This window comes from Ranitomeya imitator, chromosome 5 (assembly GCF_032444005.1).
Source record: "Ranitomeya imitator isolate aRanImi1 chromosome 5, aRanImi1.pri, whole genome shotgun sequence".
In the NCBI taxonomy this organism is placed as follows: Eukaryota; Metazoa; Chordata; class Amphibia; order Anura; family Dendrobatidae; genus Ranitomeya; species Ranitomeya imitator.
Window position 1 is genome coordinate 536,959,670 of NC_091286.1, and position 72,089 is coordinate 537,031,758.

Consider the following 72,089-nt stretch of genomic DNA (forward strand, 5'->3'; position numbering starts at 1 on the left):
TGCTCTGCACTGTTCAAATTTTCCCATAGCTGTGCCCCATGCAGTGCTCTGCAGCGGTCATACTGCCCCATAGCTGTGCCCCATGCAGTGCTCTGCAGCGTTCATACTGCCCCATAGCTGTGCCCCATATAGTGCTCTGCAGCGTTCAGATTGGTCCATAGATGCTCCACATAAATCTGTGCCGCTGCTGCTGCAATAAAAAAAAAAAAAAGCCATACTCACCTCGCTGCTTGCAGCGTCCAGCGTCCGGTCCCGGCTTCTCTCCGCACTGACTGATCAGGCAGAGGGCGCCACGCACACTATATGCGTCATCGCGCCCTCTGACCTGAACAGTCAGAGCGCAGAGACGCCGGGAAGATGGAGCGGCGCCCGGCGGCTGGAACGCGGACAGGTGAATATTACATACTTACCTGCTCCCGACGTCCGGCTCCCTCTGCCTGTCACAGCTGGTCTTCGGTGCCGCAGCTTCTTTCTCTATCAGCGTTCACCGTTACCGCTGATTAGAGAAATGAATAGGCGGCTCCACCCCTATGGGAGGTTGAGCCGCCTATTCATTTCTCTAATGAGCGGTCCCACGTGACCGCTGAAGAGGGGAAGAAGCTGCAGCACAGAAGACCGTGGGACGGCAGGGACAGCACCAGGATCGCTGGAAGCAGGTAAGTATGCCTCAGCGCCCTCTCCCCCTCACCCGCCGACCCTGCCACCCACCTTGACTCGAGTATAAGCCGAGAGGGGCACTTTCAGCCCAAAAATTTGGGCTGAAAATATCGGCTTATACTCGAGTATATACGGTAATACTTTGATGTGCCACCTTTTGCTGCGATTACAGCTGCAAGTCACTTGGGGTCTGTCTCTATCAGTTTTGTACATCGAGAGACTGAAATTCTTGCCCAATCTTCCATGGCAAACAGCTCAAGCTCAGTGAGGTTTGATGGAGATCGTTTGTGAACAGCAGTTTTCAGCTCTTTCCACAGATTCTAGATTGAATTGAGGTCTGGACTTTGACTTGGCCATTGTAACACCTGGATACATTTATTTGTGAACCATTCCATTGTAGATTTTGCTTTATGTTGGGGATCATTGTCTTGTTGGAAGACAAATCTCCCTCCCAGTCTCAGGTCTTATGCAGACTCCAAAAGGTTTTCTTCAAGAATGGTCCTGTATTTGGCTCCATCCATCTTCCCATCAATTTTAACCATCTGCCCTGTTCCTGCTGAAGAAAAGCAGGCCCAAACCATGATGCTGCCACCACCATGTTTGACAGTGGGGATGGTGTGTTCAGGGTGATGAGCTGTGTTGCCTTTACGCCAAACATATCTTTTGGCATTGTTGCCAAAAAGTTCGATTTTGGTTTCATGTGACCAGAGCACCTTCTTCCACATGTTTAGTGTGTCTCCCAGGTGGCTTGTTGCAAACTTTAAACAACACTTTTTATGGATATCTTTGAGAAATGGCTTTCTTCTTGCCACTCTTCCATAAAGGCCAGATTTGTACAGTGTATGACTGATTGTTGTTCCACGGACAGACTGCCCCATCTCAGCTGTAGATCTCTGCAGTTCATCCAGAGTGATCATGGGCCTCTTTGCTGCATCTCTGATCAGTCTTCTCCTTCTTTGAGATGAAAGTTTAGAGGGATGGTTGGGTAGATTTGCAGTGGTATGATACTCCTTCCATTTCAATATGATCGCTTGCACAGTGCTCCTTGGGATGTTTTAAAGTTTTTGAAATCATTTTGTATCCAAATCCAGCTTTAAACTTCTCCACAACAGTATCACGGACCTAACTGTTGTCTTCATGATGCTCTCGGTGCTTCAAACAGAACCCAGAGACTATCACAGAGCAGGTCCATTTATACGGAGACCTGAAGACACACAAGTGGATTATATTTATCATCATTAGGCATTTAGGACTTCTTCCTTCTCTTCCTCCTCATTTTGTCACAGGAAGACCTGTACTACCAGTTTGAGCAGAGCTAGGGAAAATGTCAGCAGGTTGTTCTTAAAGTCCTTGTTTGGGAGACAAATCTCAAAACGCACAAGACATATGGATTGCGATCAAACAGCAGAAAGATGACAGGTTGCTGCCGGTGAATCTCTTTCCCAGCAAGGTGGTGAAAGATAACTGGCGACATCTCACACCAGCTCTGGGCCTAGCTGGTTTGACACACATCCTTTGTCTGGCACACGTGCTAAACTTAGTGATGCAGAGCTTCCTAAAAACCTACCCACACATGTCAGATCTGCTGCTGAAAGTGCGGGCAGTGTGTGTGCATTTTCGGCATTCTCACCCTGCTGCTGCTCAACTGTCTGCACTGCAGTGTCACATCTGCCTTCTCGCTCACTGACTGATATGCGACGTACTGACAAGGTGGAACTCCACCTTGCATATGCTGGAGAAACTGTGTAAGCAGCAGCAGGCAATAGTGGAGTTTCAGCTGCAGTACACACAAATGAGTCGTACTGCTGAACAACATCACTTCACCACCAATGAGTGGGCCTCCATGCATATTGTGTATGCCATGTTACGCTGTTTTGAATATTCCACCAATATGGCCACTGCTGATGATGCCATCATCAGCGGTACTATACCACCTATATGCCTGCAGGAAAAAATAATTCAGGCAATGATGGATGAAGTGGTGGCACAGGAGGAAGAGGAGCAGGAGGAGGAGCAGAGCCAATTCACATAGTTAACAGGCCTGTCATCCACACATAGCTCGGAGGGTGGGTTAATGTCTTAACATTGTCCAGGTACTCAATTGTACAGGCAGAGGACAAATTTTGAGGATGATGATGAGGAGGAGGCAGGGGAGGAGGAAGAACTTCGTTTATACAGAAGGTTGACAGATCAGCTCACGGGTATCACTGTAGCGCGGCTGGGGGATACAGAGTACCCAGATGATATACTGTACCTCCCAACAAGGACAGCTTGTCACTGTCTCTGGTTAGTCTGGAACACTTGAGCCAATACATGCTTCATTGACTGTGGAATGACCGCCTATTTGCTCAAATTTTTACCAATGCAGATTACTGGGTGGCTACCCTGATGGATCCTTGCTACAAGGACTATGTATCATCATTACTTCCATCACCGGAGAAGGATCACCAAATGCGTGCATACAAGCACACACTGGTAGATGAATTACTAATGGCTCAGTGGTGGTAATGGCTCAGGGTGCTCAGTGGAAGAAGGCAAAGGAGGAATCCACCAAAGCAGCTGGGGCACTGCCAGCATTTTGAAAGGCCAGGTTAGTATGGCCAAAATATGGAAAGCTTCATGAGCATGAGTATTTGGAACATACGTTACTAGAGCAGACATTTTGAAGCTGTGGGAGTACTCTTTTCCATGCTATTTGGATGAAATTTGTAGGCTGCTTCTGAAAGGGTACTTTGCTGAATGGTCTCTGGGTGAAAATTGTAAGCTGCTAATATATGGGTACTCTGCCACATGGTCTGTGGGTTAAAATTGTAAGCTTCCTGTTAGCGGGGACTCTGCAGCATGGTCTGTGGGTGAAATGTATAAGCTGCTGAAGTAGTGGCCCTGTGTGTCATGGTCTGTGGGTGAAATTTTTAACCGGGCTGGAAATAGCTAGTCTCAGCTTCTGTCAAGGCACTGTTAAAATTTTTGTTATTGATTTTTTTCTTATTTTTCAAATGATTGCTATGCTGACAGACACCTTTTAAGTCATTTCCCTATTCACATCTTTTGCAGGGCAATAGTCCTGCTCTTACCCCCATTTAGCTTCCTTTTGCACCCCACTAGACTTCACTATGACCATTTTACAGCCATTTTTAAGTACTGAAATTCAGGTCCCCATTTACTTCTATTGGGTTTGGGTCCAGGGTCAAGTTCGAACTAAACTTTTTATTGTATGTTTGTCGAACCCAGCAAACCCCAAAATCCATGAGTTTGCTCATTTATCACCCACCATTAAGTCAGTATATGAGTATGCAAAAACGTAGTTGTATGTGATGTCCGCTGCAAGGTTTTCTGCATTATTTAGAAGAACTGCTCCAAAAAAGGTGCCAGTTTTCTACTTTTGTTGATAATTTATTGCATTGTTTTTGTGGAAATTCGAAACCATTCAGCTATTTTCATGAATGGACACATATATTTCCTTACTCATAAACTTTAGGTTGTATAGCATCAGTATCTGCTCTCATATTTGAGGACATGATCAAAGAGACCATTAAAAAGATTTTTGGAGCCGCCATCATTGTTACCAAACCAGTGTTTCTTATTTGAGATAAATGATTAAAAATTTATGTAGTAAAATTCACAAATTTTCACTTTACATCTGCCTGATCTGGATATGTTACTGAACTAGTCACAAATTTCCCACCGGTAATGAAATATAAAATATATTCATGCTTTCAAAATGAACACTATGGGACCATTTCTTACCATTTGGTTTTGGTATATATTGTGGATTCTACAGTTTTCATAAAGGGTTATTCATATTATTGAAAGTTCTGATTAATGAGGCTTTGAAATGCCCAATCAAAATGGATTGGTGGCAACATGTGTGCTACCTCTTCATTCATTCTCTATGGAATTACAAGAGAATGCTTAGCACTGTCCTTGGATATTTCCAGCGCTTCCAGAGGCTGAATACAAGCAGTGGGGCACATTCTGTTGGGTAGGCTTGAGCAAAACAGATCGGACAAATTCAAAAGTCGCCGACTTTTGGCAAAGTCGGGTTTCATGAAACCCGACCCGATCCTAGTGTGGGATCGGCCATGCGGTCGGCGATCTTCGCACCAAAGTCGCGTTTCGTATGACGCGCTTGGCGCCATTTTTTCAGCCAATGAAGGAGCGTGGGCAGAGTGATGACATAGGTCTTAGGGGCGTGGACGCCTATCGCAATCTTGTCGCTTGTGCGCTGTATCGATCTGCAATGTGTAACACCAGCTTTTCTGTTCTGGGACGGAGGAGAGAGAGAGAGAGAGAGAGAAAAAAAAAATTACCCATTGACTTTGCATTGGGTTTCGTGTTTCGGTCGATCCCTGACTTTTCACCTTTTGAGATAGTCGAGTTTAGCGAAACCCAACTCGACCCAAAAAAAGTAAAAGTCGCTCAACCCTACTGTTGGGGTATTTCATTGTCCCTTCTTGGGATTTTTGTAGGTTTCAGTGGTTAGACCTCTACTAATCAATAATGTATCACCTATCATACGGATAGGTGATAACTTTCAATGTTGGCAATGAACCATTGAGCAGTTCACCTGGTTATTTTCCACTATTTTGTGATGCACTTATCATTATCTTCTTAGGATTTCATAATAAAAAGGATTTATTTATGTATTTTAATGCAAAAAGGTTTTATTTTTACAAATTTTCAGTTAAACTTATATCATATAAGTCCCAATATATGGGCTACATCTTTACATCTGTGATCTTGTAAATATAATTATTAAAGGTACTTAGAGCTTATTCAATAGCTAATGCAATCTGCACGACAGTAAGCTTATTCACATGCTTTGTTCAATGACAGGGTACATTCCCATAAGACTGCCACTATGACAGCTCAATCTCTATGATGTGACAGTAAACGGAGAAAAGAATCAGCTCCCTGTCATGGGAGTCTTTAAACACAGTGCTCATTGTTGTGCCCCTAAATATAGAAACAGTAACTTGGAAATTCATTCTAGGGAGGGATATGAGGCATTGTGGGGGAGGGGAGAGCTGTTGTCTCCAATTTTTCTGTATGTAGCACAGGCTTTGAAGTAATGTATGGTACCCTAATTGATAATCACTATTAGATCACCATTATTTGTGATCTACATGTAGGGCAATATAGGGTGCATATATCCTATACATGAAGGAGTGGACATATCATTGGTGCAGCCAGCCGCACAGGGACACAAGAGGTGAGGGGGGCCACTACCACCTCCAAAGCAGTAAGCAGGTAATGTCATAGACAGGACTATTGTGCTGCAGGTGGCCCATATGCAGTTCTTGTATAGGGGCCTTCCTTTGCCTTTGTCCACCACTGATATACAGTTAGGGCCAGAAATATTTGGACAGTGACACAATTTTCGCGAGTTGGGCTCTGCATGCCACCACATTGGATTTGAAATGAAACCTCTACAACAGAATTCAAGTACAGATTGTAACGTTTAATTTGAAGGGTTGAACAAAAATATCTGATAGAAAATGTAGGAATTGTACACATTTCTTTACAAACACTCCACATTTTAGGAGGTCAAAAGTAATTGGACAAATAAACATAACCCAAACAAAATATTTTTATTTTCAATATTTTGTTGCAAATCCTTTGGAGGCAATCACTGCCTTAAGTCTGGAACCCATGGACATCACCAAACTCTGGGTTTCCTCCTTCTTAATGCTTTGCCAGGCCTTTACAGCCGCAGCCTTCAGGTCTTGCTTGTTTGTGGGTCTTTCCGTCTTAAGTCTGGATTTGAGCAAGTGAAATGCATGCTCAATTGGGTTTAGATCTGGAGATTGACTTGGCCATTGCAGAATGTTCCACTTTTTGGCACTCATGAACTCCTGGGTAGCTTTGGCTGTATGCTTGGGGTCATTGTCCATCTGTACTATGAAGCGCCGTCCAATCAACTTTGCAGCATTTGGCTGAATCTGGGCTGAAAGTATATCCCGGTACACTTCAGAATTCATCCGGCTACTCTTGTCTGCTCTTATGTCATCAATAAACACAAGTGACCCAGTGCCATTGAAAGCCATGCATGCCCATGCCATCACGTTGCCTCCACCATGTTTTACAGAGGATGTGGTGTGCCTTGGATCATGTGCCGTTCCCTTTCTTCTCCAAACTTTTTTCTTCCCATCATTCTGGTACAGGTTGATCTTTGTCTCATCTGTCCATAGAATACTTTTCCAGAACTGAGCTGGCTTCTTGAGGTGTTTTTCTGCAAATTTAACTCTGGCCTGTCTATTTTTGGTATTGATGAATGGTTTGCATCTAGATGTGAACCCTTTGTATTTACTGTCATGGAGTCTTCTCTTTACTGTTGACTTAGAAACAGATACACCTACTTCACTGAGAGTGTTCTGGACTTCAGTTGATGTTGTGAACGGGTTCTTCTTCACCAAATTAAGTATGCGGCGATCATCCACCACTGTTGTCATCCGTGGACGCCCAGGCCTTTTTGAGTTCCCAAGCTCACCAGTCAATTCCTTTTTTCTCAGAATGTACCCAACTGTTGATTTTGCTACTCCAAGCATGTCTGCTATCTCTCTGATGGATTTTTTCTTTTTTTTCAGCCTCAGGATGTTCTGCTTCACCTCAATTGGGAGTTCCTTTGACCGCATGTTGTCTGCTCACAGCAACAGCTTCCAAATGCAAAACCACACACCTGGAATCCACCCCTGACCTTTTAACTACTTCATTGATTACAGGTTAACGAGGGAGACGCTTTCAGAGTTAATTGCAGCCCTTAGAGTCCATTGTCCAATTACTTTTGGTCCCTTGAAAAAGAGGACGCTATGCATTACAGAGCTATGATTCCTAAACCCTTTCTCCGATTTGGATGTGGAAACTATCATATTGCAGCTGGGAGTGTGCACTTTCAGCCCATATTATATATATATAATTGTATTTCTGAACATGTTTTTGTAAACAGCTAAAATAACAAAACTTGTGTCACTGTCCAAATATTTCTGGCCCTAACTGTATGTTATATGTGATCTGTATATATGGCAATAAGCACATATTGTATTTTCTGCTACCTTTCTTTGTCATAACGTGGTATATAAGTTTGATGAAGCTACTCAATAAAATGCAAACATTAAAAAATAATGAAAATATTACTTAACATTCATAATTACCATAATCAGACGGCTCTGGAAAGTGACATACACCTCTATGCGCTTTTACCACAAATCTTACTCCGCGGCCCATGTTCTATCACAGCTCAACTCACTTTGTAGGAGCTGGGAAAACCTGGAGTTTAAAAGTATTTTTGCACAACTTCGAGTTGTAGATAAAATTTTTGACTTTTAAAGGTGTTTTTTTTCCAGGGTTCTGTAAGACATACTTACTCCATGTCACACTGTGTGGGGCTTCTGTGAAGTAAAGCATTTTATGTTAGATGCAATGCTTCCAAACTAAAATTCTTTAGGGATATGACATGAGTTGAAACATACCACAATTCTCCTTGTTGACTCATTTAGAAACTCTTCCATGAATCTGTATGAAATTGGAGACACAGAAGGACCTTGTAGGCCCATGGCATCTGTAGGCCTTGTGTTACTGATCTGCAACATCTATAATATGGTATTGGGCTTAAAGGGAACCTTGCATGTTACCACAACATTCTGAAACTGCACATGTAGGATTAATGAAGCTTCCGGCTTCCAGTCATGGAGATGTGGCCTAGGCGGCTTCAGTCACCACTGAGTACATAGTAAAAGACGGTTGTAAGCACATCTTTGCATTACCTGACAGCCGGCTCACCAGTGCATCAGTTCAGAGGCAGTTGGCAGTCAGTGTCGGGGTGTTTCAGCTGCACTGATTTACAACACTATAAGGCCCCCTTCACATGTATGTGTCTCTGGTATGTGTTGAGTCCATTTTCACACATACTGGAGACATGTACACACTCACACCCATTATAATCTATGGGACTGCGCACATGTACACATCTATGTGTCATCTGTGTGACATGTACAGGAATAGAGTGCATTGTAGAAATGAAAGCTTTTCATGTGTTAGGGCTGTGCAAATATAAAGATAGATATATAGATAGGTAAATACATTTAGATCAATGAACCTCAAGGCACGATGCACAAAATCAATAAGAGGAGGAAACATATATATATCCACCAATGTGCATCAATGAAAAAGAATAATGGACAGATCCGGAATATATGTAGAAGAACGAAGAAAAACCGAGACAAAAGTCCAAAATAACATGAACAGTGGGCTGGAACAGACCAAATAGAGTGGTTAGCAAAAAGATATGAAATAATGCCTGCTAATACTGTGGGCAAAGCTAATTAAGGTCCAGAAGAGACCAAGAAGCCAACTAAATATAGAGGTCCTAGTGGCAAGTGCCAAAACAAAATAAGGTGCTAGTATTATGGGAGAAAACCAGCCATGGATATTACCTGCTATATGGTGAGTATGTCCCTGGGATGTGCCGCACCCCGACGCGCGTTTCGGCGCCTGCCTTCGTCAGGGGGTGGCTACATCCAAGGAAAGCTGGGTATTTATGAGAGGAGCAACCAATGGGAGAGGGAGCGGGTGTGAAGCGACGCGCGCCCACACAGGAGGTCACCAGGAAGCGCCGGCCCACAAGCCCATGCAATCCCGGCGCCGCGATCAGCTGATGCGATGCAGGGGAACACGGGAAAGGGGGCGGAGCCCCCCGGATCGCAATGCCGGCGTGCGTTCCACCCGGCCCACTGCCATTGGATAGGAAGGGACATGTGGTGATACAGGTCCTAGAGGGAAAACCCTCAATACAATGGACTGCTGAAACAAATAAGGAAAGGACATGTGACCGCAGGTCCTTGCAGGGAAAATAACAGCTACAGAGGACTAACAAGAAAACAATGTGTAAACAGTGGTAAATATGTAAATATAAAAGAAAAATGGTGTAAAATAAACATGAGTAATAATGATAATGATTGTGGATATGAAAATAATTGAAAAAAATTGAAAAAATGATCGTGCAAGTGTAAGTGAAAATGATTGGGATGTAATATAGTGAAGAGAATTAATGAAAGAAATAATGAAAAAAATAATAAAATAAAAGAAAAAAAGGGAAAAATAAACAAAACCATAATAAAATCGGGGTGGAGGCTACAATTATAAGATTAGGTGATGAGATCATAAAACCCAAAAATCTATAATAATAACAATACAAAACTAAGGAAAATAAATAATGAAATTTAGAACAGACAATGGGATAATAATATTAATTATTTTCTCCACTTCGCAGTCAGGCTTTTCCAATCTTGACCTGCATCGATCAGAACAGCAAAGATACCAGGACGACTGGAAAGAAGACTCACAGCCGAGACAAACTCCAACAATGACAGCCGGAGAATAAAGATGACTAAAATGTAAAAACATATTCAATAAATAACAGATAAATACACATAAAAAATCAAATATATGGAAATAATGAACAAGAATAAAAACCGAGGAAAAAAGGACCAAAAAAGGGCAATAAGCTAGGTACTGTAGCTCACACTAAAATCTTAATAACTAGACATTATTTATTACACATATAATAGAAGACAATTAAAATATAATTAAAATGATACTAAAACCTTGGATTATCAGGTGGAAAAATAGCTTAGAAAAAAGTTAGATCTATAAAAAGGGGGCAAAATTAATATTCTCATTCAAACCTAGAGGATGCATAGTATTAAGTGTCCATATCCATCTAGTCTCAGTTTGTGATAGCTTCTGACTGATGTTACCTCCACGTAAAGATGATGTTATTCTGTCAATACCTCTAATCCTCAATAAGGATGGATCACAGTTGTGGAATAGCTTAAAGTGTTTCGGAATAGTCCTTAGAGTAGAGATATCCTCCATATTTGATGCAGCCTTAATGCCATTGACGTGCTCACGTACCCGTATTTTGAATTGACGGGAGGTAAGGCCTATATAGATTTTTTGGCATGGACATGTGGCATAATAAATTACTGCCTTGGTTTCACAATTAATAAAGTGATTGATGTTAAAACATTTGAGTCCAGCAGAGTCAGTAAATGTACTTGTTCTTTCAATGTTGGTGCATGCCACACAGTGACCGCACTGAAACGAACCCTTCTTTTGAGTAATCTGGGAAAGAAAAGTTTGAGGTTCATTCTGATAGTGACTTTTCACCAGTGTATCACGAATATTTTTCGGGCGACGGTATGTAATGCTTGGTTCTTTTGGAAGATATTTAGACAGTGTACTGTCTGCTAGTAATATTGGCCATGCTTGTTGTAAAATGTTACGCATTTTCTGATTTTCAGTGTGGTATTTAGTAACGAAGCGTACTTGTCTTGAGGTTGAGGGTTTTGTGGATGAGTATAACAGTTCATTCCTAGGGGAATGCTTTGCTCGGTTGTATGCTTTTTTTATGCAACGGCGGCTATAACCACGATCCATAAACCTAATTTTTAACTCCTCAGCCCTTACTTCGAAATCTTCATTGGTGGAACATAAACGTCTAAGGCGTAGGAATTGGCCAACTGGTATAGAACGGATAAGTGGTAATGGATGAGCGGAAGAAGCATGTAGTAGTGCATTAGTTGATGTTTCCTTCCTATGGATGTCAGACTGAAGAATGTTGGTATTGTCACGTTTGATGAGAACGTCCAAAAACTCAATGGTATTGCTATCATAGTGATATGTGAGATGAATGTTCTGATCATTGATATTGAGCTGTGCCATGAATTCATGGAGAGACTCAGCCGAGCCTTGCCAGATGAAAAAAATGTCATCGATGTACCGTGTCCAAAAGAGAACACGGCACATCGATTGACAGGTATCAGATAGGAAGAGGTCCCTCTCCCACAGCCCCGGAACAGATTGGCGTATGCAGGTGCATAGGATGCGCCCATTGCTGTGCCCTGGAGCTGCAGGAAGAAGGACCCCTTAAAAATGAAAAAACTATGTGTTAAACTGAACTCCAAAACTTCAGTAATAAATTCCGACATAGCAGGTGAGTTAATAGACATAGATAAAAAGTATTTAGTTGCCTGTATACCATCTAGATGTTTTATGTTGGTATAAAGCGACTCTACGTCGCACGTAACCAGTAAAGAGTCATCATCAATATGGAGGCCATCTAGCTTCCTCAAAAAGTCGCTTGTATCACGGGTAAATGATGGAAGACATTCCACCAATGGTTGGAGTTTCGAATCAATAAACTTACCTACATTCTCAAGGTAGTTGGAATTACCTGAAACGATAGGCCTGCCTGGGGGAGATGTAGAATTCTTATGTATCTTCGGTAGAAGATAAAACGTGGGTATACATGGCTCTTTGATTGTTAAGGCCAGACATAGTTCTTTAGATATAATACCAGCATCATTGGCCCCATTAATGATGTTAGAAAGTTCGGCTGTAAATGCGGACATAGGATTATAGGTCAATTTCCTGTAGCACGTCTTGTTCCTAAGATGTTTGAAAGCTTCAGCTTCGTATATGTTTGCAGGCCATATAACGATGTTACCACCTTTGTCAGCACTTTTGATCACTACATCGGGCAAATTTTTTAATTTTTCAAGACTTTTCCTTTCTTCAGCATTCAAGTTGCCTTTGGTAATAAATCGGGGGATCTTTTTAAATTCCTCGCTTACAATTTTCACAAAAAGGTCAATATTAGGACACGACGCGAAGGGTGGAAATTTTTTTGAACGAGGTGCAATACAAGAGGGGATCTTACCTCCTTCTGGTGTAGAATTTTCTTGGACTAGTTCATTTAATATTTGTAATGTCTCCTGCTCCGCGTCTGTAGGGAATAGATCATGTAGAGTATCATCATGAAAGTATTTTTTGAACATCAAGGATCTAGCAAACAAATGCAAATCCTTGATGGCCAAAAATGGGTCAAACGAAGAATCTGGACAAAAAAAGGCCCTTATGGAGGACCTGAAGATCGGTTTGCGAAAGAAGATGAGTGCTCAGATTAATTACCTGCAGGCGATTGTCATCTGGTGATTGATTGATGTTACGTTTATAAGGTGCATTGCGTAAATTCCGTTTACGTTTGAATGTATCTTTATACGAAGTGGAAGAGGAGGCTGAAACATCAGAATATTCACTGAGAGATGGAATAGAAGAAATAGATGGTGTACGGGTACGTATTGGGTCCTGGATCAGAGGTCTTTTCCATCTGTATATTTTATTCGTTTGTAGATCCTTCAAGTCTCTTGCTAGTTTGTTGGCTTGATTTGCTTGAATATCTTTTACCCAAACATCTAAATCTTTTTCCATGGATATGTTAATAGATTGAAAATCCTCAGTAGAGAGTTGGGTTTTGGCCGTGGTATATGTTGAATCAAGTTGTGAATCAATATTAGTAATATTTATGGTATTAAGATTGAGTAATAACTCCATAAATTTTTTGGATGTTTGATTACACACATCCTCCCAACTTTTTATAAACTCTTCATTATCAATAGGGAATGAGGGTATAACCCTCACTCGCAGTCCTCTAGGGATAAGATCTTTTGAAATATAGTTCTGGAGAAAAGCTTTATTCCACCATAAGCGAGTGCGTTTATGTAACAAAGTTTTAAAGGTGGAATTGAACTCTGATAAACCCTGACCACCTGAGCCAGTGGTATTAGACCCACCGCCACCAAACAGTTGGTTGACTTGGCCAAGCCAGGACTGTTCCTTGGCTTTAAAATCCATAGCCATAGAGCAAAACCTGTGCAAAACACAGTATAAACAGTTAGATCAATGAACCTCAAGGCACGATGCACAAAATCAATAAGAGGAGGAAACATATATATATATCCACCAATGTGCATCAATGGAAAAGAATAATGGACAGATCCGGAATATATGTAGAAGAACGAAGAAAAACCGAGACAAAAGTCCAAAATAACATGTGAAATAACAATATTTATTTATAAAAAAAACAGTGGAACGGTGGGAAAGAATACCAAAAACAGCACATCACCGGGGACATATAAATAGTACAGAAACATATGAAAATAGATTTATACGTATAAATAGACCGTTTTGATAAACCATATAGCGGTGTAGATAAAATATTAACATATTATAAAGTGCATGTGCAAAAATATGAACAGTGGGCTGGAACAGACCAAATAGAGTGGTTAGCAAAAAGATATGAAATAATGCCTGCTAATACTGTGGGCAAAGCTAATTAAGGTCCAGAAGAGACCAAGAAGCCAACTAAATATAGAGCTCCTAGTGGCAAGTGCCAAAACAAAATAAGGTGCTAGTATTATGGGAGAAAACCAGCCATGGATATTACCTGCTATATGGTGAGTATGTCCCTGGGATGTGCCGCACCCCGACGCGCGTTTCAGCGTCTGCCTTCGTCAGGGGGTGGCTACATCCAAGGAAAGCTGGGTATTTATGAGAGGAGCAACCAATGGGAGAGGAAGCGGTGTGAAGCAACGCGCGCCCACACAGGAGGTCACCAGGAAGCGCCGGCCGACAAGCCCATGCAATCCATCATTTACCTGTGATACAAGCGACTTTTTGAGGAAGCTAGATGGCCTCCATATTGATGATGACTCTTTACTGGTTACGTGCGACGTAGAGTCGCTTTATACCAACATAAAACATCTAGATGGTATACAGGCAACTAAATACTTTATATCTATGTCTAATAACTCACCTGCTATGTCGGAATTTATTACTGAAGTTTTGGAGTTCAGTTTAACACATAGTTTTTTCATTTTTAAGGGGTCCTTCTTCCTGCGGCTCCAGGGCACAGCAATGGGCGCATCCTATGCATCTGCATACGCCAATCTGTTCCTGGGGCTGTGGGAGAGGGAACTCTTCCTATCTGATACCTGTCAATCGATGTGCCGTGTTCTCTTTTGGACACGGTACATCGATGACATTTTTTTCATCTGGCAAGGCTCGGCTGAGTCTCTCCATGAATTCATGGCACAGCTCAATATCAATGATCAGAACATTCATCTCACATATCACTATGATAGCAATACCATTGAGTTTTTGGACGTTCTCATCAAACGTGACAATACCAACATTCTTCAGTCTGACATCCATAGGAAGCAAACATCAACTAATGCACTACTACATGCTTCTTCCGCTCATCCATTACCACTTATCCGTTCTATACCAGTTGGCCAATTCCTACGCCTTAGACGTTTATGTTCCACCAATGAAGATTTCGAAGTAAGGGCTGAGGAGTTAAAAATTAGGTTTATGGATCGTGGTTATAGCCGCCGTTGCATAAAAAAAGCATACAACCGAGCAAAGCATTCCCCTAGGAATGAACTGTTATACTCATCCACAAAACCCTCAACCTCAAGACAAGTACGCTTCGTTACTAAATACCACACTGAAAATCAGAAAATGCGTAACATTTTACAACAAGCATGGCCAATATTACTAGCAGACAGTACACTGTCTAAATATCTTCCAAAAGAACCAAGCATTACATACCGTCGCCCGAAAAATATTCGTGATACACTGGTGAAAAGTCACTATCAGAATGAACCTCAAACTTTTCTTTCCCAGATTACTCAAAAGAAGGGTTCGTTTCAGTGCGGTCACTGTGTGGCATGCACCAACATTGAAAGAACAAGTACATTTACTGACTCTGCTGGACTCAAATGTTTTAACATCAATCACTTTATTATTTGTGAAACCAAGGCAGTAATTTATTATGCCACATGTCCATGCCAAAAAATCTATATAGGCCTTACCTCCCGTCAATTCAAAATACGGGTACGTGAGCACGTCAATGGCATTAAGGCTGCATCAAATGTGGAGGATATCTCTACTCTAAGGACTATTCCGAAACACTTATAATAATAATTATAATATAATAATAATTTTTATTTATATAGCGCCAACATATTCCGCAGCGCTTTACAAATTATAGACGGGAATTGTACAGACAATAGACATTACAGCATAACAGAAATATAGTTCAATACAGATACCAGGAGGAGTGAGGGCCCTGCTCGCAAGCTTACAAACTATGAGGAAAAGGGGAGACACGAGAGGTGGATGATAACAATTGCTTTAGTTATTCGGACCAGCCATAGTGTAAGGCTCAGGTGTTCATGTAAAGCTGCATGAACCAGTTATCTGCCTAAGTATGTAGCAGTACAGACACAGAGGGCTAATACTGCATAACACTTTAAGCTATTCCACAACTGTGATCCATCCTTATTGAGGATTACAGGTATTGACAGAATAACATCATCTTTACGTGGAGGTAACATCAGTCAGAAGCTAGCACAAACTGAGACTAGATGGATATGGACACTTAATACTATGCATCCTCTAGGTTTGAATGAGAATATTAGTTTTGCCCCCTTTTTATAGATCTAACTTTTTTCTAAGCTATTTTTCCACCTGATAATCCAAGGTTTTAGTATCATTTTAATTATATTTTAATTGTCTTCTATTATATGTGTAATAAATAATGTCTAGTTATTAAGATTTTAGTGTGAGCTACAGTACCTAGCTTATTGCCCTTTTTTGGTCCTTTTTTCCTCGGTTTTTATTCTTGTTCATTATTTCCATATATTTGATTTTTTATGTGTATTTATCTGTTATTTATTGAATATGTTTTTACATTTTAGTCATCTTTATTCTCCGGCTGTCATTGTTGGAGTTTGTCTCGGCTGTGAGTCTTCTTTCCAGTCGTCCTGGTATCTTTGCTGTTCTGATCGATGCAGGTCAAGATTGGAAAAGCCTGACTGCGAAGTGGAGAAAATAATTAATATTATTATCCCATTGTCTGTTCTAAATTTCATTATTTATTTTCCTTAGTTTTGTATTGTTATTATTATAGATTTTTGGGTTTTATGATCTCATCACCTAATCTTATAATTGTAGCCTCCACCCCGATTTTATTATGGTTTTGTTTATTTTCCCCTTTTTTTCTTTTATTTTATTATTTTTTTCATTATTTCTTTCATTAATTCTCTTCACTATATTACATCCCGATCATTTTCACTTACACTTGCACGATCATTTTTTCAATTTTTTTCAATTATTTTCATATCCACAATCATTATCATTATTACTCATGTTTATTTTACACCATTTTTCTTTTATATTTACATATTTACCACTGTTTACACATTATTTTCTTGTTAGTCCTCCGTAGTTGTTATTTTCCCTGCCAGGACCTGCGGTCACATGTCCTTTCCTTATTTGTTTCAGCAGTCCATTGTATTGAGGGTTTTCCCTCTAGGACCTGTATCACCACATGTCCCTTCCTATCCAATGGCAGTGGGCCGGGTGGAACGCACGCCGGCATTACGTTCCGGGTGGCTCCGCCCCCTTTCCCGTGTTCCCCTGCATCGCGTCAGCTGATCGCGGCGCCGGGATTGCATGGGCTTGTGGGCCGGCGCTTCCTGGTGACCTCCTGTGTGGGCGCGCGTCGCTTCACACCCGCTCCCTCTCCCATTGGTTGCTCCTCTCATAAATACCCAGCTTTCCTTGGATGTAGCCACCCCCTGACGAAGGCAGACGCCGAAACGCGCGTCGGGGTGCGGCACATCCCAGGGACATACTCACCATATAGCAGGTAATATCCATGGCTGGTTTTCTCCCATAATACTAGCACCTTATTTTGTTTTGGCACTTGCCACTAGGAGCTCTATATTTAGTTGGCTTCTTGGTCTCTTCTGGACCTTAATTAGCTTTGCCCACAGTATTAGCAGGCATTATTTCATATCTTTTTGCTAACCACTCTATTTGGTCTGTTCCAGCCCACTGTTCATATTTTTGCACATGCACTTTATAATATGTTAATATTTTATCTACACCGCTATATGGTTTATCAAAACGGTCTATTTATACGTATAAATCTATTTTCATACGTTTCTGTACTATTTATATGTCCCCGGTGATTTGCTGTTTTTGGTATTCTTTCCCACCGTTCCACTGTTTTTTCTATAAATAAATATTGTTATTTCACATGTTATTTTGGACTTTTGTCTCGGTTTTTCTTCGTTCTTTTCCATAGGTAATTACGTGAATACAGATAATAGAAAAATAGATATCTGTGAGATATATAATATTTATTAATAAATAAATGAATGAAAAAAATGATCTGAGTTTCTCCCCTATTTTGGTAACCAGCAAAGATAAGGCAGACAGCTGAGAGCTCATATTATCAGGTGGGGATGGTCCATGGTTATTGGGCCCTTCTCAGCCTAAAACTACCAGCTCACAGCTTCCCTAGAAGTGGATCATCACATTAGATGCTCCAATTCTGGCTCTTCGATTTCGCTCTCCCAAATTGCCCTTGTGCTGTGTAATCGAGCTAATGGTAGTTGAGGTTGATGTCAGCTGTGAGTAGTCCAAAAAGACAGCTGCCATCAAGCCCTGGTGTTAGTAATGGAGAGATGTCCATGAGACGCACTCATCGCTAACCTTGCGTTTTGCAGGACTTGAAGTAGTTAATTATACACCACAAGGTGGCAACCATAACAACATTCTCCTCAGATATGAAGCTAAATTGATTATATAAACTAAAGCACCATGTCTCATTGGATTAAATGACAAATTGGATTTATCCATTTTTCTCTGAATTTATGATGCAACTGTTAAAATTGAAATTAACGGTAATTACTGCACTAATATTATTTTTTACTTTGTTTATAAAATAACACAATGTATTTTTTCACGATGCACTTTATGTCCAGCCCTTCTTAAAAGGAGTGGCTCCTCGGTAATTACACACCTGGATGCATGGAAACATTGTTACACGAAACGGCCGTCGTCCACTGTGCCTCTCCCTGCATCTATCTATCTATCTATCTATCTATCTATCTAAAAAATGAAAAAAACAGCACTCCAAAATGAGCAAGAATGAAAATGGACCTTTAATAGCCCATGTGACATAGCGATGTTTTAGTTACATAGAACCTTTCTCAAAACGGTCCTTTTTTCTTTTTGCTAATTGGAGTGATGCCTCTTTTTCATTTTTTATCTATTTTGTAACTGGATATTCACTTTACGGGCACTGCAGCTCATTTTTTCTACAAGTTGTTGGTGCTGTTCCAATTTTTCTATCTGTATATCTGTCTATACCGGATCTTTGGAACGTTTGCAAAGCTTTAACACATGAAAATCATAATTTTCTACAAGGCATTTTATTGGTACATGTTACACAGACACATGGAAAGCACATGGATGGCACAATGATGCCGCGTCAATGACACATACTTACACAAAAATGTCACACGGACACACAACACTGATAACACTTGTACAGTTTTTTCCAGTATCATCAAGACGTGTGAAAGGGGCCTTAACTTGTATATTAACCTCATATCTGAAGGTTAATAGAGTTTGGGAACATGACGGGTTCTCTTTAAGGTCTTATTCTAAAAGACTATTCATTGATCACCATGAAAATGATCAGTCTTAAATTTGGAGATTATTAGGACTGCAGATTGTCCATGTTACATACAAAATAATTAAAAAATATGAAGTCTAAAGTACTGTACACATAACTATGATTTAGCTAAAACAAAACTAAACCTTTTACTAAAAAGTTTGATTTAAATAGGAACCACAAACATTACAAATTGTAAGGTATTCAGGTAAAAATTAGAAGTATTGTTTCATTTATAAGTACAGGGTGTGCCATTTATATGGATACACCTAAATAAAATGGGAATGGTTGGTGATATCAGCTTTCTGTTTGTGGCACATTAGTATATGGGAGGGGCAAAACTTTTCAAGATGGGTGGTGACCATGGTGGCCATTTTGAAGTCGGCCACTTTGGATCCAACTTTATTTTTTCCAATGGGAACAGGGTCATGTGACACATGAAACTTATTGAGAATTTCACACAAAAAAACAATGGTGAACTTGGTTTTAACGTAACTTTAATCTTTCATGAGTTATTTACAAGTTTATGACCACTTATAAAATGTGTTGAAAGTGCCCACTGTGTTGGATTGTCAATGCAACCCTCTTCTCCCACTTTTGACACACTGATAGCCACACCGCAGAAGAAATGCTAGCACAGGCTTCCAGTATTCGTTGTTTCAGAAGCTGCACATCTCGTATCTTCACAGCATAGACAATTGCCTTCAGATGACCCCAAAGATAAAAGTCTAAGGAGGGCAGATTGAGAGACCTTGGTGGCCATTCTACTGCCCCTCGACGACCATCATGATGATGTGTTGCCCTCTTTATGCACTGAATATGGCATGTTCCCTGAGTTTTTCCATCAAGATGGTGCACCACCACATTATGGGTGTCAGGTCCGAGCATTCCTACATGAACCGTTTCCTGGAAAGTTGATTGGTAATCGTGGGCCACAAACAGGAAGTTGATATCACCAACCATTCCCATTTTATTTAGTTGTATCCATATAAATGGTCCACCCTGTAGTTAATATTTTACCAAGCAAATCTGAATTCCAGAAATAGTAAATGTTGAAAAGCTCATAATATGTATTCAGTGTCATATATATATTAATATTTGCTTCAATGATATTGTACGCAGTGATGTTGCAGTGCCCAATCATAACAATAAGATGTTTTATAATGTCTTAATTATTCTATTCAAAGCAACAATAGGTTATAATGCAAAAAGATTGGGAAGGAGATGATACTTATGTGCTGCTGAAGATGAATCCACAATGGTTTGCAATGGATAAAAAATTATAACATTTATTGTGCAGGTTTACAGGGTCAATGCTTTTCGAGGTCGCGAAGGACATCTTGATCAGGACAGAGACTAAGTTTTATCCTGATGAAGAGGTCCTATGCGACCTTGAAACGCGTTGACCCTGTAAACCTGTACAATAAATGTTATAGTTTTTATCTGTTGGAAACCATTGTGGATTCATATTCAGCAGTGCATGATTGACATCTCCTTCCCGATCGTTTTGCACTGTTTGGTATCTCCAGTGACCGATGTCCTTGCAGCAGCTGATTTATATTTCATGCCAGTTATATGTTGCTCTGTAGCAACTATGCAAGGAGAGTGGGTTTATGTCCTTGCCATTTCTATTTTACTGGTTAAGACCCTATTTCACTTTCTTTTGTTCCCATTTTTGTTTTCCTAATAGGTTATAATGGCGCTCAATAGACTCTGTTATTAAAAAGCAGTGTTGATTTGACTATGAAAACTATGATTCTACATAACTGTGTATACAATCATACAAGTTTTTTTCTTTTTATAAAGTAAATCACTTCAAAAATTTCTCATACAAACCTATATAACAACAGTAGTGCTATCTAGAGATGAGTGAATCTGGCAAGATTAAAATTTGTCAAATCGTTCAGTTTTTACAAGGAAATTAAATTGACAGGAAAGTTATTCTTCATAAATTGCTCTGAGGTTATTATGCTCTGAGGTTATACAACCTAAAGTATAATAAAAGTAACATGTTTAAAAAAAAAAAAAAGCAAAAACCTAATACATTCCACAACTAGGCCTGGAAGGTCATAGTGCATCATCATGTCATGACATACTGTAACCTCTGAGGCCTACTCACATCCGAAAGTTGTGTTCCTGTATCTAGACACCAACTGGCGTGTGTGGAAAGAAGAAACTCTGAGGTCCGGATGGCAAGCAGATGCGACAGGTGAGAGGTAAAGTAAGCATTATGTTTTTTTTTCCTTTTGCAGGCCATTTATAGTTGAGCAAACTGATACTGATGGCCACAGCCATTTTGCTGAATTTGCGCAAAGCAAATTACCAAAAAAAATCTGCATTTTGGAGAATATGGATTTTTGTAGAATTCGAGTAGATGCATATTGGTCTAGAAATCTGATGATTATTCAGAGGCACTGACCACCCTCTTCAGGTCTATTGTAGGTAGAGCAGATACATACACTGGTGGCTGAATGTCATCTGACCATTTACAGCTCCATTACATCAAATTAAATAGATTGTGCAAAAAAAGTCTGATCCTTACCATGGGGAAAAAAGTATTTAGCCAGCCACAAATTGTGCAAGTTTTACCACTTAAAAAGATGAGAAAGGCCTGTAATTGACATCATAGTTAGACCACAACTATGAGAGTCAAAATGAGGAAACAAATTCAGAATATCACCTTGTCTGATTTGGCAAGGTATATGTTAGGGCTAGCGGAACGCACCAAATAATTAGGAAGATGGTATAAGGTGCGTTCGCAGCCCGGGGTCCACCTTGCAGAGATGGAACCTGCTGCTGAGTAATGACAGACTATATGGCGGTATAATGTGGATACACACACGTGGGTTAGCTTCACCCTGTATGAAAGAAGCGAACCCTGTTGCGTCACAGGGCTGCGGTACTGCACAAAGAGTGCAAGCAAGGAGTCATAGAACTCTATCCCAAGACACAGGGAAAGAGTTCCTCTACACCTCTTGTGCTCGAAACCGCTACTGGGGTGTCAGAGTTTAACAGAAATAATTATTTAATGCACAAGACTGCATGCAGTGCCGCTCTGATGGACGCCACTAACCACCCAGACTTGGGTCAGGAAAGCGCTCTAATAGTGCATGGTGCCGCACTGGAGGTCACAGCAATAAGACGCTGTATCGTCTGTTAGGTGTAGATAGCACTATCGGGTGCTAGATAGCAAGCATCCAGCATACGCAAGCAGTCAACAACACAAGGAAGGGGGATGATTAATGGGGGGATGATTAACTTTCACACATCTGAACACACACGTTTTCAAGAATACAGTAGCACATGCCTGAGCGGCCATGTAAACCTTCTATAGCGGCAGTGATACGGGAACTTCCAGATGGTCCAATAGGAGCCGCAACAGGACCTGAGCATGTGACCTCCAATGGGAGGTCATCCCATGGGCATGCTCAGTGCTGGCTACAAAGGCAGAGACTGGAAGGGCAGCAGTAACCAGTTGCACAGTATCAGCTTGAGCCAAACGATCGGACTGACGTCTCCGCTGAGCAGGCTCCACGGTGGCTGGAGAAGAATGGGAGACCACAGCTGAGATGGTTCGAGATTCCCCCTGTGCAGAGATAGGAACTCAACACCTAACAGTATATTTTGCAAATTATGGTGTAAAATAAGTATTTGGTCATTAACAAAAGTTCATCTCAATATTTTGTTATATATCCTTCTTTGGCAATGACGCAGGTCAAACATTTTCTGTAAGTCTTCATAGGGTTGGCACACATTGTTGGTGGTATGTTGGTCCATTCCTCCATGCACATCTACTCTAAAGCAGTGATGTTTTGGGCCTGTCTCTGGGCAACACAGACTTTCAACTCCCTCCAAATGTTTTCTATGGGGTTGAGATCTGGAGACGGACTAGGCCACTCCAGGACCTTCATATACTTTTACAAAGCCACTCCTTCATTGCCCTGACAGTGTGCTTGGGATCATTATCATGCTGAAAGACCCATCCACTTTCATCTTCAATGCCCTTGCTGCTGGAGGCAGGTTTGCACTCAAAATCTCATGATACATGGCCCCATTCATTCTTTCATGTACACGAATCAGTCATCTTCGTCCCTTTGCAGAGAAACAGCCCCAAAGCATGATGTTGCCACCCACATGCTTCACAGTAGGTATGGTGTTCTTTGGATGCAACTCAGCATTCTGTCTCCTCCAAACATGACAAGTTTTGTTTCTATTAATTAGTTCTACTTTGGCTTCATCAGAACATATGACATTCTCCCAATACTCTTCTGGATAATCCAAATGCACTCTAGCAAACTTCATATGGGCCCGCACATATACTGGCTTAAGCTGGGGGACACATCTGCCGCTGCATGATCTGAGTCGCTGGTGGTGTAGTGTGTTACTGATGGTAGCCTTTGTTATGGTGGTCCCAGCTCTATGCAGGTCATTCACTAGGTCCCCCTGTGTGGTTCTGAGATTTTTGTTCACCGTTCTTGTGATATTTTTGACTCCACGAGGTGAGATCTTGCTTGGAGCCCCAGATCGAGGGAGATTATCAGTGGTCTTGTATGTCTTCCATTTTCTTATTATTGCTCCCACAGTTGATTTCATCACACCAAGCTGCTTGCCTATTGCAGATTCAGTCTTCCCAGCCTAGTGCTGGGCTACAATTTTGTTTCTGGTGTCCTTCAACAGCTCTTTGGTCTTCACCATAGTGGAGTTTAGAGTGTGACTGCTTGAGGCTGGTGACAGGTGTCTTTTTTTTACTGATAACAAGTTCAATCAGGTGCCATTACTACAGGTAATGAGTGGATGACAAAGGAGCTTCTTAAAGAAGAAGTTACAGGTCTGTGAGAGGCAGAAATCTTGCATGTTTTTAAGTGAACAAATACTTAATTTCCACCATAATAAAATGCAAAATAAATCTTGCCAGATCAGACAAGGTGATTTTCTGGATTTATTTTTCATCTTGACTCTCATAGTTGTGGTCTACCTATGATGATTGTCTCCTCTTTTTAAGTGGGAGAATTTTCACAATTGGTGGCTGACTAAATACTTTTTTTCCCCACTGTATGTGTACAGAAACTGTTCAGTGATATAAATAGGAGCACATTCATGCCCCCCAAATCAGTATGAATAGAGCCGTACACCCAGGCTCGGACTGGCCCAAGTCAGTAACAGGGCAACAGGGGAATCCCCCCGGTGAGCCCTTGTGCAGATCTGGGCCCCCAATTCCACTGTATGGGCAGTACTTGGCATAATACACTCAATTCACTCTGTACAAAAATAAAGCAGCATCTCATCATTCATTAACCAAACTACCCAGTTTACTATTATATAGCGATATAGGTAAATTTGTGAACGAGGGTAATGTAATTTTTGCATGCAGGTGAAAAGTGGACCACCTAAAGTCAATGTTACTGGTGGGTCCTTCGCACCCCAATTCGACACTGCGTACATCACTAACAGATGACAATATTTTTCCCTAAATATTTTTAGGGAAAATGTATAATTACTATTTTACTTACCAATTGAATCCCCTCCTGCTCCAGTGCAGCTTCTCTGGTGGTCCATGCCAGTAAGGAAAGTGAACACATTCCATCCCTCGGTTTCTGTGCTGTAAATTCAAATGTCACAGCTGAGTCCAATGATTAACTGCAGCATTCTGGTGACTAATAGATGGGATGTCATCAGGCTAGCGGATGAATCAAGAGTTAAGTGCTTTTTAATCCTTTATTCTGTATCATTCTCCACCTTAAATCTAATTTTGCTTAGTTCTGGAAAATCTTTTTAAGGCTACAGGAGAGTATAAAAATGATCCACTTTTGATTCAGAAAATGGGAATGATAGTTTTCTCACATGTCATCCGTGTCCATTTCGGTATATCATCTGTTTTTATACACCAGCAGTTATTAAAAATTTTACAAGATTGAATAAAATTTCCTATTTTAAGCCATCTTGCAACGTAAAAATCAGATGTTATCGATGCTATACGGTGGCACAATTTGGAAGTCAATTTATTTTTGAGCATACATAGACATGAATGGGTGAGTCATCAGACAAATGGAAGGACACTAGTGCATGATGCAATTTTTTTCACACATAGATTCCGGCCCTAGAAAAAAAAAATGCTCATTTGCAGTCCACCATTGAATGACATTGACCTGAGTCTTATATGTTTTTTCATGGACAGCACCAAAAATACGGTCTGGTGAACTTGACCCAAAAGTGTAGAATTTATGTATAGCTTTTTTCCCAGAATTTGTAGGGGCTATGCACAAAATAATATTTTAACCAATTACATCAAAACAACCCCCCCGCCCCCCAAGAATTTAGTAGACATCTGAAAAATGAGGGGTGAGCACCACCCTTCTGCTCGAAATCCTGTTTTAGGCAAATTACAATCTGCTCTATCTATGCTCGACTCAGTCACTGCTATCCCCCCACAATTAATGACACACATTACTTATATCTTTGGGCATTTCAGCCATGATTTTTTTTAAACATAATTGGGTCTTCACTTTAGCATGTGACTGTATGACTGTCCATCACCCATATATGTATGGTTCCCTCTGTACATATGTTAATTTTTATCCTGTTTTTATGATGTCAATAATTTAATTGTGTGCACTTGTTCGTCTGCATTTACACTGCACTACAACTTGTCTTTCTAAGGCCGGGATCACACATGCGAGAAACACGTCCGTGTGTCGCATGTGAAATCCAAGCTCTGGCGCCGGCACTCAAGAGTAGAGAGTGCGGCCGCATAGCAACACATGGAGCCGCACGCTTCGCTCTGGAGTGCCGGCGCCAGAGCTTGGATTTCATATGCGAGACACGGACGTGTTTCTAGCATGTGTGATCTCGGCCTAACAAAGAGTTTTTCTACTGCCTCTATACATGGTGTATATCATTATTTGACCTTACATCGACTTCCCCCTTTCTTTGGTCTTCCTTGTCTGAAAAATGTTGCGCAGACCTACTATATGTTAATTTGGTAAAATTATTAAGTTTTATAATATGCCCACTAAAGTCTAAAAATGTGTAATTTTTTTGCATAAATATGCTAAATATGCTGCATCTCTTATCATTGATATGTAACATAAGTGAAGACAGAGCCATAACTTGAGGCTCCTAGGCCTGGTGCAAAATATATCATAGGCCCCAAATATCTTTCAACATTATCTAATAGAGTAATACTCTCCTATTATGATGCATGGGGACATTTTCAGATTTCTGAAGCTCTGTGGTCCAGGTGAGAATGCAACCTCTTAAATTGCATAAATCATAAACGATTGCTGACTGGTTATATAAAGGCTGATCAGTGGTTGTTTAATAACCGATTTGCATATTACCAGCCACATTCCGACTAGACGTGTCAGTTCAAGAGTCTTGAGCAAGGCTGTGCAGGGTTAGTCAGTATGTGACCGCATATATGCAAACCACATACTTACGGTCACACCTCCCTCGTCCTTACCAGAGAATCATGGCAGCGTGCAGTGCGCACACAGTGAGGATAAATTGACTCTCATAAAGTGACTGCTGACTTATACCTTAAGGCCAGACAACCCCTTTAAGTTTTAGGTTAATTAGCTGTAAGTTAAATATGCTTTTTGTGTCAGATAAGAAAACTTGACTATGATTGAGCTGTGTACAGCACTACAGAATGAGTTGTTGAAATATGTAATGGAATACATTTCTACATTTACAGTCTCATTTACGATTTATGGGATATATATGTATATAATAATGAACATGAACTAAAGGAGCAAATCCATACATCAAAGACATTACATTACACTAGGGGACACCTACAGCAGAAGAATAGAACTTTGGTTTGCTTCACTGTTGCTGGAAACATACTATTACTCCATTATAAGTGAACTATCCATGCTGAGTGTGGAGGGTCTGACATACATTTCAGTTTACTTATTTTAGGCATTTAATGCCACACAGATCTCAAAGGGTGACAACAACATCAAACCACTGGGCTCTTTCTTGTTACATAGTAATAAAATCTAAAACAGGGCGGACTGAAAAATGGCTGTGTTCATAAGTCTGTTGCATTGCTTGGTAACAGATTTTCAGAGCAGTTCAAAGAGTCTACTTTCCATCTGTGTTTGGTGAAGGGTGCAAAATCCTTGAGGCCATCTGCAAACTGTGCTTCATCTCTAACACTTGGAATAACAAAGGTGTTTTTTTTTCAAAGCTCCATTCTTCCCTCCTGGAGTGAGACTGTAGATATAGTTCAGGGAAGTTTGGAAACTTCAGAGTCGATATTCCGCTTTCCTTCAGGGAGATCTTTTGAGGATGTCAGGACTGTGCCCTACATAACATGGGTTACTGCTATCAGAGGCCGGCAGTTAACAAACCCTACACAGAAATGCTTTCTTCTGGATATCGAAGAATCTGCCGACCACTCACATTTACTTCATTTCACTCAAGTGTTATAAAGACGAATGAAAGTAGATGGTGCTCTATACCTTCATTACGCTCTACGTCAGGGATGACTTTTAACTAGGGAAAAACATGACATTTCTAATTTTGAGCATGAAAACAATGATTTAAGGTGAAATAAAAATGTGTTGTACTACCCATGTCATATGTTCAAAATTAAGAAAGTCATGATTAGTTATAAATCACTATAAATATAAATAACTACCACCATATATATGCATGCACAAAAATATCAGCTGCAGTAATGACACCTCACCACTATAGATTATCATTTATTGGAATGATTACATTTGCCCATAATGGGGCACAAATATTTTTAGACCTTATGATTTCTTTGTCTCTACATGTTTTAAGAGCCGTAATACTTGTTTTCTTCTATTTTTGCTGTTGTTGATGCAGATGTCTAGAGATGACAGAATAGACTTAAATCAAATTTGTTATGAATTTCCCAAAGATTTCTATGAATTTCCCAAACAGGTCAAAGTTCACAAAAATTTATATTGAGAGTTTGAAAATATAATTGCATGAATTTCCAATTTATGTTTTGAACTTGGCAAATGTTGGTGGGATAACTGCCATTTTGCTGACCCACAGAGGGAAGGCAAATGGTTAAAAAAAACAAAAACAAAAAATAATTCTCACCTCTTATTTGTCCAGCCACCTCCGCTGCTCGCTCTCCCCCATACAGTCCTCTTCATACTGATGTCACACACTGAAATCCTGAGCCACGTCACACTAGCAAGTACTAGGACTTCTGATGTCATGTCACAGCTTAGCGTGAAGATTTTTTTTAACTCCTTCTCTCCCATATCTTATTATGCTTCAGAGTCTGGAGAGACCTCAGAGCATAATAAATGGCGTACATCTCTTCACTGTAATTAATATTTTGACATAATTTTTTTTCAGACCAAATCAAATCTGACAAAGATATTTGCTCATCTTTAATTATACAAATTTTCAATCACTGCAGTAGATCTTTCCCTGTTACTACAGATTTTCTCATCTCTTGGCGTCACAGACCAAACATTCAGCATCTCCCACTCACACACCACCTCCTCATCTCGTGCCCTATCTGTTGGTGTCACCCAAGGTTCAGTTCTAGGACCCCTACTCTTCTCCATCTGCACTATGGGCCTAGGACAGCTCATAGAGTCCCACGGCTTTCAGTATGATCTCTATGCTGATATTCCAATTTCTCTTCAGAGGGAAGAGGACTAGAACTCTAGTGCTACCTATTGGAGGTAGCAATCCTAAACATCAATATCGAGCTTTCAACGAGCCTTGCCACATGAAAGCCAAACCAGAATCTTAACTTGCAGACACTGTGGTTTCGGGCACTGCCCCTCATAAGTACAAAGTGTGAATCTGGTCTGGCTGGGTGAGAGGCGTCTGACCGGGATCCAAGGGGTAATGTTTCTCCTTGTGGAGAGTGACATGTCATGCCTGGCATACCAAGGTGAGGAGACTTTTAAGCCTTGCCATACTCCCTTGAGAAATTAAATATGCAAATTATCGCTTCCATGACTTTATCCTAAGTCATGTGGCACAGTTAGTTAAAGGGTAAATATAGACTTTTAGGATAGCTACTTTCAATAGGTGGCACTAGAGTTCTAGTCATCTTCCTCTCTGAAAAGACATTTTGAACCTGGGGGTTCAAGGTGCTCATCACACATATAGATATATTTCTTGAGTGGTCTAGTTTCTAAAATTGGGTCACTTATTTGGGTTTCCACTTATTAGGCACATCAGGGGCAATTCATTCTCAACGTGGCATTCACTCTCACTTCCCGCCATTCTTACATTCAAATAATCAAACTGTGCTGCTCTGCTTCCAAGCCCAGCCATGATCATAAACAGTAGTTTTCCCCCAAATATAAGGAATCTACGTACTCAGGAGAAATTGCACAACAAATTTTGGGGTTCATGTTCTCCTGTTATCCTAGCAAAAATAAAACATTTGGAGCTACAGTAAAATTTTTGTGAAAAAAGATAGTGTTTGTTCTTTTATTCCTGTGAAGCACATGAAGGGCTAATCATCTTAAATGTGGTTTTGAGCATTTTTAGGAGTACAGTTTTTAGAATTGCATCATTTTTGTTTATTTTCTGTCATATAGGCTCCCCAAAGTCACTACAAATGTGATGTGGTCCCTAATAAAATAATGTTTTATAAAAATGCGAAATTGCCGATCAAATTTTAACCCTTTTAACTTCCTAACGGAAAAAAAATGTGTTTCAAAAATTGTGCTGCTGTAAAGTAGACATGTGATAAATGTTATTGTCTATTCTTTGTGATATAGCGCTTTGACTTAAGGGCATAAGAATTAAAAATTTGAAAATCGCGACATTTTCAAAATTGTTGCCAAATTTGCGATACTTTCACAAATGAACACAAGTCATATCCCACAAATTTTACCGCTATCATGAACAAACTCAGAATCACTGGGATCCACTGAAGGGTTCCAGAGTAATAACCACATAATTTGATATTGGACAGATTTAAAAAATTAGGCCTGGTCATTAACCTTTTTAGTCACTCGGTCCTTAAAGGGTAAATGCATTTTTCTGGTAATAAAAAATGTTTTGGCTCTATTGGCTTGTTTTCCTGGAAATTATCAAATTAAACCGCTACTCACCTTCCCCTACTTGTCAAAGACCACAGCAGCAATGGAAAGTCGTCGCTAGAGCAATGAAGGGTGAGTGACTGCTAAGTGTAATTGTTATTCTCAATGAGAGCAAGCTGATGGATATAAAAAAATGTATATTGGAAATAACTTTAAGCCTTATTCACATGTCAGTATTTCTGTATTTTAAATAGTGTGACGGCAGTATTTATAAGCAAAAAGCAGGAGTAGCTTCAAAATGCAGAAAAGGTGTTCATCTTTGTTTTCTTTCTGCATGCACCATTCTAGATTGTGATTTACAGACCTCAGAACTACTGCTTTTCAGTACATGTGACCAAAGTCGCCATACCTCACACAAATACCACACCCATATAATAATAGAGACCAAAGGGTTCTAGTTCACAGCTTCTTAAGGGTACTTTCACACTAGCGTCGTATGACGCACGTCGCAATGCGATGTTGCAACGTACCGAAGCATACCGTGAATGCGCTGCACAACAGGGGCAGCGGATGCAGGTTTTACAACGCATCCGCTGCCCCATTCTGAGCTGCGGGGAGGAGGGGGTGGAGTTCCGGCCGCGCATGCGCGGTCGGAAATGGCGGACACAGCTCACCAAAAAACGTTACATGCAACATTTTTTGGTGCCAACGGTCCGCCACAACACGATGCAACCATCGCACGACGGTTGCGACGTGTGGCAAAGCGTCGCAATGCATCGCTAATGTTAGTCTATGGAGAAAAAACGCATCCTGCAAGCAATTTTGTAGGATTCACTTTTCTCCAAAACGACGCTAGTGTGAAAGTAGCTTTAATCTGTTTCTACTGGGTTATAACCAGCGAGAACGTAATATTATCTTTGCTGCATTATTCATTGTTGTTTTTGACAACTTTTTTTTTTTTAATTACCTTTGTGGAACATGTGAGTCCAAGACCCATTAGCATATTAAATTAAGAAAACCAGGAGACAGTTACGTTACTAAATTGGAGATTGGAAAAACAAGATGAAGACCTTTGAAGCATATAGTCACTTTTGTCATAGCTGATTGCTTAGCTGCTTCTGAGCAACAACTCGTGGGCATATAAGTGAGGCCAACATCACAGTTTGCAAAAAACTGCCCTCGATGATAGTGTCATACATGGTGCCAGTCTCTTGTGCCCAGTATTGTGAGCAAAGAGCCTCATAAACAGCACCTGCTGATTAGCCAAGAACAATGACAAATAAAATTTGATAGTTTGAAACATTCTGCTACAAGGTGGATCTTCAATCTGGCTAATAGGAATTCCTCAGCAGGGAGCTCCCCCTTTAGAAGGATATATGGAAAGGTTATAGGGAACATGTTTTTTATTTTATTTTTTAACATTTGCATGCAGCTCTGCTTCCATCTAATCATGGTTAGCCGTGCCCTTTTTATGAGCCTTACTCCTCAAAAATAACACTTCCATTTTTGCCATGACCCTAAATGTCACCGTCTGAAGGGCTCCCTTAGGTTGCCATTTAACATAGGTCTTTTTTCCTTCCGTTTTTTTTCTACGCCAAAACAGTGCTAAAACTGTTATGAATTCCGGGCCAAAAAAATCAAATTGTCTACTTCTCATGGTTTCAAAATCCTATAATTTATTTACTAACACAAAAATGAAGAAGAGGGAATTTGCTGCAGTACTTATTTTCAAGAAAGCAAACATAAGATTATTTTTACTTGTCTTGCCAGGTATAAAAAAGAGTGACATGGGTGGACATCTTTGCAGATGGCAATGCCAGGATATAATTTGAGCAATGGGCAAAGTACTTCAGCTGGTGGGAATTCTAATATTTAAAAGTAATCACTTTAAAATTATACAAAATGGGTTTAAAATTACACAAATTAATATGTGTGCTTCAGGGATTTATTCTGTATACTTTTGTTTGACAGGTGTTGAAGCCAGAAATAAAGAGGAAAGTATTGAATATATCACCATGTGTAATATAGTTCCGAATAGGGCTACTGGCGGAGCAGTTACCAAGTAAATATGTTTAAAATGTGAATTAAAAATATTGTTCATCATTGTTCCATTTAAATTATATAAGTATATTCAAATGATATGAAAATTTAACAGACAAGATAGATGATATATATTATTGTATGCGTAATTAAGAGGGTTATCTTAAACAAATTGAGGGGCGTTCAAAGGCTTTATTATTAATAGCCTCGTCTTAAAATGGGACTGCAATATTTTATTGCTAGTGGACCTACTCGCAGGAATCCAGCTCATCTGTAGAATGAAGACTCAGTGCTACAGTACCAAGAATGGCCACATCTTTTTGTGCAGTGGCCTGCCTGTTTAGAAAAATGGGGCATAGGTCAATAACATTAAAGGATTTTTTCAACCTTGGATATTTACAGCATATCCAGAGAGTATGCTATAACATAGTAACATAGTTTTTAAGGTTGAAGGAAGACTTTATGTCCTTCTAGTTCAACCCATAGCCTAACCTAACGTGCCCTAACATGTTGATCCAGAGGAAGGCAAAAAACCCCATGTGGTAAAGAGTAAGCTCCACATTGGGGAAAAAAATTCCTTCCCGACTCCACATACGGCAATCAGACTAGTTCCCTGGATTAACACCCTAACAAGGAATCTAGTATATATACCCTGTAACTTTATACTTTTCAAGAAAGGCATCCAGTCCCCTCTTAAATTTAAGTAATGAATCACTCATTAAAACATCATACGGCAGAGAGTTCCATAGTCTCACTGCTCTTACAGTAAAGAATCCGCGTCTGTTATTATGCTTAAGACTTCTTTCCCCCAGACATAGAGGATGCCCCCTTGTCCCTATCTCAGGTCTATGATTAAAAAGATCATCAGAAAGGTCTTTGTACTGTCCCCTCATATATTTATAAATTAACATAAGATCACCCCATAGCCTTCATTTTTCCAAACTAAATAGCCCCAAGTGTAATAACCTATCTTGGTATTGCAGACTCCCCAGTCCTCTAATAACCTTGGTCGCTCTTCTCTGCACCCGCTCCAGTTCAGCTATGTCTTTCTCATACACAGGAGACCAGAACTGTGCACAGTATTCTAAGTGTGGTCGAACAAGTGACTTGTAGAGAGGTAAAACTATGTTCTCCTCATGAGCATCTCTGCCTCTTTTAATGCATCCCATTATTTTATTTGCCTTTGTAGCAGCTGCCTGACACTGGCCACTGAATATGAGTTTGTCATCCACCCATACTTCCAGGTCTTTTTCATTGATGGTTTTGCCCAGAGTTTTAGAATTAAGCACATACTTATACATCTTATTACTTCTACCCAAGGGCATGACCTTACCTTTATCCCCATTAAAGCTCATTTGCCATTTATCAGCCCAAGCTTCTAGTTTACATAAATCATCCTGTAATATAAAATAGTTCTCCTCTGTATTGATTACCCTGCAGGGTTTAGTGTCATCTGCAAATATTGAAATGCCACTCTGTATGCCCCCTACAAGATCATTAATAAATGTGTTAAAAAGAAGAGGGCCCAATACTGAACCCTGTGGTACCCCACTGTTAACCGCGACCCAGTCCGAGTGTGCTCCATTAATAACCACCCTTTGTTTCTTATCCCTGAGCCAGCTCTTAACCCACTTACGCATACTTTCCCCTATCCCCATTATTCTCATTTTATGTATCAACCTTTTGTGTGGCACCGTATCAAAAGCTTTTGAAAAGTCCATATACACTAGGTCCACTGGGTTCCCTTGGTCCAGTCCGTAACTTACCTCTTCATAGAAATTGATGAGATTAGTCTGACAAGAACGGTCCCTAGTAAACCCATGTTGGTATTGGGTCATGAGGTTATTCCTCTTCAGATACTCCAGTATAGCATCCCTTAGAATGCCCTCCAGGATTTTACCCACAGTAGAGGTTTAGCTTTCTGGCCTATAATTTCCGAGTTCAGTTTTTGTCCCCTTTTTGAATATTGGCACCACATTTGCTATACGCCAGTCCTGTGGTACAGACCCTGTTATTATGGACTCTTTAAAGATTAATAATAATGTTCTATCAATGACTGTACTTAATTCCTGCAGTATTCGGGGGTGTATCCCATCCGGGCCCGGAGATTTGTCAATTTTAGTGATTTTTAAATGCCGACGTACTTCCTGCTGGGTTAAGCAGGTGACACTTAATGGAGAATTTGTTATCACTGATCATATTGTCTGCCATGGGATTTTCTTGTGTAAATACTGATGAAAAAAAGTCATTTACCATATTGGCTTTTTCCTCATCCTCATCCACCATTTGACCCAGATTATTTTAACCCCTTACCGGCATCGGACGTACTATACCGTCCGATGCCGGCTCCCCTGCTTTGATGCAGGGCTCCGCGGTGAGCCCGCACCAAAGCCGGGACATGTCAGCTGTTTTGAACAGCTGACATGTGCCCGTAATAGGCGCGGGCAGAATCGCGATCTGCCCGCACCTATTAACTAGTTAAATGCCGCTGTCAAACGCAGACAGCGGCATTTAACTACCGCTTCCGGCCGGGCGGCCGGAAATGACGTCATCGCCGACCCCCGTCACATGATCGGGGGTCGGCGATGCTTGTGAATGGTAACCATAGAGGTCCTTGAGACCTCTATGGTTACTGATTGCCCGTCGCTGTGAGTGCCACCCTGTGGTCGGCGCTCACAGCACACGTGCAATTCTGCTACATAGCAGCGATCAGCAGATCGCTGCTATGTAGCAGAGCCGATCGTGCTATGCCTGCTTCTAGCCTCTCATGGAGGCTATTGAAGCATGGCAAAAGTAAAAAAAAAAGTTTAAAAAAATGTGAAAAAAATAAAAAAAACATAAAAGTTTAAATCACCCCCCTTTCGCCCCAATCAAAATAAATCAATAAAAAAAATATCAAATCTACGCATATTTGGTATCGCCGCGCTCAGAATCGCCCGATCTATCAATTAAAAAAAAGTATTAACCTGATCGCTAAACAGCGTAGCGGGAAAAAAATTCGAAACGCCAGAATTACGTTTTTTTGGTCGCCGCGACATTGCATTAAAATGCAATAACGGGCGATCAAAAGAACGTATCTGCACCGAAATGCTATCATTAAAAACGTCATCTCGGCACGCAAAAAATAAGCCCTCAACAGACCCCAGATCACGAAAAATGGAGACGCTACGAATATCGGAAAATGGCGCAATTTTTTTTTTTTTTTTTTTTTAGCAAAGTTTGGAATTTTTTTTCACCACTTAGATAAAAAATAACCTAGTCATGTTTGGTGTCTATGAACTCGTAATGACCTGGAGAATCATAATGGCAGGTCAGTTTTAGCATTTAGTGAACCTAGCAAAAAAGCCAAACAAAAAACAAGTGTGGGATTGCACTTTTTTTGCAATTTCACCGCACTTGGAATTTTTTTCCCGTTTTCTAGTACACAACATGCTAAAACCAATGCTGTTGTTCAAAAGTACAACTCGTCCCGCAAAAAATAAGCCCTCACATGGCCAAATTGACGGAAAAATAAAAAAGTTATGGCTCTGGGAAGGAGGGGAGCGAAAAACGAACACGGAAAAACGAAAAATCCCCTGGTCATGAAGGGGTTAAAGGGGGCAAACACTATCATTTTTTAGTTTCTTACTATTTACGTAGTTAAAGAATATTTTGGGATTATTTTTACTCTCTCTGGCAATGAGTCTCTCTCTCTCAATCTTATCTGCCTTGATGTGCTTTTTACAGAATTTATTTAATTTTCTGTAATTATTTAATGCCTCATCACTACCTACTTGCTTTAATTCTCTAAATGCTTTCTTTTTGTCACTTATTGCGCCCCTTACAGCTCTATTTAGCCATATTGGTTTCCTCCTATTTCTAGTATGTTTATTCCCATACGGTATATACTGTGCACAGGTCCTATCCAGGATGCTAATAAACATCTCCCATTTTCTTTGTGTATTTTTGTGTCTCAGGATATTGTCCCAGTTAATTGCACTAAGATCATCTCTCATCCGTTGGAAATTTGTCCTCCTGAAGTTTAGTGTCCTTGTAACCCCTCTACTACACATCTTATTAAAGGATACATGAAAACTTATTATTTTGTGATCACTATTCCCCAAGTGACCCCCAACCCTTATATTTGATATGCGGTCTGGCCTGTTGGTTAATATTAGGTCTAGCAGTGCCCCCCTTCTTGTTGGGTCCTGAACCAGTTGTGAAAGGTAATTGTCTCTCATTGGTGTAAAAAACCGATTACCTTTGCTGGAACTGCAGGTTTCTGTTCCCCAATCTATTTCAGGGTAGTTGAAGTCCCCCATAATAATGAGTTCTCCTTGAGTCGCAGCTTCATCTATTTGCTTTATGAGGATATTCTCCGTTGCTTCCATTATTTTTGGAGACTTATAACAAATGCCTATCAGTAATTTATTAATCTATTTATTATTACTATAGATGTCTGATAAATGTGGGTCACACTTTTGTGACCCATATCTACTTTGAAAATGGGGCAACATCATGGTGTGGTAAGATGGAGCGATAGTTTCTTCTTTCACTTATATGGGAGTTAATAAAATACCTCAGAATACTTGAGGCCTTATTAGCTTCATTGCTCTCTTGAAGTGGAACCCTAATCTATCAGACACTTATGGTACATTCACAGTTCATGCTAGAAATGTTCAAGATGAGAATATCTCTGTGGAGCAAAAATTTTACAATAAATGATTCTCTGATTGTGGTTGCCATCGCTAAAACCAAAGGCACATATAATGTAACATGTACTCCACAGATGTGTCTTTGTTGATTTCAATGCATTACCAAGTCTTGGTACAAGTGGCTCGAAGAGTCCTTTACCACATACTGTAAAAAGGCATCAAAATAATAGATGGCCTTCATTAAGGTTCAAATAAATATGTTGCAATTCATGTATACACCTACATACTACATGTTGTGCCTTATATTTTTGCTGTGGTTTTACAGTTATACATTTTTGCTGTTTTATTTTGGCAAAGGTAAGAAACTTAATTTTAGTCAGACAATCTGAGTAATTTCTTAACCCCTTTCTGCAAATGGAAATTATATTCATGTAATGGGATGGGATCCTGATGTGTCGAGGGGAGTCAGGTGTCAAGGCTCCCGTGTGTAATTACTGCTGGGAGGCTACTCGCTGCAGTAAGGGAGCCTAAAGAAGAACAGCGAAGAACTCACCGGGTAGCAACCAGGACCTGAACTATGCGACCGAGGGAGAGGGGCCAGGGGTGGAGCCATGCACAGGGGTGCAAGAAGGTGAACGGCACCGGAGAGTAGTCAAACGTGCTGAGGTCAATAACCAGGGAATAAACGAGGTACTGGAGGGTGAGACAAATATAGTCAAGTGGAAGCTGGAGGTCAGAAAGCTGAGTAAGCGAATGGATAGAAACACAAAGCAGGGAAGCAGAGAGAATTAAACATATCAGATTAGGCACAGAGAACAAACAAACAACACAAAATGCACATGCACACCAGGGAGTCAGACACACTGCTAGAACGGAGGTATGACTGACAGAGAATCATAGTCCAGTGTGTGTATAAATATCCCTCCCAGATCCAAAAGGAGGCCACAACAATTAACCCTGAGAGGTAGGGCATTACCCTGTCCAAACTATGACACTACCCCCCTTAACGGAGGGGCCACTGGACCCCCAGGCTTCTCTGGATATCTGGCATGGAAGGCCCACACCAGACAATTGGAGTGCACCGAACTTATCAGGACCCATGACCGATCCTCAAGAGAATACCCTTTACCCTTTCCAATGTATCAGATACTGGAGCTTCCGACGCACCCAAAAAGAGTCAATGATGCACCCCACCTCGTACTCCAGCTGTCCCTTTACCAATACTGGTGGAGTATTGGACGAAGAGCCTTTCCTATCCGTCCCCACTGGCTTTAACAGGGACCTGTGGAAGACATCAGATATTTTGAAGGAGGTGGGCAGCTGTAGTCTGTAGGCCACCGGATTGACTACCTCCACAATTTTGTATGGACCAATAAACTTGGGGCCCAGCTTCATAGAGGGTATCTTAAGCATGATATTATGGGTGGATAACCACACCTTCTCCCCTACTACAAACACTGGACCTGGCCCCCTTCTCCTGTCTGCAAATCATTTGTACCTTTTCTGGGATTTAGAGATGTTCGTCTGAACCTCCCTCCAAAGAGTTCTCAAATGCTGTGCCATGCATTTGCAGCGCCTCAGCGATCTGGTCGTTGCAGTACGACACTCTGCCACTAAGGGGAGTGATGGTACGTCTGATGGCACTGAAGGAATTCTACTGACCAGGTATCACCAGCACACATTACACTTCACACTCCGGCCACTAGGGGGAGAAAAAGGCTTTATTTATTGGGCCACTGGTAAAACTAGGGGTTGGATATGAAGTTAGTCAGAAGCTGACTGGGTTGGATTCAGGCAATATCCCGTGGCAGGGGGTGTTGCAGGGAGAAGACACAGGGGGGTCCCTGTCAGGCCTGGGAACCTGGCAGGTGCCTAGCAAACAGAGCAGAACGTAACGGAACCGCACCTGCACACCCCGCGGCGGTATCCTAAGAGAGAGACAAGAAGGGAAGGATATTGTGGAACAGTGAGAAACGAGATCAAGCACAAAGGAGAACCAGTAGGAGTCATGCTGTGAGACCGAGGCAACATCCTACTGAGGCACGTAGCCGGTGGCTGGAACACCGCGGGAGTAACTGACTCTATGCCTTACTTCGAACTCCGCAGGACAGTTAATTATACGTTGGTTGTCTACCTTAAATTTCCTACGAAGACATAGGGAGCAACGCGTGGAGAGGGGCGTCTTTAGCTGAGCTGTGACAAAGACCGTATGGTCGAAACGCGTAGCTTTCTTCACTTGTGACATGGCATTGTCCCAGGAGTGTGTCTTCTACTATTTTATATGATGGATTAAAGTTTTACATTTTATCAAGAAGCTGGAACATTTTTCTCTTTTACTTGGATCTGCACTACGTCGAGTCAGGACGAAGTTCCGTGCTCCTTGCACATATCGGTGAGCTGGCTTTTTTCTTTCTTTGTACTTTATCTAGTCATAACATACTGGGGGACGAGAAACTAGTAACATCTGGAACAAGCGAGAGAGAATTAGAAAGAACGAACGAACGAGAACAGAAGTTGTGAGGACTATTCCGAATGCTCAGCACGGTAGCACTACAACACAGGCGCTAGTGGTGGGCACTGATTTCCACCTGCAAAGGGAACTTTGGAAGTGCCCATCGGACCGGCGGGTCTCAGAAAGCCCTGTTAAGCGTGCTCTGGATTGAGGATCCTGAAGTCTTCAGTAAAGAGGTAAAGAGACTGCAAACTTGTATCCTCGTTATTGACTGCACCTCACACCATCACCATCCACCTTACTGGGAAGCCCTGGGGACATACTTCACCTGTGGGAAGGTATGCCATCCAGCTGCCATTCCATCATCCCAGCGGACCCCACAGCAGCGTCGATCACCCTGACCGAACACCACAGGTGGCGTCACGAAACCTTGACAGACTCTTATCTCCTTTTATTGGACGCCCCTTAGCAGGGTCACGGACCGGGTCTAGCCACCATGACAGCCTCAGAACCGAATCAGAGAGGCCCGGTACCGAGAACTCGTGGCCCTGTGTCTGGGGGCGCTCCACATTCAGCTCCATGACAACCTGAATCCATGCGAGAAAATTCCCAAAAATATGGGTCAAAACCATAGTTGACCTGAAAGGGAGACTTTCCAGTGGACTAACTCACATGAGAGTTGAACGTAAATTCTGCCATGGGCAATACCTCACACCAGTCCTCCTGTCTGGAAGAGGCCAAGCACCCCAAAATTTGCCCCAAGGATTGATTCATGTGTTCAGTCAGTCCATTAGACTCCTGATAATGGGCAGAAGAGAAAGACAGAATAATCCCCAGCTTTTCACAAAAAAACCTCCAAAACCTGGCCAGAAACTGCACACCTCTGTCCGACACCACATTCACAGGCATTCTATGCAACCGAAAAACATTCTGTATAAATAAGCGGGCCAAGGTAATGTGGATAGTGGTACAAATTGGGCTTGTATGGAGAACCTATCCACCACCACCCATACCACTGAGTTGCCCCTGGAAGGAAGAAGATTTGTGATAAAGTCCATGGACAAATAGGGTAGTGCATTTCACCACAGACACTTGGCCATGGCCGAGGGTGTTAGATCTCACTGACTGAGCACTGAGTGACTCTGGTGGCTGTGGGGACAGGAGCTGCCCCACAAGTCTTGGAATACCCAAGGCTTGCAGGACAAACCTCTACATTTATCACTTCCTCCACTGCTTCTGCTTCCTCTATCTCCTCTAAGGCCTCCACCTGCACTCCCAACCTCTGCCTTAGCAAGACACACATTCCAACAGTGGAGCGCGAATCCCTACCACCTCTGTACTGCACAACCAGGGCAGTATTAAAGTTGATATGCCTTGGAGATAGCAGTCACATAGCTGAAGAGTTGTGGGCAGCTATCCAGGCTGAGTTTGATCAATGGCTGTCTCCGCTGAACCTACATCAAGGGAAGGCCTTGTCCAATAATGGTGTGAACCTGGTGATTGCCCTATTGTGAAGCAAGCTCCCACACATGCCTTGCATGGCTCATGTCCTCAACCTGGTGGTACAGCGTTTTCTCCGCCACTATCTTGGCCTGTGTGAGCTGCTACAGAAAGCACGTAAGATGTATGCTCATTTCTGCCGTTCGCACCCCTCTGCATATAGACTTGCATTGATACAAACATATTTGTCCATATCAGTTAACAAGTTGATATGTGATGTGCCGACATGGTGAAATTCCACTCTGCACATGTTCCAGCAACTGTGGCAACAGCAACAAGCCCTGATGTAGTATGGCATGTCGTATATCTTGGGCCAATGCAGTACGGATGGGGTGCATATCCTGTGGGCACGGATTAAGCACCTCTGCATCTTTCTGCACAGTTTCAAAATGGCTACTAAGATGGTTAGTGCTGATGCTGAAGTCATCAGCATCACTATTCCGGTCATTTATATGCTGGAGAAGACTTTGAATAGCCTGCAGGAGGAGACAGTGGTCACAGAAGAAGAGGCGGATGCGGAAGGGATAACATTGTCTCGAAGTTCAATACTGTCATCCCACAGGTGGTGCCAAGGTAGGGTGGACTACTGCGATCTCGGGCGGCTGGTGATAACAGGCAAACTGTAATCGAACATGCAAGATCTGAGGAACAAATGGAGGAGGAAGAGGTGATGGGCGAGCAATTGCCAGATAAAGAAGATATTCCTCCCCTCTCTGTTGTTCGTGGTTGGCGGGAGGGGATGGAGGAAACAAGCATCATTGTTACCCAGCCACCAACAGAGCATGAGCTTGAACTTCATGGTAGAGCCTGACATTTGTGTGCCTTCTTGCTGCACTATCTGCAACATGATCCCCATATAGTTATGATTAGGAATAATGCTGACTACTGGGTTGCCACTCTGCTAGATCCACGTTATAAAACCAAATTTTGCCAGATGATTCCCACCCTGGAAAGGACCCATGAATGCTGGAGTATCTTAACATACTTTTACACCAGAGAGTTTTTACCTAAAATATCAGTGAAGCACACAGTTCGCATCACAGCTCTTGACTTCCAGCCTCCGACCTGTCAGTTCCTCAATGCCAAAAGATTAGCAGCAGCAGCAGTGCTGGAAGTGGAAGAAGCAATTTCTGTGAGTACTTTGATACTTTTATTAGACCAACTCGTGCACCAGCACAACAGAGTTCAAGTCTTACACATGGTGAACGAATGGAGAGGATGGTACAGGAGGATTTAGAACTGAATATAAATACCATCAGGGAGGCTTTGGACCCTTTCTCATTTTGGTCTTCCAAAATGAATGAGTGACCTGAGCTCCATTCACACGCCTTGGAGGTTTTATCATGCCCGGCAGCCAGCGTTCTCTCAGAACATCTCTTCAGCACTGCTGGTGGTGTCCTGACGGATAAGCACAGCCAGCTGTCCCTTGAAAGTCTATACCGCCTAACTTTTATCAAGATGAACAAGTCATGTATCTCCAAGGACTTTAGCACCCTGATGGCCAACTGTACAGACTAGGTGATATTGCATGTTTTAGTGTGATGAATTAATGTCATGTAACTGCTCTCTGTGATATCTTTAGTGTGGCTTCTGTGACTGCTGCTGCTGTTGTTAAAACAATTTTGTGGAAATATGAACAGTGATGGGTGGTCTACATCTGCTGGGTTAGCTGTAGTAGAAGATGTGTCAGTCCAAATTATACTATTTCTCTTCTCGTGACATTTGTTCCACTTTGGTGGTGTCAGGCCCTCATTTTTAAAAATGCGAAAACTCCAGAGTTGGTGTCCATCTGCTGGATTGAGTGTAGTGGAATACCTGTCGATCCTTATAATACTATTTCTACTGTAGTGAAATTGATGCCACTTTGGTATTGTCTGCCAACATTTTTTAGAAATGTGAACACTCCTGGTTGGGTGTCCATCTGCTGGATTGGGCATAGTGGAAGACCTCTTGGTTCCTATTATACTATCTATACTGTGGAGAAATTGATGCCAATTTTGTTGTGCCTGCCAATAATTTTTGAAAATGTGAACACTCCGGGTTGGTTGTCCATCTGCTGGATTGGGCATAATGGAAGACCTCTCGGTCCCTATTATACTATTACTACTGTGGTAAATTAGTGCCACTTTGGTATTGTCTACCAATACTTTTAGGAAATGTGACACTCCTGCTTGGGTGTCCATCTGCTGGATTTGGTGTGGTGGAAGAGCTGTCGGAACCTATTATACTATTTCTAATGTGGTGAAATTGATAGTGTCTGCCACAAATTTTTGAAAATGTGTATACTCCTTGGTTGGGTCTCCTTCATGCGTGTTGCCTGTAGCAGTAGGCTTCTGAGACCGTCAGGCCTTCACTGCCTTGGACTCAACTACCCGTGTTACTATCCTTAAATTTTTCTGACAATGGTAGTCTACAAAACTGATATTTGTGCCATCTGAATGTGGCTAAGCATGAAAGCAGGTAGAGATGTTGCATGTGGTATCACGGTTCCCAGCAAAGGAGGCCTACACTGATCCCTCATCCACCTCGTCATACTGTGACATTCAATTTAAAGCTGTAAATGCTGTCCCAAACCTCGATACCTCCTGCCTGGCTGATTTCTGCAGTATATTGCCCAGTCACGTAGTATATTGCCCAGCCACATAGTATATTGCCCAGCCACGTAGTATATTGCCCAGCCACGTAGTATATTGCCCAGCCACGTAGTATATTGCCCAGTCATGTAGTATATTGCCCAGCCACGTAGTATATTGCCCAGCCACGTAGTATATTGCCCAGCCACGTAGTATATTGCCCAGCCACGTAGTATATTGCCAAGTCATGTAATATATTGCACAGCCTGCATAGTATATTGCACAGCCACGTAGTATATTGCCCAGCCACGTAGTATATTGCCCAGCCACGTAGTATATTGCCCAGTCACGTAATATATTGCCCAGCCACATAGTATAGTGCCAAGCCACGTAGTATATTGCCCAGTCACCTAGTATATTGCCCAGCTACGTAGTATATTGCCCAGTCACGCAGTATATTGCCCAGCCACGTAGTATATTGCGCAGTGACAGAGTATACAGCACAGAGCCATGTAGTATACAGACTTAAAATAAAAAATAAACATATACTCACCCTCCGTTGAAGTAATGGCCCTGTGTGCGGTGCATGCAGCAGCTTCCGGTCCCAGGGCTGGTATGGGCGCAGGACCTGTGATGACATCATGGTCACATGACCGTGACGTCATGGCAGGTCTTTCTCGCAAGACCTGTGATGATGTCGTGGTCACATGACCGTGACGTCATGGCAGGTCCTTGTCGCATACTATTCTTGCCACCGGAACCTGCCGCTTGCATGGAGCGGTCACCGGAGCTTCGCGAGGAGCGGGAAAGGCACCGGAATGTGAGTATATGATCATTTTTTATTTTTTTTATTATTTTTTTTATTTTTGTATAGGCAGCATCAATAGTAAAAAAGTTGGTCACACAGGGTTAATAGCAGCGTTAATGGAGTGCATTACACCGCGGCGTAATGCGGTCCATTAGCGCTGCCATTAACCCTGTGTGAAGGCTGACTGGAGAGGAGTATGGAGCGGACACCGACTGCGGGGAGGAAGGAGCGGCCATGTTGCTGCTGGACTGCGCCCGTCATTGATTGGTCGACGACCAATCAGCAACTTGGATTCCATGACAGACAGGGGCCGCGACCAATGAATATCCATGACAGACAGAAGGACAGACAGAAGGACAGACTGAAAGATGGAAGTGACCCTTAGACAATTATATAGTAGACTAGATTGTGGCCCGATTCTAACGCATCGGGTATTCTAGAATATGCATGTCCCCGTAGTATATGGACAATGATGATTCCAGAATTCGCGGCAGACTGTGCCCGCCGCTGATTGGTCGACGCAACCTTTATGACATCATCGTCGCCATGGCAACCATTATGACATCTACGTCGATACTGTGCCCGTCGCTGAATCAGAAACGTGGGATTTATACGTCCTTTATGACATCATCGTCGCTGTGCTCGTCGCTGATTGGTCGAGGCCTGGCAGCCTCGACCAATCAGACGCGGGATGTCTACGTCCTTTATGACATCATCGTCGCTGTGCCCGTCGCTGATGAATCAGAGACGCGGGATTTCCAGGACAGACAGACAAACAGACGGAAAAACCCTTAGACAATTATATATATAGATATGTGAAAGAAAACCGGCTTTATTGATGCAAGGAAAAGTGCACATACAAATATAAAACACATTTAAAAACATTTAAACACATGCAAATCATGGCTCAATGGGGTCATAATGGCTAGATATAAACAAAGGTCCATTATTAATGTTGTAAATGCTAATGTCTAGTTAATGCCATAGCTGATAAGAGTAGTATACAAGCTATATCTGGAGACGTTGCTGTATCATAGGTATAATAATAAATAATGCAAGACTAAAATGTAGCCCATATATTTGATATACCGGTAGTTAAATATGTGCAAATTCACTGGTACAGCAAGGTTCCACTTGAGGAACATACATGTAATCCAAAAAAGCAATGTCTAAATAGAATCATAAGGACCAAATACTGTACAGATAATCGATGTATAGCCATATGAAACAACCCATATCACATAAGTGGGCTGGGCTTGCATATAAGCAAAAATACATACTTGCCACAAGATCAATGTGTATCCAAGTAGGGCATCCCTACGAGTATTGCTACCATGTGTAGCTTTTTCTTATTGATAAATGCCCTTTACTTATACCTCCAATGAAAAGAAAGACAAAGGTGTCAACAGAGCTTAATAAAAAAATCTCTTTCAGCTTTCAGAGGCATACAGAGTAGTACTATAGATTTCTGTGAGAGTCATATTATGAGTCTACAATTTGGAGCTAATTTTTGGGTTATATTTTTTTAAATATTTTAATCATTATTCAAGCAAATGATGACTTTAGTGTTGCAGAATTTAGGTCATGAAAAGGATAATGATTATTTTTGCTCCGTTTTCTGTATGGCTTTTAGTAGTAAAATCCTGTTATTGATTTATTGATGAATACTCCTGGCGGTATTATAAATTTACACTTATTGTTACCAATTAAAAATAATTCTTTAGCTTTTTACTCCTACTCGCTTTCTGTGCTTTATTAGAAAATACATACTTGCTACAGCTCAATTCAGGAAATGAAAAGGTTGGGGGGAAAAAGGAGAACAAGAAAAAGAAATAACTTTGGACTATCTGTATATTTTAGCATGGCAGTGAAGCTCAGAGCTAATTTCAGAATCAAAGAATAATCACATACAATTCTGAGCAATCAGCTAGCGATTTTTCCATAAAGACTTTGCATTAAGTTCTTTTTTAGCAAAAGAAGGAAAAAAAAGAAAATGCGTGAATGTCATTTAGATGAACTACATAAGCAAAATAGTCATACTCAAGTATATAATTACCGTTGCTTGCTCCGCCGTGCAAACTGGCACTTTGAAAACCTTAAAAAAAACTGAAGGTATTTTTATGCATTAGTAGCAGAACAGGAATGGTATTATTATTATTCTTGAACAGGTTTGATTTGTCAGAAGGTCTTGTAGTTCTGGGGCTGATGGAAAACTGCAGTAACTATTCAGGCAACAGAAAGGTTATTGCCAATTGGCAATTGACACCTATGTATTTGGCAAGATCCTATTGATAACAGAAAGTTATTAAGCAGGATAACCCTGAGGGCAAAGAACAGTATTTTGCAGCACTGATAAAATAATTGTTATAAATTATTCTTATAAAAATTATATCATTTCAGTTCTCCAAGTGTGTAGTATTGTATATGGCACAATGAGATTGGGAAATTCAATAATTGTCACTCTACAGATTTGGAGCAGAGAAACTGATACTGATTAACTATCTATGGACATATTCCATGTATAGAGGGATTGTCCATCTCTTTTTGCACAGAAAGCTTATGAAAATATGCAAATTGCCTCTTCAGGGAGTAGGATTAGGAGGACTTGAACTCTATAGTGCCACCCAATGGAAGGAGCAATAATATTAGTCACTATCGACCCTTTGACGGGCCTTGACTTGTAGGTTTCTTGCTTCCAATTGGTGGCTCTATAGAGTTCAAGTCCTCGTCCTACTTGAAGAGGCAATTTGCATATTAAATTTCCCAGAGGATCATTGCTCGGCGAATAAGCCTCCTTACCTTGACATTCCAGAGCTGATATGTCACTCAAAAAAAAGACATCAAATAAAGGTATATTTGTTGATGGTTTCCGCACTGCTAGATGAACTTGAGACATATAATCCGGTGAAATAAGTGAAAGGTAGTGGTTTATTCTACGTGTTTCGCAGTACAAAATTACTTCTTCCTCAGAATTGGCTATATTCATCATACATGTGGTCAATGCAGGTACAAAAAATTATGTTATTGTCATGTGGTCAATGCAGACCTCACATTCCATGCTTTTTCTATAGATACGGCAGGTTAGTCAAATCTAAAGTAATACCTTATTGTGTATATTGGATAAGACCCTATCTGTGCTGATTTCCCCTACAGTCCCTTGATTGACTCAAAAAAAGAGAGATGTTGCCACTTACACCTGTAAAGTGTGGAATGTACAGTAGCACACTGCAACCAATCTGGTATTAAAAGCTAAAATAAAGTATTTATTCTGGCCGATAAGTATAATCAGTGTACTCTACCAGATATCAAATGATAACTCCTGTCATACTTGCTGAAATAATGTTGTATGTCACTCACTTCTTGTCAGGACTTGAACCCAGCAACTCTTGTGCACCAGGTGGCAGCACTTCCCCCTGAGCTACCCCGGATACTTGTACCTGAGTAGTTTCTAAATGTCTCCACCATGAGTTCCTGGTTAGTGATGATTAAATATACTTGTTACTCGAAATTTCTCGAGCACGCTTGGGTGTCTTCTTAGTTTTTATTGCCGCAGCTGAATGATTTACATCTGTTAGCTAGCATAAGTGCATGTGGGGATTCCCTAGCAACCAGGCAACCCCCATATGTACTTATGCTGGCTAACAGATATAAATCATTCAGCTGCGGCAACAAAAACTAAATATTTGAGCACAAAAAATACTCGGAGGACACCCGAGAATGCTCGGGAAATCTCAAGAAACTAGAATATTCGCTCATCACTATTTCTGATCATCTCCATCCTGAGTTCCTGATTGGCTCCATTGTGATTGAACACTCTATTTAAACCTGGCATTTCACTCCCTTCCTTGTGAAATTATGGAGCTGTCCAAGGGTGGACACTGACAGCTTGGGGTCCCTGTGCAAGAAATGTGCCTGGGACCCCCTCTTTTTATGGTGACAAAGCTATATATATATATAGCCACACACACATACATGTATATATATTACATAGTCTCCTTTATTATGTATATTGCCGTCCCTTATTATACAGTGCCCTCTCTTGTTATTTGCAGTACCATCCCTTACATATTGGATTATATAGAGCCCTGTTTTTTATTATATACTGTCCTGTCTTGTTAGCTGTATAGGGCAATGATGGCTGATGGAGCATGGCAAAACTTCTTTTCCAATGGAGGAGCTGATGGACTGGTAGCCTTGTCACCGGCTCCTCCATCAGCAGCCATTTTATATCTAAAAAGAGAGAGGACTATGTAATAAAAGAAGGCGCTATGAATAACAAAAATAACAAAAAATCACTATGTAAAAGACAGTACTGTACATAACAGCAGAGGAAGCTATATAATAAGGGATGGCACATGTATAACTAGAGAGGATGGTCCATATTAAGGGACAATGTAATACATAATAAATGAGGAAACTATGTAACTAAGGATGGCACTATACATAATAAGTGAGTACACTATAAGCTAATGGACTGTGCTATACATAATAATAATGACTTCCTCTACCTCCACCTGTTCCTAAGTCCATTATAAGTCCCCTTTCCTCCCATCCCAATCCCTCACACCCCTCATTGTCCTCCTCCCCCTTCATCCCATTATTGTCCTCTCCCCACCCCATCATTATCCTCTTCACCTTCTCCATCATTGCTTTCTCCAACCACCACTATCACTGCTTTCTCCCCCCCACACCATATCACTTCCCATTCAACCACCTCCATCATTTCCTCCTTCCCCACCTACCACCTCATCATTGCCCTTTCCACCAAAACCATCATTTCCTCCTACACTACCATCCCCATCCTTTCCCATTCCACCATTTCTATCATCTCCTCCTCCCCATCCTTGCTCATTCCACCACTTCCATCAATTCCTCCTCCCCACATCCCCATCATTGCCCTCCCCATCAGCCCCATCATTGGCCACTCTTCCCCTACACACACACAGACACAAACAGCACCATTCACCTCTCTGCACATTCCCCCGCAGCGATACGCATGCACACACACACAGCACCTCTCACCTCTCTGTATGCATTGCCACTGCATCACTGTCACCTTCCTCTATCTGGCACAGCCGGTCGCTAAATGATGATGTCATCCAGGGGCACTACTGTCTGTGTGAGAGGAAGCATGGGCAGGGAGTACAACAGATCGCTGCAGCTCCGCTATTTTCTCTTGTAGGAAGTGGAGCTGCAGGGATCTCTCCCTGCCCGCTGCACATGAGGGCAATCTGGTCAGGGGCCAGAGTGCCCTCATTATTAGCACCCTGTAGTGACCTCCCTCCACCTCTGGGCATCGTTGAAGCCGCACAGGCTGCACATGATGTATGTCCGCCCATGGAGCTACCAGCCTCTAGTTAAGATTCCTTTCACCTGCTCCTTCATTCTAAGATGATACTGCTGTTCCTGTGTACCGACTCCTTGGTTATCTCTAACTCCGTTACCTGCCGGTGATGCCCCTAGTGGTTGCAATATCACTACTTCACCCAGGTCAGTCCATATCACTGCTTATCTAAATATATAATATGAAAAAGAATATATTTTAGTTGATAGCCTGTCACAGGGTAGTGATTGTAAAAGAAATTGCAACCACCTAAGAGTAGAGCTTTTGTCTCAGGACAGTGAAATTGAATGAGACAAGTTACTTCTCCCATTCTCCTTATTCCTCCCTACTGGTTGGTGCTGACCACATCACGCATTCCTAAAAAAAATATTTAAGAGATGCTTTAAACAAAGAATGGAGAAAATAAAACTGATATTGCTCCATTATGCTGAGATTAGTTACTAAGGAACTTCCTGGACAACAAGAGCAAGCATCGTCAGCAAATACATTTCAGATTGATTGCACTCTCTGACCTTTGACTGGGCTTAGTGATGTCATTGTGCCAGTATCCTGACATCACTAAGGATATGGAGCCAACCAATTGGCTGACAAAAGCTGTAAGTGGATGGAGAAATAATTTGTTCTATTGACATCTTTAAGAGAGGGGAGTTCTATTCTGGACTCCATAATATAGCTTAAAATCTTGGTCTGTATTCCCTTCCACCTTCTGGACATCCATCATTAACTATTTGACTGCTGTATTGGATATATAGTTTAAAATTAGACGTGGACTCTAATTTTTTGTTCTGTTTATTCTGCAAAACAGTAAGATTTTATGTGCGCTAGGTTTATTTGAAAATGAACCGTGCTGCGTTATATTTCCTTTTGTATGATAAATAACGGAGCGATCTAAATTACCTAATATAATTAGAAAGCAATTAGAAATTCTACCAGGCATCGACCCAGTATATTTTTATTTTCGAAACAGAAGAAACCAGCCCAGCTTGGCACTTTCCTTAATGGCCATTCTTTTCCAGGCAGGAAAATCAGTACTAGCTCTTTTTTTATTTTTTTGGATTTGACAATTCCTTTGGCGAAATGTTTGAGGGGGGTTAATATAGTCATTTCATTTTAATGCCAAGTTCATGGTGTTACTTTTAGTAAAGCTTTCAAATTTGGGTTGAATACTTAAAAGATATTTACAAGGTCTCACTTAATTTACCCGGGCGATTATATTACATATTTCGTACACTATTTCCATAAATGGGTTTGCAATCAGCTGTTTAGAAGTTGCTTCCCTTTGGGAAATAAGACATTTGTATTGCATCAATTAAGAAAAATGTCAGCATTTCCGTGTAGGCTGATGGGGAAGGCTCATTAGTAGAATCCAGCTTCATGTTAAACAAAGCTCCTATCAATATCTGATATAATTAACACAATTGTACGAGCTGTTTATGACTTTACTACCAGTGGGCAACCAAACATGGCAATTCTCACAATTTTAGAACTCCTGGCGTGAAAACCGCAAGAGACTGCCACCTCGCCATAGACTACGACCCCTGACCCGTTCACTTTCTTTATTCAATATTGCTACTTTTGCTCAGTTAATGAACTTTGTACGCTGTTAAAAAGATGTCAGTGCAGTGAAATCATAAGACCTGCTGTGAAAATCTCCATTGTTTCTAGAGGTCTAATTGACCTTTCACATACCAGAAAAGCAGAGAAATCAATATGCTTACTTAGTCACCTTCTTGTATTATTAACATGTTAAATATTGCTCCCCAGTCTTTGGCACCTAAATAACCTAACATGTACAGAAATGACTTCTCATTAATAATCATAATATTAATCACTGTTGCCCAGAACTAGAATCTGGCTGCGAAATCTCTCAGTGGAAATTGCTATAATCTTTCAAACTACAGGAATAAGTATTTTTTTTTCCCCCGGTATAATTACTGCTGTCTTCATATTGAAAAATATCCCATTAAATGGCAGATTTTAGTTACATAAATTGTGTTGATTAATTTTTAATTTCTAACATTTATATGGCATTGCATAAGTAAAGACCTTTGATAATTCTGGATGGCTATCAAAGCCATTATTAAAATAACCTACATCTGTTCGAAGACTCAATTAGCTACGAACAAGGCAAACTATTCATTAGCAACTTCTGTTACAGACCCCCCCAAAACAATTACATTCGGCACAGTTCCACTTTATCACAAAGTTCATTTTCTCTTTTCTCAAACAAGATTTTGGTATTTAAGAAGAGGCTGGAAAACCTAATAGGAAGCACCATCCATTACTTAGTCTAAACATCATGATGTATCTGTTTACAAAGACCAGTTTCTTCAAGTACTGGATTGCATGACTTAAGATGTAATAACTTACTTCAGACAGTAGTAAATAATCTTTATTACTGCATGAATCACAAGAATTGTATAAATCTTCATTTTTTTTTGTACCTGGGATGTAAAACACGAGACAGAAACTCAACTTGAACAGATGATGTGAGATGATGCCCAACATTAAACTGGTTGTGGAGCAATTACATTTTGTCTAACTGATAAATCACTTCTACTCTTTTTTGGCAGGATTTATAATAAATAGAGGTTTACGTCATACCTTAGAGCTGGTGAGGCTTTGGCAACGAGGATAGTGGTCTAATTCTAGAACAAGTAATGGAAGTGCAGATCTTTGGGTTCTTTTCAAAACTTAATTTATGTGCAAAAATGGGAAACAAGTAGAATTTTATACTTTGTTCCACACATTGACACACACCTAGAGAAGGAAAATATCAATAATATGGCATGTGTTGCACTATGCCAGCTTTTTGGAACTCTTGGCCTTCGTGCAACTACAATTAAAATGTCTTTATAAGATAATTCCACTCAAATGACAGAATTTCCTATTTATTAAACACGGATTGCTAAAGTAATTCATTAGATGAATGCAATCAACTATTATATTTTATGACAGTTACAACATCCATATAGTCATAGTTGGTGGAGGTCCTTTCCCCGAATTCTTAAGTGTTTATGTTACACAATTTTCAATGCAATAAAGACTACATGAGGAAGAGATCTGGATTACTGAAATATACTCAGGCCTCATGAAGACATGGATATTTAATGGAATGTTTTCATCATAAACGACAGTTTTTTTAATCCAGTTGCAATACTAAACATATTTTTAAGGAATTTAGGAAGCTATTTTTTATTTTTCATGCTGCTATTCATTAAGAAGAGGCCTGAATGTTTTACTCTGCCACTGATCCTTTTAATAGACTGAAATAACCTGTTTTTTTAAGACCTTCTTGCAGATCTCATCAGGCCTTATACCAAGACAAATATTGCAATTACACATGCTGTATTATATACATGTTTATTTCTTTTATGTATATTGGAACAACATGGAAAGACAGAGAAAAATAGAAAACTGGACAGAATTTCATGGGCCAGAAAAAAATTGTTGGCACTCTCAACTAGGGATGAGCAAATCCAAACATGGATCTTTTTCCCAGAAGTCCGTTTTACTGCTGTGGTTTGGTGCCAAGTAAAGTTAGTTGAAAGGCTGCAGCACAGCCAATCAGCAAGATGTTAGGCTGTGGGCACATCTGGAGCCATCAAAGTCATGCCAATACAGCATTCCTGTGATTGGCTGATGCAACATGTGAGCCAACCTGTATAAATACCGTATCACAGATTGTGCCACCTTTTTACTCTGAGCCTAGTATAGAGTGCCATAACAGCCTGGTGTAGAGTGTGATAACAGCCTGGCGCAGTGTGCCCTAACTGCCTGGTGCACAGTTCTATAACAGTCTGGCGTAGAATGCCATAACAGCTTAGTGCAGAGTACCATCAGAATGTAATAATCTGCTGGGCACTTTTTCTTCTCTACTGTGCACTTTTCTGAGGTAAAAAAAATGAAGAGAGCATCAAATAGGGGACATGGCCGTGGCCGTGGTGCTGCTGGTGAAAGTGGAGTAGTTGATGAAGGGAGAGGACATGGCCATTCTGTGCGTGCTACATGCCCAAATGAAACATCTTCCTCTGGTGCACGCAGGATGCTCTGTGTAATTTTATAGGCTCAAATACCGCTGCACGAATTGTGAGGCCTGAACCTGTTGAGGCTATTTTAGATTGAACAGCTGCGAGTGCCTCCAGTACCTTTGCATTATCTTCCACCCAGTCACTTGCTGAAAATGCAGAGTTGGCACCCGTGGACCATGAGGTCTGGCTTCCACTTCACCCTATGACAAATGAGCCAAGCAGTCTGAGCTCCGAGTCATGCAGCAGTCTCTTTTGCTTTTTGATGACTATGCTGGCCTGCGTTCTAAGGCCCATCCACCTGGCCCTACCCCACAAGTGGAAGAGATTAAGTGCACTGATGTTCAACCACTTGTTCAATTGGAGGATGAGTATGTGGGAGGGTTAGTGTACACTGTCAGCGAACCTCCACAGCATATATCCGATGATGACAAAACACAGATGCCATCTGCTGCATCTTTTGGCAGTGTGCAGACTGGCAAAGGGTGAAGAGTGGGTGGAAGATGGTTCTGGGGATGATGCGGTCCTAGACCCCACATGAAGCTATAGTCATCTGTGTGATGTGCGCAGTTTGGAGGAAGAAGAGGTGGCCATGCTGCCCCAACTGCACAGCAAAAGAGGGAGCAGCATACAAAAACACAGTGCCCAACCCCTAACCAGTATGTTATCTGCTACTGCCCACCGCTCCAACAAACTGAGCACAGCAAACATAGCTCAAAGAAGCTCCCTGGCATGGCATTTCTTTAGACAATGTAATGATGACAAGAGATGGGTGGTTTGCATGCTGTGCAGTATGACCCTGAAGCGAAGCATAAATGTTCAGAACCTGAGCACCACCTTCATGACAAGCCATCTGTATTCCAAGTAAAAGCTGCAGTAGAGCATAGACCTGAAAAACCAGGGCAGATCTGAGCCTCCTCCTGCTCCCTCTTCTGTTGCGGTCTCAGCCTCTTCCTCCTAATCTCAATCAACAGGGTTCACCACAAAGAGAGGATGTGACAGCACTACCGCCACCAGTAGTATCAATTAACATCTCCACACCAACCCACGGAAGCGTTCAGTTCTACATCTTTCAAACACTGGAAAGAAAGCGAAAGTGCACCCTTACTCACCCACGAGCCCTGGTCCTGAATGACAGCATTTCGAAATTTCTCACTTTTGAAATGCTGCCATTCTGGCTGGTGAAGATGAACAGTTTTAAAAAACAGATGTCGGTGGCTGTCCCACAGCTCTTAGTGTTGTCGCACTGCTACTGCTGTTGAAACAGGGTTGAACAGAGACCATTCACAACATTATCAGACCAGTCATTCACTCATGGCTCAGAGGATGGGTTCCTGTACCAACAGTGGCCAGGTACACAATTATACAGCCAGCGGACAGTTTTATGGATGAGGAACAGCAGGGTGGCACTCAAAGCAGCCAACAAGCGTCACTGGAGTGTGGCTGAGGGGGAAAAAAAGGATACAGATAATACACCTCCCACCAAGAACAGCTTCTTGTTGCCTCTGGACAGCCTGCACACATGATCAGTATATGCTGCTGTGTTTGTACAGTGACCACTGAGTTGCCCAGATAATACCGTTGCCAATTACTGGGTGGCCATTCTGCTGGATACCTGCTTCAAGGACAACATACCATCTTTTCTTCCGTCTATCTCTCAATGTTAAAATTAACCTACCCTTAAAATTATAGACTGTACATGTCTTTGGACAAACTTGCAAAATAAGCAAGGGATCAAATTCTTATTTCTCCCACTGTATATGTGTATGTATACATATATATATACTGTGTGTGTATGTATATATATATATATATATATATATATATATATATATATATCTAATATATAAAGCTGAATGTGTGTATGTGTGTGTGTATGTCCGGGATTGGCATCTGCACCGTCGCAGCTACAGCCACAAAATTTTGCACAGTCACACGTCTGGACCCCGAGAGCGTCATAGGCTATGTTGTGAGGCAAAATTTTAACCCCGCGTGTTCCAATTCACCAAACAATTTTGCCCCTATCTACATAATGGGGAAAAAAGTGAAAGGAAAAGTGTTGGAGGCGTCGCAGATACAGCAACAAAATTTTGCACAGTCACACGTCTGGACCCTTAGGGTATGTGTCCACTTTCAGGATGGCAGGCGGTATCGTCGGAGCGGCTTTGCCGCTCTGCGGTAAGCCCCGCCCCCTTCTGGGACGCGATGATGCCGGATGTGTTCACAGCACACATCCGGCATCATCGCACCCATCGCATAGGGCCCTGTGCTATATCTTGCGGCGCCGCAAGATATATGGACATGCTGCGATCTGAAAAGACGCGCAGCATGTCCGGAGTCGCAGGGCCGCCGCGTGCGTGTTACCACGCATAGTGGAGACGGGATTTCATTCAATCCCCTCCACTATGCTGTAACATCTGGACGCTGCGTGTCTGACGCTGCGGCTCTATGCAGCGTCAGACACGCAGCGTTTCCTGCACGTGGAAACATACCCTGAGAGCGTCATAGGCTATGTTGTGAGGTGAAATTTTAACCCCGCACTTTCCAATTCACCAAACAATTTTGCCCCTATCTACATAATGGGGAAAAAGTGAAAGGAAAAGTGTTGGAGGCAAATTGACAGCTGCCAGATGTGAACAAGGGGGACTTAAAGAGTGAAAGCGATGGCGCCAAAGAGTATATACCGTACAATTGCTAAGGTGGGGCCTCGACATGGGATACTCACCACACACGAGGATATGAACACACACACAAAATGCGCCACAAACTACCACGTGCTTGAACACATATACCACCCTCAGCACACATTTCACCACACATACACCAACCTCGCCACATAAAAGTTGAAACACAAGTCGCCGCTCAAAACTCGCCACGCGCAAAACTCGCCACATGCAAAACTAGGCTCACGCAAAACTCGCCACACGTGCAAAACTCACCTCATGAAAAACTCGCCACACGCAAAACTTGCACACGCGGAAAAATTGCCACATGCATAAAAGTTGCAACACATGCAAAAGTTGCCTCACACAAAACTTGCACATACTCAAAACGCACCACACATAAAACTCGCCATGCGCAAAACTTGCTGCACACAACTTGCTACACTAACCTGTCACATGCAACTCGACACACAAAAAGTTGCTACATGCATGTCGCCATACAAAACTCATCTCACAAAAGTCGGTACACGCATGTCGCCACACGCAACTCAACACACACAACTTGACACATGAAACTCGCCCTAAAACACACACAAGTCTGGTATTATCCTTCAAAACTAAAAATCTGATTAATAAGAAGACAAACTACAAGAGCAACAACTGTACCATATAGGAAATACGGCAACTGTCAGTCACATGACCTGTCTATTATGTGTATGTGTGAGCTAATATATACTGCCAGGGGGGAGGGCTTCCTGTTGGCTGGGGATTTATCAGGCTGCCAATTTAGTTTACAAATACTGAGGTAAAAATACTGACCAAATAATGTGTGAATGCGGTCTAATACAGGAGGAGATGACACACAGATATGTACTATATACAGGAGGAGATTACACACAGGTATATACTATATACAGGAGGAGATGACACACAGGTATATACTATATACCGGAGATGACACACAGGTATATACTATATACGGGAGCAGATGACACATGTGTATACTATATACAGGAGGAGATGACACACACATATATACTATATACAGGGGAGATGACACAGGTATATACTATATACAGGAGGGGATGACACACACATATATACTATATACAGGGGAGATGACACAGGTATATACTATATACAGGAGGAGATGACATACAGGTTTATACTATATACAGGAGGACATGACACACAGGTATATACTATATACAGGAGGAGATGACACACAGGTATATACTATATACAGGAGGAGATGACAACCTGGTATATACTATATACAGGGGAGATCACATACAGGTACATACTATATACAGGGGAGATGACACACAGGTATATACTATATACAGGAGGAGATGACATACAGGTATATACTATATACAGGAGCAGATGATACACAGGTATATACTATATACAGGAGGAGATGACTTACAGGTACATACTATATACAGGAGGAGATGACACACTTATATACTATATACAGGGGAGATGACATACAGGTATATACTAAATACAGGAGATGACATACATGTATATACTATATATAGGAGGAGATGACATACAGGTATATAGTATATACAGAAGAGATGACATACAGGTATATAATATAGGAGATGACACATGGGTATATACAATATACAGGAGGAGATGACATACAGCAGGTATATACTATTTACAGGGGAGATGACATACAGGTATATACAATATACAAGAGAAGACATACAGGTGTATACTATAAATAAGGGAGATGACAAACATGTAAATACTGAGGTGAAAATGAGGGGTGTGAGGTGAAAATGAAAAGGTGTGAGTGCAAAATGAGAGGAGTGAGGGAAAATAGTGGAGTGATCGGAAAATGACAGATGTGAGGTCGAAATGACAAGTGTTTGGGGGGTATGAGAATAGTGACGGGGAAAATAAGAGTGAGGGGGAAAATGAGAGGTGTAAGGGAGAAAATGAGAGGCATGATGGGAAAATAAGAGACGTGAGGTGCTATAACTAACCACAGATATTTACTATGCCCAGGCAACGCCGGGCTCTTCATCTAGTATATGTATATATATATATACTAGATTGTGGCCCGATTCTAACGATCGGGTATTCTAGAATATGCATGTCCCCGTAGTATATGGACAATGATGATTCCAGAATTCGCGGCAGACTGTGCCCGTCGCTGATTGGTCGAGGCAACCTTTATGACATCATCGTCGCCATGGCAACCATTATGACATCTACGTCGATACTGTGCCCGTCGCTGAATCAGAAACGTGGATGTCTACGTCCTTTATGACATCATCATCGCTGTGCCTGTCGCTGATTGGTCGAGGCCTAGCGGCCTCGACCAATCAGAAACGCGGGATTTCCAGGACAGACAGACAGACGGAAAAACCCTTAGACAATTATATATATACTAGATTGTGGCCCGATTCTAATGCATCGGGTATTCTAGAATATGCATGTCCCCGTAGTATATGGACAATGATGATTCCAGAATTCACGGCAGACTGTGCCCGTTGCTGATTGGTCGAGGCAACCTTTATGACATCATCGTCGCCATGGCAACCATTATGACATCTACGTCGATACTGTGCCCGTCGCTGATTGGTCGAGGCGAATTCGCGGCAGACTGTGCCCGTCGCTGATTGGTCGAGGCAACCTTTATGACATCATCATCGCCATGCTGTGCCCGTTGCTGATCAGACCAATCAGAGATGCGGAATGTCTACGTCCTTTATGACATCATCGTCGCTGTGCCCGTCGCTGATTGGTCGAGGCAACCTTTATGACATCATCGTCGCCATGGCAACCATTATGACATCTACGCCGATACTGTGCCCGTCGCTGAATCAGAAACTTGGGATTTCTACGTCCTTTATGACATCATCGTCGCTGTGCCCGTTGCTGATTGGTCGAGGCCTGGCGGCCTCGACCAATCAGACGCGGGATGTCTACGTCCTTTATGACATCATCGTCGCTGTGCTCGTCGCTGATTGGTCGAGGCCTGGCGGCCTCGACCAATCAGAGACGCGGGATTTCTACGTCGATGCTGTGCCCGTCGCTGATTGGTCGAGGCCTGACGGCCTCGACCAATCAGAGAGGTGGGGTTTCCAGGACAGACAGACAGACAGACGGAAAAACCCTTAGACAATTATATATATAGATATATATATATATATCTATATATATCTATATATATATACACAGACTTGGGACAAGGTATTTTGGTGCACTACCCTAGGCAGATAAGAAAAAATGGCACCCTCTACCACCTCTACCATCAAAGCATGCAATCTACCTGTAATGTGGGCTTGCAATATGATTATACATTATTTCTTCGTTTGAATATTTAAGTAGTTGATTTTTTTTAAAATAATAAATTATTTAATCACCCCAAGCTAACACCAATATGCACTCCTCTCAAACAAGATCAGACATCCTGCCTGCCTTAGACTTCCATTTTACTTCTTCCTCAAGTAAAAATGAGAGTTCTGACAACTCAATAATCAATCTACCCCTTCTTATCCACCTCACCGCTTATTTCAGTGGATGTCCACACTACTGGTCAAACATTTATCATCTGTCTTGTGATTAGGTGATAAATTTCCTTTTTGGGACAAGCTGTTTACATATTTACTCTTCAGCCAAAGAAAACAAAGGGACCATGACGTGACTGTTCAAACCAAGCACAGCACCTTGTAAGGGATATGACCCAAACAAAAAACATACCAAATGTTTTGCTGCCTTTGCTAGAAATATTTTTTAGTCAAAAATTGCAATGAGGCAATTACCCCACACAAATATCAACCACACACCCTGTTGTGGTACATGCCTTCCATACTGCCCTCTCTTTTCTATACAGGGCCCCCTCTTTTTTTATTATTATTCTTTTACTTATATAGCATTATCATATTCCGCAGTGCTTTACAGACATTATCAACGCTGTCACAAATGGGGCTCACAATCTAAATTCCTTATCAGTATGTCTTTGGTATGTGGGTGGAAACCGGAGTGCCTCCAGCATTTGGCATCCTTACAATATTCATTGCTCTCTACTCCATGTTAAGTGATGACATTGCAGAGTGACAGACATCATGATGTCATTTCATGATATTATTTCACAGGGCCTAATCAGCACATTAGGCACTGAAGATGCCAGCCGAGTCTGGACCAGACTGATGAAGGCAACCTGAACCGAACAAGGCTGTCTAACACATTAGGCGAGGATTAGGTCAGATCAATTTTTCTTTTTACATATGTTTATTATTCTAGCAATTTTGGAAAAACATCAGAGCCTTGTAATGCACACGTAATTGACATTGAACACCTTCAATGTAAATATAATTCCCCATCCAAGTTTGGTTTAGTCTGTTGTCACATTTGAAGCAAAGATCCAGCACATCTAAAAAGTACAAAACTTTTTTGTTAATTAAAAGCATGACAGTGATATCATAGGATGTAAAAAAAAAAGCTTCTATGAAAGAAGTCCCTTATTAGAACATAAAAGATGGTGCTTTCGAGGCAAAAAAAACTCAGAATTAGTGAATTTTGTTTCTGCTAGGTCCTGACTAGGGTTGAGCGACCTTGACCTTTTTAGAGTCGAGCCGTGTTTCGCGAAACCCGACTATCTTAGAAGTCGAGTCGAGTGGAATCGGCCAATTATCGCGAAAAGTCGGGTATCGCCCGAAACACGAAAACCAATGCAAGTCAATGGGGGAGCATAGTCGGCAGTGAGTGGAGGCCAGGAAAACACCTACACTGCCCATTTTAATGGCAAAAACATCCATTCTTGTTACAGAAGCTTGTCAATCGTAATTTACCTTATAATAATGGGAAGGCATTTGAAATTGGGGGTCATTTGGCTAAAGTTGTGGGGGGTAGGGCTGGTTCAAGAAATTAGTGGGCCCAGGAAATCTGGAACACGTCACGGCAGTGGAGCAGGGAGAGGTAAGTATTTCAACTTTGCAAGTGCTGAGATCCTGAGCAAGCAGGGGGGGCCCACTCGTTGGCATTGGCACTGGCACAGGGCCCCTCAAAGTACAGCGGTGTGTTTGCACGGCGGGGGCGCCTCCCACCGGCAGCAACACTTTTGCGTACTATGAGAGGCCCTGTGCCAGTGACGTCGCCAACTAGTATTCCTCCCCTCACCTGATGAAGGAACCTGCACTTTCATCTGCACCTTCCTCTTTGTTCCCGTGTAAGGTGGTATGGTATGCGGGAAGAGGAACCTGACTTTCAGCAGGGTCACAATCTTGCTGTGTAGCGTGCACGGGGAATTTTGCGTTATGGGTCAATGTACCAGCAGACTCATCTATCACTGGCTGGGCAATGGGCAGGATGAGGAGGAAACACAGATATAGGCCCAAAGAATAAAGTAGGCTAAATGCAGTTCAAAATTGGTAACACAGGACTAACCAGGGGGCATTGCAGTGGAGGACAACTGGAATGAGAGGCTGACACAGAGAGTAGGCCCAAATCAGTAAGTAGTCGAAATGCAGTTCAAAATTGGCAACCGTAGTAAACAGGCGGCACAGCTTTGTTCAGTGGAGGAGAACAGCAAGGAGTGGCAGACACCGATAGTAGGCCCCAACCCAACTAGTAGGCCAAATGCAGTCTAACATTAACAACTACTTAACGAGAGCCTGAAAATGGAATTTCAGGACAGGAAACCAGGAGAACAGCAAGGAGCGGCAGACACTGTTAGTAGGCCCCAAACCAACTAGTACGCCAAATGCAGTTGTTCCATTTAACCACTATTTAACAAGAGCCTGAAGATAGAAGCTCAGGAAAGGCAACCTGGAGAACACCTTGGAGTGGAACACACCGTCTCTACACCCCATACACAATTTGTAGGCCTAATGCAGTGTAGTTTCCAACAACTACTAAACGAGAGCATTAAGATCGAAGCAATGGCGAGGAAACCTGGGGAACACCTTGGAGTGGAACACACCATCTCTCTACACCCCATACCCATTTTGTAGGCCTAATGCAGTGTAGTTTCCAACAACTACTAAACGAGAGCCTGAAGATAGAAGCTCAGGAAAGGCAACCTGGAGAACACCTTGGAGTGGAACACACCGTCTCTACACCCCATACCCAATTTGTAGGCCTAATGCAGTGTAGTTTCCAACAAGTTCTAAACGAGAGCATTAAGATCGAAGCTAGGATTGAGCGAAACGGGTCGTTCATTTTCAAAAGTCGCCGACTTTTGGCAAAGTCGGGTTTCATGAAACCCGATCCGACCCCTGTGCGGGGTCAGCCATGCGGTACGCGACTTTCGCGCCAAAGTCGCGTTTCAATGACGCGAAAAGCGCCATTTCTCAGCCAATGAAGGTAAACGCAGAGTGTGGGCAGCGTGATGACATAGGTCCTGGTCCCCACCATCTTAGAGAAGGGCATTGCAGTGATTGGCTTGCTGTCTGCGGCGTCACAGGGGCTATAAAGGGGAGTTCCCGCCGACCGCCATGTTACTGCTGCTGATCTGAGCTTAGGGAGAGGTTGCTGCCGCTTCGTCAGAAGCAGGGATAGCGTTAGGCAGGGTCCATTAACCACCAAACCGCTTGTGCTGTAGCGATTTCCACTGCCCAACACCACCTTCGGTGTGCAGGGACAGTGGAAGCTACATTTTTTTTTTTTTCCCCCTCAGCGCTGTAGCTCATTGGGCTGCCCTAGAAGGCTCCCTGATAGCTGCATTGCTGTGTGTACGCCGCTGTGCAAACCAACTGCTTTTTTCAAAGCACAAATCCTCTTGTTCCTTCCTTTCTGCACAGCTATCTTTTTGGTTTGTACACACTTTTTATTTAATTTGTGCATCAGTCCACTCCTTATTGCTGCCTGCCATACCTGGCTGAGATTACTGCAGGGAGATAGTAATTGAAGGACACTCCCTGTGTTTTTTTTTTTTTTTTTTTTGGGAGATTAAGATTGACATTTCTGCTAGAGTGCCATCCCTGTCTGTGTCATCTCTCACTCAGTGGGCCATAGAAAGCCTATTTATTTTTTTGCTTGATTTGGGTTATAAAATCTACCTGAAAAAATCACTACATCAATCAGTGGGAGAAAAATATTGGCCTCAGGGCTTGTGTGCCACTCTTGACTCCTGTGTGCATCATCACTCACTCAGTGGGCCATAGAAAGCCTATTTATTTTTTTGCTTGATTTTGGTTCTAAAATCTACCTGAAAAAATCACTACATCAATCAGTGGGAGAAAAATATTGGCCTCAGGGCTTGTGTGCCACTCCTGACTCCTGTGTGCATCATCACTCACTCAGTGGGCCATAGAAAGGCCATTTTTTTTTTTTTGCTTTATTTGGGTTCTAAATTCTACCTGAAAAAATCAATAAATCAATCAGTGGGAGATTAATATTGGCTTTTGGGCTTGTGTGCCAGTCCTAAGCGTGCCGTCTCTCTCTCTCAGATAGTGGGCCATAGAAAGCCTATTTATTTATTTTTTTTTTATTGGGTTTATAAATTTTCCCTGGAAAAAAAAAAAGTGGGAGATTAATATTGGCCTCTGGGCTTGTGTGCCAGTCCTGAGCGTGCCATCTCTCTCACAAATAGTGGGCCATAGAAAGCCTATTTATTTATTTTTTTTTGGTTTTATAAATTCTCCCTTAAAAAAAAAAGGGAGATTAATATTGGCCTTTGGGCTTGTGTGCCAGTCCTAAGCGTGCCATCTCTCTCTGTCTCTCAGATAGTGGGCCATAGAAAGCCTATTTATTATTTTTTTTATTGGGTTTATAAATTTTCCCTGGAACAAAAAAAAAAAGTGGGAGATAAATATTGGCCTCTGGGCTTGTGTGCCACTCCTGACTCCTGTGTGCGTCATCTCTCACTCAGTGGGCCATAGAAAGCCTTTTTTTGTTTTATTTGTTTTCTAAATTCTCCCTGAAAAAATCATTTTATTTTATTTGGTTTCTAAATTCTTCCTGAAAAAATCATTTTATTCTATTTTTTTTTTCCTAAAGTCTCCCTGAAAAAAAAAAAAAAAAACAAATCAGTGGGAGATTAATATTGCCCTTTCTGCTTGTGTGCCAGTCTTGACTCCTGGGTGTTTTTTCTCTCTCTCTCTCTCCAATTGTGGGCCATAGAAAGCCTATTATTTTTTAGCTTGATTTGGGTTCCAAAATCTACCTGAAAAAAATCACTACATCAATCAGTGGGAGATAAATATTGGCCTCTGGGCTTGTGTGCCACTCCTGACTCCTGTGTGCGTCATCTCTCACTCAGTGGGCCATAGAAAGCCTTTTTTTGTTTTATTTGTTTTCTAAATTCTCCCTGAAAAAATCATTTTATTTTATTTGGTTTCTAAATTCTTCCTGAAAAAATCATTTTATTCTATTTTTTTTTTCCTAAAGTCTCCCTGAAAAAAAATAAATAAATAAATAAATCAGTGGGAGATTAATATTGCCCTTTCTGCTTGTGTGCCAGTCTTGACTCCTGGGTGTGCCATCTCTCTCTCTCTCTCCAATTGTGGGCCATAGAAAGCCTATTATTATTTTTAGCTTGATTTGGGTTCCAAAATCTACCTGAAAAAATCACTACATCAATCAGTGGGAGATAAATATTGGCCTCTGGGCTTGTGTGCCACTCCTGACTCCTGTGTGCGTCATCTCTCACTCAGTGGGCCATAGAAAGCCTTTTTTTGTTTTATTTGTTTTCTAAATTCTCCCTGAAAAAATCATTTTATTTTATTTGGTTTCTAAATTCTTCCTGAAAAAATCATTTTATTCTATTTTTTTTTCCTAAAGTCTCCCTGAAAAAAAACAAAAAAAACAAATCAGTGGGAGATTAATATTGCCCTTTCTGCTTGTGTGCCAGTCTTGACTCCTGGGTGTGCCATCTCTCTCTCTCTCTCCAATTGTGGGCCATAGAAAGCCTATTATTTTTTTAGCTTGATTTGGGTTCCAAAATCTACCTGAAAAAATCACTACATCAATCAGTGGGAGATAAATATTGGCCTCTGGGCTTGTGTGCCACTCCTGACTCCTGTGTGCGTCATCTCTCACTCAGTGGGCCATAGAAAGCCTTTTTTTGTTTTATTTGTTTTCTAAATTCTCCCTGAAAAAATCATTTTATTTTATTTGGTTTCTAAATTCTTCCTGAAAAAATCATTTTATTCAATTTTTTTTCCTAAAGTCTCCCTGAAAAAAAAAAAAAAAAAAACAAATCAGTGGGAGATTAATATTGCCCTTTCTGCTTGTGTGCCAGTCTTGACTCCTGGGTGTGCCATCTCTCTCTCTCTCTCCAATTGTGGGCCATAGAAAGCCTATTATTTTTTTTAGCTTGATTTGGGTTCCAAAATCTACCTGAAAAAATCACTACATCAATCAGTGGGAGATAAATATTGGCCTCTGGGCTTGTGTGCCACTCCTGACTCCTGTGTGCGTCATCTCTCACTCAGTGGGCCATAGAAAGCCTTTTTTTGTTTTATTTGTTTTCTAAATTCTCCCTGAAAAAATCATTTTATTTTCTTTGGTTTCTAAATTCTTCCTGAAAAAAACATTTTATTCTATTTTTTTTTTCCTAAAGTCTCCCTGAAAAAAAAAAAAAAAATCAAATCAGTGGGAGATTAATATTTACATTTGTGCTTCAGTGACAGTCCTGCGTGTGTGGCATCTCTCTCATTTGTTGCCACCAACAACAGAGTGTGTAACATTGTGCCTGATTTTCGTTGTGGTCTCACTCACCTGTAAAGGGGTAGCTAAATCATACTGAAGTTATAGCTCACCTTGTAATTTGTGTGACAGCAACAAATACCGTTAGTTTGTTTACGTTTTTAAAACAATGAGGAAGTATGGTGGAAGAGGTCGTGGCCGGGGGCGTTCATTGTCAGCTGGTAATGAGGGTAGTGGTAGTGGTGGAGCATCAGCTGGTCGTGGGAAAAAAATATTGCACCTAAGTCTGGAGCTGTGGAGCCAGGTTCGTCGTCTGGCTACACAAGGCCTCGAACGCTCCCTTTTCTGGGAGTAGGAAAACCGCTTTTAAAGCCGGAGCAGCAAGAGCAAGTTTTGGCTTATCTTGCTGACTCAGCCTCTAGCTCTTTTGCCTCCTCTCGTGAAACTGGTAAATGTCAAAGCAGCGCGTCGTTAGTGGATGTTCACGGTCAGGGACAAGTCGCTTCCTTGTCCTCTTCAGCAAAAACAACAACAGAGAAGAATGCAGCAGGCGACACAACGGGTTACTCCATGGAGCTCTTTACACATACCGTCCCTGGCTTAGAAAGTGAAGCAGTTAACAGTCCATGCCCATTACAAGTTGAATCTGACATGGAGTGCACTGATGCACAGCCACAGCCAGACTACTATGCTGGTCCTTTGACTCAGACCACAACATTGCCCTCGCAGGGTGCTGATCAAGAATCAGACCCTGATGAGACTATGTTGCCCCATCACGAATGCTATACCACCGACCGACACGGTGACACAGACGAAGTTGCACACGAGCTACAAGAAGAGGTAATAGATGACCCAGTTCTTGACCCCGATTGGCAGCCATTGGGGGAACAGGGTGCAGGCGGCAGCAGTTCTGAAGCGGAGGAGGAGGGGCCGCAGCAGGCATCAACATCGCAACAGGTTCCATCTGCCGGGCCCGTATCTTGCCCAAAACGCGTGGCAAAGCTAAAACCTGTTGGAGGACAGCGTGGCCATCCGGTCAAAGCTCAGTCTGCAATGCCTGAAAAGGTATCCGATGCTAGAAAGAGTGCAGTCTGGCATTTTTTTAAACAACATCCAATTGATCAGCGCAAAGTCATCTGTCAAAAATGTTCAACTACCTTAAGCAGAGGACAGAATCTGAAAAGTCTCAATACAAGTTGCATGCATAGACATTTAACCACCATGCATTTGCAAGCCTGGACTAACTACCAAACGTCCCTTAAGGTTGTAGCACCCTCGGCCAATGAAGCTAGTCAGCAACGCAACATCCCTTCCGGCAGTGTAGGGCCACCATTTTCCGCACCACCTGCAGTATCTGTGCAGGTTTCTTTGCCAGGCCAAAGCCGTCAGGGTCAGGGAATCACCAGTTTCGTAGTAGGAAACACTGCATCTAGGGCACCGGTGGCAACAATACCATCTCCCACCGTCTCTCAGTCTGCCATGTCCACCGGCACCCCCGCTAGTTCCACGATCTCCAGCTCTCCAGTCCAGCTCACCCTACATGAGACTATGGTTAGAAAAAGGAAGTACTTAGCCTCGCATCCGCGTACACAGGGTTTGAACGCACACATAGCTAGACTAATCTCGTTAGAGATGATGCCCTACCGGTTAGTTGAAAGCAAAGCTTTCAAAGCCCTGATGGACTACGCTGTACCACGCTACGAGCTACCCAGTCGACACTTTTTTTCCAGAAAAGCCATCCCAGCCCTGCACCAGCATGTTAAAGAGCGCATCGTCCATGCACTCAGGCAATCTGTGAGCACAAAGGTGCACCTGACAACAGATGCATGGACCAGTAGGCATGGCCAGGGACGTTACGTGTCCATCACGGCACACTGGGTAAATGTGGTGGATGCAGGGTCCACAGGGGACAGCAAGTTTGGGACAGTTCTGCCTAGCCCACGGTCTAGGAAACAATTGGCTGTAGCCGTTCGCACCCCCTCCTCCTCCTCTTCGTCCTCCTGCAGAAGCGAGAGCTCGTCCACAGACCGCAGTCGCACAACCACTCCATCCGCAGCTGCCACTGTTGCACACCAGGTCTCCCATTATGGGGCAGCTACTGGCAAACGTCAGCAGGCTGTATTGGCTATGAAGTGTTTGGGCGACAACAGACACACCGCGGAAGTTCTGTCCGAGTTCTTGCAGAAAGAAACGCAGTCGTGGCTGGGCACTGTAGATCTTAAGGCAGGCAAGGTAGTGAGTGATAACGGAAGGAATTTCATGGCTGCCATCTCCCTTTCCCAACTGAAACACATTCCTTGCCTGGCTCACACCTTAAACCTGGTGGTGCAGTGCTTCCTGAAAAGTTATCCGGGGTTATCCGACCTGCTCCTCAAAGTGCGTGGACTTTGCTCACATATCCGCCGTTCGCCCGTACACTCCAGCCGTATGCAGACCTATCAGCGTTCTTTGAACCTTCCCCAGCATCGCCTAATCATAGACGTTGCAACAAGGTGGAACTCAACACTGCACATGCTTCAGAGACTGTGTGAACAGAGGCGGGCTGTTATGTTTTTGTGGGAGGATACACATACACAGGCAGGCAGTAGGATGGCAGACATGGAGTTGTCAGGTGTGCAGTGGTGGAAGATTCAAGACATGTGTCAAGTCCTTCAGTGTTTTGAGGAATGCACACGGCTGGTTAGTGCAGACAACGCCATAATAAGCATGAGCATCCCCCTAATGCGTCTGCTGATGCAAAGTTTGACGCACATAAAGGATCAGGCGTCTGCAGCTGAGGAAGAGGAAAGCCTTGATGACAGTCAGCCATTGTCTGGCCAGGGCAGTGTACAGGACGAGGTAGCGGGCGAAGAGGAGGAGGAGGACGAGGAGGATGATGGGGATGATTATATTTTTAATGAGGAAGCTTTTCCGGGGCCACTGGAAATTGGTGGCGCGGCAAGGACGGGTTCTGTTTTTTTGAGGGACACAAGTGACGTGGATTTGCCTGAAACTGCCCCTCAACCAAGCACAACCGCAGATTTGAGAACTGGAACTTTGGCCCACATGGCGGATTATGCCTTACGTATCCTCAAAAGGGACACACGCATAACTAAAATGATGAATGATGACGATTACTGGTTGGCCTGCCTCCTTGATCCTCGCTATAAAGGCAAATTGCAAAATATAATGCCACATGAGAACTTGGAACTAATATTAGCAACCAAACAATCAACTCTTGTTGACCGTTTGCTTCTGGCATTCCCTGCACACGGCGCCCGTGATCGTTCTCACACGAGCTGCAGGGGCCAGCAGACCAGAGGAGTTAGAGGGGCAGAAATCAGAAGTGGCGTTGGCCAGAGGGGTTTTCTGACCAGGTTGTGGAGTGATTTTGCTATGACCGCAGACAGGACAGGTACTGCAGCATCAATTCAAAGTGACAGGAGACAACATTTGTCCAGTATGGTTACAAACTATTTTTCATCCCTTATCGATGTTCTCCCTCAACCGTCATTCCCATTTGATTACTGGGCATCAAAATTAGACACCTGGCCAGAATTGGCAGAATATGCATTGCAGGAGCTTGCTTGCCCGGCAGCTAGTGTCCTATCAGAAAGAGTATTCAGTGCTGCAGGTTCAATACTAACAGAAAAAAGGACTCGTCTGGCTACCCAAAATGTAGATGATCTAACCTTCATTAAAATGAACCACAACTGGATTTCGAAATCTTTTGCCCCACCTTGCCCGGCTGACACCTAGCTTTCCTATGAAAAGGTCTTGCCTGTGGACTATTCTGAATGCCTTTTCCAATCTCGTAATTTTCTGCACCTGATTGTCCAGCATACGACATGTTTACACCTCACTAAATGGCCAAACTCCCCACACGGGGCCGTGGTATCGACACTTGGCGACAGCACCCGTGAGAGTGCAGTTTGTCTGAAGAGGTGGGTGAGCCCGCTTTTGGTCGACGGCACTGCCACTGGGTCCCTCCTAGTACAATAAAGTGTCTCTGGCGGTGGTGGTGCGCACCCAACGTCAGACACACCGTTGTAATATGAGGGGCCCTGGGCCTGTACCGCCGGCCACAAGACAGTTTCCCCCCACCCCAGCTCAAACAGTGCTCTACCACTTGCAAAATTATCTCACAGCTCCACCAATGTTTAGTCTATGCGCTGACATCCTTCAATGCCTGCCACTGACAATACCATTGTATTGACATTTTTGTTAAGTTAGACCTTCGATGCCTGTCTGTGGTCACTCCTTCCACTAGGCCTCCACTGACCACACCACTGCTGCCCGTGTACCCCTGGAACCAATTTAAAATTGCCTACAGCCATGTGTTATTATTTTAGGCCTTCGATGCCTGTCTGCGGTTACTCCTTCCACTAGGCCTCCACTGACCAAACCACTGCTGCCCGTGTACCCCTGGAACCAATTTAAAATTGCCTACAGCCATGTGTTATTATTTTAGGCCTTCGATGCCTGTCTGCGGTCACTCCTTCCACTAGGCCTCCACTGACCACACCACTGCTGCCCGTGTACCCCTGTAACCAATTTAAAATTGCCTACAGCCATGTGTTATTATTTTAGGCCTTCGATGCCTGTCTGTGGTCACTCCTTCCACTAGGCCTCCACTGACCACACCACTGCTGCCCGTGTACCCCTGGAACCAATTTAAAATTGCCTACAGCCATGTGTTATTATTTTAGGCCTTCGATGCCTGTCTGCGGTCACTCCTTCCACTAGGCCTCCACTGACCACACCACTGCTGCCCGTGTACCCCTGTAACCAATTTAAAATTGCCTACAGCCATGTGTTATTATTTTAGGCCTTCGATGCCTGTCTGCGGTCACTCCTTCCACTAGGCCTCCACTGACCACACCACTGCTGCCCGTGTACCCCTGTAACCAATTTAAAATTGCCTACAGCCATGTGTTATTATTTTAGGCCTTCAATGCCTGTCTGCGGTCACTCCTTCCACTAGGCCTCCACTGACCACACCACTGCTGCCCGTGTACCCCTGGAACCAACATCAGAAAATATAAAAATAAGTATTTTGCTTATAAAAAAGAAAATACTGGAGAGATATCAAATGCAGACATTTTAACATTAAAAACAAACACATACAACAAAAATCTGGTACAGTACTAAAAATGGCCACCAGCTACAATAACTTTCTCCTGCAAGTAGTTAACTGAAAGGTTTTTTCAATTTTAAACACAGATATGGCATCCACCGAGGTTTGTCCTGTCGCGTCTTCTTTATATTATTGCCAAGAAGATGCAAAACAATGAAAATAATAAAATCATTATTTACCAAAAAAATAGAGTAAGTCAAAACCACATTGCAAATAAACATTCATTACAAATAAAGAAGCAGGGCGCGTCCGAGGGTGAGTATATACCTAATAAGAATATAATCACCCTCGGACGCGCCCTGCTTCTTTCCGACAGCCTTCCTTCCTAAGAATCAGCCCTTCCGTGGTGTAGAGAGAGGGTTTGTTACACTCCAAGGTGTCCCCCAGGTTGCCTTTCCTGAGCTTCGATCTTCCGGCTCTCGTTTAGTAGTTGTTGGAAACTACGCTGCATTAGGCCTACAAATTGGGTATGGGGTGTAGAGAGATGGTGTGTTCCACTCCAAGGTGTTCTCCAGGTTGCCTTTCCTGAACTTCTATCTTCAGGCTCTCATTAAATTGTGGTTAAACGGAACAACTGCATTTGGCGTACTAGTTGGTTTGGGGCCTACTATCGGTGTCTGCCGCTCCTTGCTGTTCTCCTGGTTTCCTGTCCTGAAATTCCGTTTTCAGGCGCTCGTTAAGTAGTTGTTAATGTTAGACTGCATTTGGCCTACTAGTTGGGTTGGGGCCTACTATCGGTGTCTGCCACTCCTTGCTGTTCTCCTCCACTGAACAAAGCTGTGCCGCCTGTTTACTACTGTTGCCAATTTTGAACTGCATTTCGACTACTTACTGATTTGGGCCTACTCTCTGTGTCAGCCTCTCATTCCAGTTGTCCTCCACTGCAATGCCCCCTGATTAGTCCTGTGTTACCAATTTTGAACTGCATTTAGCCCACTTTATTCTTTGGGCCTATATCTGTGTTTCCTCCTCATCCTGCCCATTGCCCAGCCAGTGATAGATGAGTCTGCTGGTACATTGACCCATAACGCAACATTTCCCGTGCACGCTACACTGCAAGATTGTGACCCTGCTGAAAGTCAGGTCCCCCTTCCCGCATACCATACCACCTTACACGGGGACAAACAGGAAGGTGCAGATGAAAGTGCAGGTTCCTTCATCAGGTGAGGGGAGGAATACTAGTTGGCGACGTCACTGGCACAGGGCCTCTCATGGTACGCAAAAGTGTTGCTGCCGGTGGGAGGCGCCCCCGCCGTACAAACACACCGCTGTACTTTGAGGGGCCCTGT